Source organism: Megascapheus bottae, chromosome 10 (assembly GCF_031878675.1).
Source record: "Megascapheus bottae isolate mThoBot1 chromosome 10, mThoBot2.hap1, whole genome shotgun sequence".
Taxonomy (NCBI): domain Eukaryota; kingdom Metazoa; phylum Chordata; class Mammalia; order Rodentia; family Geomyidae; genus Megascapheus; species Megascapheus bottae.
The window spans coordinates 33,096,825-33,168,913 of NC_143518.1; the positions used below are offsets into that span (position 1 = coordinate 33,096,825).

Consider the following 72,089-nt stretch of genomic DNA (forward strand, 5'->3'; position numbering starts at 1 on the left):
TTTTTTAACTGGTGACTCTCTCTAGAGGGTTTTAAAACTCCTAGTGCCAGGTGCTGTATTCCTGCAAAGGCTCTGCTCAGCATTTCCAGGCAAGTTCAACCCTTCTCCAGGCTGAAGCCAGCAGTTCTGTCAGTCTTTCCCCAAGGAAGCTCAGAGTCCCACCAGAAAAGAAGAAAAGAGTCTTGCTTATTTAATTTTGATTTGCTTTAGAAAGCATACACACACAAATTTTGGTAAACACCTAAGAGAACTCATTAGTTAACCTAGTAACTATATCATGGTGCTAAAGATTTGCACATCATCCTTTCTGTTTCCAAGAAGATATAACTGTACCCGCAGACAAAAATTCATGTGGATGGGAAAAAATCTCCCTGGAATGAACTAAATTAGAATGTTTGCTTTTTTGTTCAAAGAGTTTAAGGAGCCGCACAGGAATAGATATAGTTTCACATTCAGAACCTATGTAATGCCCAAACTGGACCAAGTTAGTGTGGATTTGTTTATTTGTTGGTTCTCATTGTTGTAAAAGGAACTCTGTGCCTCCTTCACATTAGACAAGGGCTGTACCAGTGAGCTACATCCCAGCTCAGAGGGAAGTTAAACGCAGACAGTAATGAACCTTTTCACAGTTGGACTTTTAAAATGTATTACCAGAACAGCGTACCATTATGTTTACCTAATGTCCTTTTCTAGAGGGAAGGAGACAACTAGGACTGAACCCAAGGCCTCATACAAACTATGCAAGCTGTGCCTCTTGAACCTCATTCCCAGGTCACCAAAAATGTTCAGGGGAAGGAGGAAAGGGTGACCAATTATTGTTCAATGTAACTGGTAAATTCCACTCCCATGAAAGAGGATTGAAGTCTATTGTGGATACTGCATAACATCCAGCATCTTAATCTTTTCAGATACCATAGAACCCAATGAGAAGTAGTTTTGATCACAATTACTGACCATGGATCTGGCACCAGCTGCTACTTGATTGGAAAAAGTAAGTTGATGATGTAACCTGATTGAATGTTCTTAGACTGTATCTTTTATAATATCTAGATGGAATAATAAAATTCTATTATCTATAACATTCCATCAGACATACTTTGGTCAAATTGAGAGTCAAGAATTCAGATGAAAGGGTATAAAAACATGATTCTCAAAGAAGTTCACAGTCTAATGGGAAAGATATTGAACTTATAAAAGTTTAAAATAAAAACAAGGCCGGGCACTAGTAGTTTATACCTATAATCCTAGTACTCAGGAGGCTGACATCTGAGGATCACATTTCAAAGCAACTAGGCAGAAAAGTCCATAAGACTCTTATCACCAATTAACTACCAGAAAACAAGACGTGGTACTGTGGCTTAAAGTGGTAGAACACTAACTTTGAGTGAAAGAGCTCAGGAGCAGGGCCCAGACTCCAAGTTCAATCCCCATAATGGACCAGAAAAATAAAGACTAATAATAGGAGTGAAGTCATAGTATGCAAAGGTTAAGCACTGGATTCTATAACTGGGTCTCCTCTACATTGCCTCGAACAAGTCACTGAGCTTACCCAGGCCTGTTTTTCTATCTGGAAAAAAAGAAGAATATGTGTATGTACGTTTACTTATTTATTTGAAATAGGAAAGGGAAGGGGGAAAACAAGATGATTGGGAGGGGTAGATGGAGGGAAATGGGGACAAAATCATAAGAAGGGGTATCAATGCATGAGAAATAATGCACCTACTATCTGTCAAATGTCACTGTAACTCCTGTATACATTACCTCAATAATAAAAAAATAAAATGGGTCTGGGAGTTTGGCCTAGTGGTAGAGTGTTTGCCTAGCGTGCACGAAGATCCGGGTTCGATTCCTCTGTACCACATACACAGAAAAAAGCCAGAAGCGGTGCTGAGGCTCAAGTGGTAGAGCTCTAGCCTTGAGAAAGTCCAAGGACAGTGCTCAGGCCCTGAGCTCAAGCCCAGGACTGGAAAAAAAATTAAAAATAGAAAGCTTGCAAAGAAGGTGAGAAAGAAAAAGAATATGGAATTTACCTGGAAACTTCTGATGAAGATTTAGATGAGAGATAACTAATATGAAGTGATGGCTTTTTATTAGTCATTAAATAAACAGCTGCCTTGACATTGGGTGGTACTAATATATAGACCACATTAATGTACAGCTACTAGAAGAAAAGATAAAGAAAAATGCAGAGTATACATGGAGAGTGTAAGCAAACACAAATAGCATAAACAATTAGTCCAACTTTTCTAATAATAAATTAAAAGTAGAATAACTTCAACTAAGATCAAAACTGCCAGAAAATTGGAACACAACAGTAAAAGGATGGAGGTCTATTTTCTAAGTCACTCCAAGTGTCTCTAATAACTGGTGAAGTATAATCTGGGCTATGTCTTGCTATGACAGTTTCAGACCAGGCTTAATCCGTACCTGTTGATTAAATTTGGGGCTACAAAATTGCAATGCAGCTGTCACAGTTCTAGTGACGATAGTCTATGTTATGTGTTTTCCAATGTGATTACAATCAATGTATCCATTACAATCAATGTACAGATATTTACCTTCCTGAATGCACTCAATCAGCTGGTTGTTTATAACGTATCCAAGAGTCCCATTTCTCCTGGTGTGTTCTGATATATAATGGAGTTGGCAGCTCCCAAAGTGAGGGAAATTAACTTATCCTCCTGAGACATAAGTCCACCAGTCCATCATCTCAGATTTTATTAAAAGAGAGGAATGCAAAAACCAAAAAAAATTATTAACTCCCCAAAGAGATGAATGCAGCAGAACACATGCTATGCACTATGCTGAGGGGACATGAACAACTAAACACTCTGCTGGGGACCTGATCTCCAGTTTGGTGGAGGGAAAGTGGATGCTTCCTCTCTTAACGATCTTCCTTGAAAGGTCTCATAAACTTAGCCTATCATTGCAGCTACTCAAGAGGTGAAGGCAGAAGGATCTGGAACTGGAGAGCAGCCTTCACAAAATCAGTGAGACCCTGTCTCAAAAGTAAATGTAAATAAAAAGGCTAGGAGACCGTTTTAGAGGTGAAGCACTTTTCCTAGCCCTGAAGTCCACAAGTATAAGTAAGATAATGATTAAATCGCATAGAAAACCAACTGACACTTAGGAAGAACTTACTGAACATTTATTTACTTCATTTAATTTTTATGTCTTTATATGATTATAAGCTAAGACAGCAGAGAGTAATGGAGTTTTTCTTTTAATGTTGACTGAATTTTAATTAGGACTGCTAGATTTAGCAAATAAAAACTGGAGCATGCTCAGTTAAATCTGAATTTTAATGCCTATAACAAACATAAGCATGTAACATACTTATACTAAAAGATTAATCGCCATTTACCCAAAATCAAATTTAACTGAGTATCCTGTATATGACCTGCCAGCTTTAAGGCATTGTGGGAATTGTAAAGTCCTTCTTCAAAGATACTACAGGACTCTATTTGTGCCAGCACTGGGTCTTGAACTCAGGACCAGGGTTCTGTCCTCGAAGTTCTTCATGCAAGGCTTGAGCTTTATCATGTGAGTCACAGCTCCACTGCAAGATTTCTGGTGATTAATTGAAGATAAGAGTCTGACAGACTTTCTTACCTGGGCTGGCTTCAACCCACAGTCTTCAAATGTTAACCTCCTGGGTAACTTGGATTACAAATGTAAGTCACTAGTGCCTGGCCACAATAGGGCTATGCATACACATGGGAGAACACACAGGTAAAGTACAGTGCCTGTCACAAGGAGTAATTTCAGAGTAAAGAGGCGCCTTGCTCTCCCAGGGCTGGCTGCGTTCTTTTCCATCAGAACACTCTAGTATACCTTGGCGGGGAAAGTCATTTGATGAATTTCATTATCTTCCAAATGAATCCATGAAACTTTATGTAGCATACTAAGAGAGACAGAAGCTTGTTTAAGTAAAACTACAAAGTACTTAATTGCCTAATTGGAGAGCCAACATTTTGCCTATTTGGAACTACCCTATCCGAATGGTTTGGATGTTTATTTTTTTAATCTGAACTTAGGAAAGTATAAAAATATGACTCGCAAGAAAAATTATTTATTTTCTAAGGAATATTACTAACTTAATCATATTAGACACTTACTTTTGGCTTCTTTCTCATTAAGAAATCTGAAAAGAACCTTTACCTTGGTGACGCTAAGAGGAAAATATATCCTCCATAGTCAGCTTTTTCTTCTGCCTCATCATCACCTTAAAGATTTTGTTACATGTTACATATTAGGACTATTCTTTTCCACATTTTGTCTTCGTGGAATATTGATTCTGTGTATCGAGGTCTGTATTTCTATGTGCAGATTTCTTTTTCCTTAGTGCTGTCTGAACTCCTCAGCTTTTCACCCTGAATGTTTTCCAAGACCACCACTAAGGATGTTGTCTCCTTCCAGTACATTCTGCCAAATGTGTGCTAATTACTTCCCACCCCAGGAATAGCTCCTCTATCTGTTGCCTGGTGCCACAACCATGCTTCTCAGCCCAAGCTGCCTGTGCAGTGAGCATTGCACTCTGCTAGGAGAGCTTTACCTACTCTCTTGGGAGGAAGCACACACTGGAATCTCATCTGAAAATAAATTCCCCACAATACAGAAACCCTGCCCTCCTCCCTTCCTCTCTCCCTATCTCCCTTCTTCCCTTCCTTCTTTCCTTCCTTCCTTCCTTTTTTCTACCTTCCTTCTTCCTTACTCTCTTCCCCTTCCATTCATTTATTGTTCCACAAATTATTACTAGGTTTCCATTACATGTTAAACACAGGAACTATGAACAGAAGAAATTTGCCACCTGTAGTCTAGTGTGGAAGACAGTTACTCAATCATTCAAAAAAGAGCTGACTGTTTGATAGGAACTATGTGAAGATACCACAGAAAAACAATGAGTGCACGTGTGTGTGTGTGTGTGTGTGTGTGTGTGTGTGTGTGTGTGTGTGTATGAGAGAGAGCACATGTGCAAATGCCCTATAAAAGATAAAAAGAATATAAAAGTATAGAAAGGCACAGAATTGAAAGGATCTTTCGATAGACATACAACTACTTAGTGAGTACCTGTTATATACTGTATTAGCATATGGTAGTACAACTTTGAGTAAGACTGATATGAGGATATTAAATTCTCATGGAGGTTGATGAACAGGAAAACATTAATAATATAATTATGTGTACTGATAAGTTTACTGAAAAGATAAGGTGATAGGACAGAGATTGAGTGGTTTGGGGAATAGGCATACTTTAGCCAGTATTGGTTACTGTTGATAAAGGGCATTTTTTTTTTTGGTGGGTCATGGGGCTTGAACTCTGAGCGTGGGCACTGTCCCTCAGCAATTTAGCTCAAGGCTACCACCCTACCCTTGAGCCACAGTGCCCCTTTCCATTTTCTAGCCACTTTCCATTTTCTAGCGGTTAATTGGAGATAAGAGTCTTAGATCCTTTTGTGCCCAGGCAGCTTTGAACCTTGATCCTCAGATCTCAGCCTCTTGAGTAGCAATGATTACAGGCATGAGCCACCACACCCAGCTTGGGGGCATATTTTGAGGAGGTAATATGTGTAGTAAGATCTGACTGCTTAGAAGCAGCAGCCATGTGAAAGTCTGAGACGGCAAAAAAGCTTGAATGTATGGTTTCAAGTCCAGGCAGCATCCTAAGGGCTGTAGAGACTTTCAAGGATATGAGTAGTGTCTTTTAGGAAGTGATGGTTTTATCTCTGCTCTAAAATCTGGCTCTGAGAGAAGCAAGACAGAGTGTACTGGATTTGTCCAAGGAGATGGGAAAAGAGATTCTGTCCAGAAATAATGAGAAGAGTGTTGGTAGGCTTGCTGATTGAATCATGAGACAAAGAGGAGAGGAAGAGAGAGAGCAAGAGAGAGAGGGGTGGGGGAGAGAGGGAGAGGGAGAAGGAGAGAGAGGGGGAGAAAGAGAAACAGAGAGCAAGTTTTCTGTCTTGGTAGTGGGAGTGGCTGGTGGTACTTTCCATAGAGAGGAAATGGAAATGGTGGGTTCTGCCTCAGATGTGCCCGGTTTAAGATGTTCAGTGCACCCAAATATACTGCCCAGAAAGCAGGCACACACGTGTTCTTGGAGCTCAGAAGGAAGGGGTCTCAGTTGTACATACAAGTTTAGGAGCTATCAGAAAAAGAAAATAATCAAGCTTAAGGAAAGGTTAAACTATGCCAATAGGACCTTAGATACAGGTCTGAGAGTGCTATGTTTAAACCCATTATAAGAAAGCCAAGGAATAACATGAAGATAGACATAGGCACTTTCCTTCTAAACAGTACACTAATTCATGAAGATATTAAGTACACCAATTCATGAGGATATTGACAAATAAATTTTCAGCATATGAAAAAGCTTCTATACACCAAAGAAAACAGTTTTCAGAATCAAGAGATAGCCTACAAAATTGTAGAAAACCACCTTGGCAAGCTATTTATCAATAAAGGTTTAATATTCAGAATACATTAAGAACTCAAAAATTAACAAAAATAAACAATCCAATTAATAAGCAAATTAATTGAATGAATAGTTCTAAAAGAAGTAAAAATTGCTAATATATCATCAAGAAATGTTCAACATTCTTAGCCATAAAGGAAATATGAATCAAACTACACTAATATTCTATCTCATCTCAGTAACAACAGCTTTCATGAAAACAACAATTGATGGTGCAGATACAGGGAAAAATAAACCCTTATAGGTTGCTAGTGGGAATGTAAATTAGTCCAATTGTTATGGAAATCAGTATGTAGTTTCCTCAAAAGCTAATAATAGAACTACCATAGGATCCTGCTTACCATTCCTGGGCATATATCTGAAGGAATGTAAATTGACATACAATAGAGATACCTGCATATTCATGTATATTTCCAGTCAGTGAAATATTGGCCTCTAAATCGATGAATAGATAAAGAATTTGGCATGCATGTACAATAGAGTATTATTCAGCCATAAAGAATAATTTTTTTTCAGAAACATGGGTAGAAATGCAGATCATTCTATTACATGTGATAAATCAAGCTCAGAAACTCAAACATCACACATTTTCATTCATAGAATCTAGACCTAAAAAAAAAACAATAATTACAACATGGTTGTAAAAGGGGGCCAGTGAGTGATAAGAGGAGGAAGAAAGGAGAGGTTAATGAGGGAAGTAGATATTATTGAGGTAATATGAAAATAACACAATAGCTAAGGAAGGGTAGCATTAATGGACTTAATTTGATCGAAGTTCATTATATACAAGTTGTAATGATCACAAGTAAATCCTTTTGTACAATCAACTTATAATATGAATTTTTACAAAGAATTGTATGCTAGGAGGCAAGAGAGTAGCAGGAAAGGGCTAAAGACAAGGTATATCTTTGAGGTCATAGTCCCTGTTACTTCCTTTCTTTAATTAGGTCCCACTTTTACTTTCTGCTATCTCTGAATAAAGCAATCACATAAAGAATCCATTGAGTGATTAGGGTGGAGCCCTCCTGACCCAATTACCTCTCAGTGTCATCCCTAGCCCTTAACACACAAATCAAACCTTTTTATATGCTATCTTGAACTGGAACAAAGACTAACAGTGTGGAAAGGAGATGAAGATCCAGTTGTAAGCCAATTTCCAATGCTAGAACAGAGACAGGTTGCTTTAAGTAGTTGTATTAACCTCTATTAATCCTCAAGTGATAAAGCTTAAAAAAAAGACTAATGTTCATGAAATGTTGTGAGTTGCTGGTCTGTTTAAATTGTATTTTATTCTATTTTCATTACTTTGCCAAATCATGAGTTTCCTTTTGATGTTTTCTAACATGTATATTATTTTCTTTAATCCTATTTGGCTCCAACCCACTACCTGATGGGTAATTGAAGTCTATTTAAATTTCACCAGATCTGGCTCATGAATGAGAGCTGTGCCCTAAAGAGGAAAGCCAGACATTGTTGATAATTTGTTTTTTAGACTTGAACTCATACATGAGACATTAAACTTTTCTGGATCAAAGATTCCCTCTAATGTAGGTGTATGATGGATGAAATTATCCCAGTTGTGAGGAAACTATGAATAGCAAAGATATCCTAAATATACCAGATTTATTCTTCCAGATATGTTTCCCAGACAGGCAATCAACTTGCAATACATGGGACTGGGCATTGTGTCTTGGGGTTTCCCTTGACCTACTCAATTACTTAGTGACATTATTTGTACCCCCCAGGAACACAGTAAGTAGAAGGTATGAGAAAATGCATGTTATTGGTGGACCAAGTCACAATTCACCTCTGCTTGATGTGGTTTTTAAACACAAACACACAAGGAAAGTAATCTACGGAAGTAGAACCCACCTTGCTTAAGGTTGGGATTACTTAGCAGAGATTGCCCATAATCAAGTGAGAAAGTTGAAATTACTCTGAGTCAGGATAGTGGGTTTCCTGTAAAGCCAGGCCTTATGAAGGCTGGTAAGACTCCTTCTGCCACAGTACAAATCCTCCTTGCAAAGTAATGCCAATGCACTTCAAAAATCTGGAGCAAGTGAGTGTAGTTGAGTACATTTTTAAAAATTCAAGTTCATTACCATAAACATGAGCCTCTTCTCTGTTACAGCTTACAATTCTCTCTGACATGCAATTGACTGATCAGCAGACCTATGCATTATAGTAAGAGACTTTCTGCATTCCTCTTTGATCTGATTTTCCCCTATTTAATAGACTATTATAGGCTCTTTAAATCCCAAAGGTTCCAAGAGACAGCAAATAATTACCAGTAGCAATTTTAGAATAAAGCCAATCCAAATGAGTTCAGTTAAATTATGCAATACTAAGTGGTGGTGTTTTTTAAATTTTAAACGAGGACAGCCCAACCCAAACCCCAAACAATCAGACTGCTTCAAATTCCTCCTGACAGCTGCCTGTTAAACTTCCGACCTGTTTGTAAAACTCGGCACATCATCTACCAAAGGGATACACACATGATTGCAAACTTCTGTTCTAAGGACATTAAATAAATTATTTCTTTAAGATCATATGGCAGATCTATAATTAATTAAACTCACCATGATATTACGGCAAAATAATTTAGCTTTTCTAAAAAGGTAAATGTAATTTGCCGATCTGGTATTTGGAAGAATGCTTTGCCCAAAATCAATTCCTTTAGTTTCTAGAGAATAGAAACTAGAGGCAATCTCATTTTAATTATATCTCTTTATTGCTAACAAAGGAATGATTTATGCAATTAAATTAACTGGCTAGAAAATTATTCTCAGCTGGGCTGTCCTAATTCTTTGCTTTCTGAATTGCCGGCTCTTACACTTTCCTATGTAGATTAATTTTTCTGATATGCAAACAATGCCGCTTGTGTTCATCGTATCCATTTTTTAAAATTCAAAAGTCTCCTTTTCTTTTTTGCCAACGACATGAGTAATATTTGTTGAACTGCTGGGCTTTGACTGCTTTTTTTCTTCTTACTGTTAAAAAAGATGAAAAAGATCTTTTCTTTCCAATCTCATTATTTCATAAAAGAGCAAGATTTGAAGTTTTCTTATCTAGAGTAGTGGAAGAACAGGAGGAGCATGGAATATTGCAAAAATGTCAAAGGCTGCAAAACTTGCAAGTAGCTTCTGCAGCCCCAGAAGTTATAAATTAACAAACGCTTGTAGGGGCATCTTTCCTTATTGCTTCCCGTCTATTCCTTTTCCTCCTCCCAAACCCCTGCCTGCATTTTACTCCCTTTCTGTCTGCCCCAATTATTTCTTGCAAAATGCAACCAGGTAAACGATTCACTAAGTGGTAAGGCAACATGTATGGATGGCCTGATCTTAGTAACCAGGGCACTGAGAGAAGGAGGTGAGGGAGCAGGATGCGGGTATCAGAGACATCCTTCCTACCTTTAAGTAGTTGATTATCCAGGAGGCAATTTGTGGTAGAAAGACTTAGGAAATATCCTTCACTTTTCTTTTCTTTTTTTTCTGTCAGTGGTTGGGCTTGAATTCCGGGGCTGGGAGACACTGAGCCTCAGCTTTAGTGCTCAAGGTTTGTGCTTCACTTCTCCAATCTTGTATTTGTGGCTTAAAGACAGAATAGTGACAATATTTAGAGACTTTTATATGTGTTCTGGCTCTAAATTTACTCAATTTTATTTAAAAATATTTGATATGTGATTTGGGTGGTAGAGTACCAGGCTAGCAGGCAAGCTTAAAGAGTCCCTGGGTTCAAATGCCAGCCCCACAGTAAATGAGAGAAAGACAAGCAGACATACATGAGAGAGAAAGCATTCTATATGTTGATTATTCATTCTTTTCTTTTTTTTTATACCAGTACTGGGGCTTCAATTCAGGGCCTGGTCACTGTCCCTCAGCCTTTTCTCCCGAAGATGGTGCTCCACATCTAGAGCCACTTCTTGCTTTTGGGTGGTTACTTGGAGCAAAGTCTGAAGAACTTTCCTCCCTAGGTTGGCTTTGAACAGTGAGCCTCCTATCTCAGTCTCCTGAGTTAGCAATGTCTTATACTCACTGGAATGAGCTGACCCCATTCTCCATAACTGGCTAGTCGTTGCTTTTTAGATAAGATTAGAAGTTAAGATGCTAGTAAAAAATGACACACACACATATGTATATGTAGATAGAGTATTTGGTAGGACTATGCAATGAAACTCTGTACAAAATATAAGTATGGAAATAGCTCTGAAACATGACGTTGACCTGTTGAAGTGACAATTCAGTGTTTCCATGTGGCAGGCATGTTGTAGCTGCTAGAGATCACGGTGTTCCTAGAGGAAACAAGGTCCTTTCATGTGGCTCCCACTAAGTGAAAGCAGGAAGCTGCAGAACATACTTGTCAGCATTTCAGACATGTATACTATGCAGTTTGATAAGGGTTACTTCATATGGTCAGAAAAAGGATAAAGACATTCACAGAAACAATAAATTTCAATTCCAAGATAGCTACTGAAGCAGTAATCATGAAAGGTTATAGATAGGCCTTCGATTCTTTTTTTTTTTTTTTTTTTTTTTTGCCAGTCCTGGGCTTGAGCTCAGGGCCTGAGCACTGTCCTTGGACTTTCTCAAGGCTAGAGCTCTACCACTTGAGCCTCAGCACCACTTCCGGCTTTTTTCTATGTATGTGGTGCCGAGGAATTGAACCTGGGTCTTCATGCATGCTAGGCAAGCACTTTAACCACTAGGCCAAACTCCCGGCCCCAGGCCTTCGATTCTAACACTTATTTGTTAAATTTAGTAATGGTACATTATTATTCATGTTTCTCCATGAATATACATGAATAATGCTATTATTCACAAAGTACATTGAATATACACTGTACATTTCTGAAATACAAAGATACATCATGTCCAATCTTGTAGAGTTTGATTTCTAAAACTACTTCAGCGGAGTTTAGGGGGGGAAAAAAGGAGTCTACTTCATATTCTGAATATTTACTCTGAATCTGGAAAGATTTGATGAACTACTCACAAATTAAGCACATTATAGGGTTTTCATTAGGTTAGAAGAAGTCCTTGTGATTGTGGTTTGGTAGGGTATCAAGTCTAATCTTCATTTATGCTGTATCAAAATTTCTGAGCTGAGCTTCCTAAATTTCATGTTTATCATTGCTTACTTAACATTCACTTTGAATCTGAAAAGAAAGCGTGGGACAGGAAAAGAAAGAGAGAGGGAGGGAGGGAAGAGAGAGAGGCAACTCACGGACATAGTCTCAAGCTGTTCAATCATTGGAACTAATACAGGATACACTAGTCTGAAGTCCATAATGAAAAAAATTGCAATGAACCAATACACATATTGAGCAAAGAAGGACACTGGTAATAGCCACAGAATAGCACAATAGATGGGAGAGATTCACACCTGTTTTTATTATGTAGAAGCCAAGTTAAGCAGCCAAGCCAAGCTTCCCAAAGTTCTCAAATTTAAGTCTGGAACTGGACCTGATCTGTAAAATGCAGGCTCTTCACTACTATAGTCTGGAAACTGACTACTGACATCGGTTCCCTTGTATCGAAAGTGGGAAATAATTCTTAAGGTTGTTCTAAAGTATACAGGAATCAACAAGAAAAGAGATCCGATAGAAGATAACACAGGTCCAGTTTAAAGAAGGCTTGAAAGCCAACTCAGTAGTTCAGACTGGAACCAACAAGGACGTTGGCAGTTGTTTCAGAATTTGGGGCAAGTGAATCAACTGGTTGCCACTAAGAACCTGTCTGAGCCAGAGCTTCCCATCTGTTTCACAGGAGATAATGAGTCTTCTTCTACTCAGCCGTGCTGTGATCACATTAGACATGTATAAAGTTCCAATGAAGAAAAAAAAAAAAAAAAAGGAACATGGTGACAGGTACATTAGTGTCTCAAGGGGTTAATCAGCAGGAGAGACAGAGAAGTCCCAGGAATCACAGTCTAGCTTTGCCTAACACACCATCTCCATGCTGGTCATAAAACTGAAGTTAAGTGAATTTCTAATAAGGAGTGTCGCCAGTATAGCTCCCAAAGAGCCCTACTTCTCAATACTCACAGAATAGGAGTGGTTCACCAAGGAATCACCTGCTGGCAGCTTGGCTCCCAGCGTATGTGGAGAGATGGTGGAACCTGTCCATGGTGATGGTGGGAAAGAACTAGTGGCATTCTCATGGGACATCCGTTAGATCCAAACAAACAGTAAGCATGATCCCCAGTCACCCTCTAACTTTCAGTCCCACCACAGTGTGTGTCTCTGCTACGGACCCTCCAGTGAGTGACAGTGCCACCTGTCACTAAAAGCCAAGTAGATGCTTGGGCCCTGCTCTTAGAATCCCCAGAATGATGAGCCTCCTTTCTTTGTAACATTCCGGTCTCAATTATTATCGCAATGAAAAATGAATTAACTCAGTTTACATACCTTCATGTATTTCCCCTCCCATATTGTACCCATATTGGTCCATGACATCATTATAGAAGTGATATTTTATCTAGTATATAGCTCTGCTAAGATCAGATTGTATACATGTGCATTCATTTTCATTGGAAGAAGGCTGCTACTATGCCAACTAGCCCTAAAGAAGCCCACGTGGCAAGGAACTGAGGTTTCCTGATAAGTCAGCAGGAACGGAGACCTCTTGCCAAAAGTCATTTGATAGAGCCATCTTGGAAACAGACTTTGTAGTCCTAACCAGGCCTCTGGATACCCACAAGCCCTGGCAGACAGATTGGCTGCAGTTCCAAGGAAGGTCCTAAGCCAGGACCCCCTAGCTGAACTGCTTCTGGATTCCTCTGTCCTCACATATTGTGAGGTATTATTTTGGGTTACTGCTTCTGAGCTGATAAGAATTGGAACAATTTGTTACACAGCAATGAATAATACAGGGATTTGGGAAGCAAGGCATATAACAATGGAATAAAGAACAAGTCTTTTCAGAGTTGATACTATCTAGCCACAGAAACTTCTTGAGAACAATTACCTTTCTCATCTTGACATTTTCTAGTGTACTCAGACTGGAATTGTGCGGTGTGAACTCTTAGTAAAGAGTGAGTAGATATCAATCGAGTCACTGAATGCAGAAAAATTCTGTGAAGGTAAGGGAACCCAATGATGGATTGAGAAGAGGGAGCAACAAGGTGTGGCATACATCACGGGTGGTACGTGTCTTGTCACCCTCACAAATTAACCTGAATGGCATCATTTCCTGAAATATAGAATGTACAGATTAAGTTAGGACAGCAAGGACGGGGAAGGGATCCATCCAAAGAAAACAGCACGGATTAGTGGAAAAATCTGAGAAGGGACAGGGCATCACACCTTTGAATATAAACTGGGTTTCTTTCGTTTTGTCAAATCTCATTTTGTTTCTAGTGGGCACTGAGCTCTGTAGATTCAGAACGAAGGATGGGTTCTGGTTTGAACAGCACTAAATCAGTTTTTCTCATTATGTATGGACAAACTTGCCCTCCCCAACCAAGTGTAACTACTTTCAAAGCACTTTTAAAAGCTTGTGTAACTCCATCTCCTTACACACCTAGTCTTCAGAGATAGCATGGTGAATGCCCACGTGTCCTGAGTCTTTTCTCTTTTGCTTGATGATACCTGACAGACATGCATAAACATTAGTCATCATATGAGACTGGTATGATTCTTTTTCTGGTTAGATTCTACTTAAAATGTACTGTAGAACTGATGTAAACACTTGGTGCTAAAATCTTTTAATAAAACAATACTGTAGAAGTTCACATAACCCCTGTTGCAGCCATTTTGGTCACCTTTATTCCTTGGAGTTTCCTGGGAATGAGTCACTTCAAAGAGTGCTAGGTGGATTACATGACAATGTTGTGAAGTGAAGACTACCAAGCTCTACTTGTTGAAAATGGGGAACTAGGCTGAATGCTATTCTGTAACATTACCAGTTCACAGCATATGGCAACTTGGGACTTGTCTCTCCAAAAGTCATATTGTGAACTACTGGCATCAAATACCTAATTACATATTTGCTAACACATATAAAGAGCTTGACACAGGGTGCTGAGCCAAGCATTTTACATATATCCTCTCAGCCTTGGAGGCCGAGTAACTAGAGGAGAGTAAGAAGGCTGTCAAGACCCTTGCAGCCCTGTGTGGCCTCTGGTGGGTCAGCATGAGTATTTATTACCTGGGAGCTTTTCAGAAATGTAGCCTGGAGGGTTCCTCTTGGACATGCTGATTGGCATTCTTTTATTTTAGTAAGGTGACTCAAGGTGTATCAAATTTGAGAAGTGCTGGAAGGCTGGGCCAAAACCTAAAACCACCTCTCCCCTACCCAACACACACATTGGTGTTTCGGGGGTGTATTGGTTCTCTAAATGTGATTCCCCATCCAGTAGCACCAACTTTACCCAAGGATTTGATTGAAATGCAAATCCTACAGCCTGCTTTATACCTATTGAATCTGAGATGCTGGGGCAGTAATCTCTTTCAGTCTTCCACAAGATGCTGATGATGAACCCCAAGTTTTCAAAAGCACCTTCTAAGGCCAAGTAAGTCTCACACCTCTGCTCAACCAAGAAAGGCAGCAGCGACACCCTGTGGAGCCAGTGAACACTGCGCCACTTTTGTGAGCACACCTGCTTTCTCTCCACTGCAGGAGAGACAAGGTCCCTCACTTTGTTTGTTTGCATTACAAATACAAAGATTTCTTCTGAAAATTGTCTGCGGTAAGGTCCTGTGTCTATTTCTGTCATGCAGACCAGAACCTGGTTTATTCATCCCTTCCTATGTTCAAAAGCTTGTGTTAGAGCAAAGCAGAAATATCACGTTGGCTCTCAGCCATCAACAGTCATCTAAAACAGAACTGGCTCCCATTTGAGTATTCATAAACACTGTGCTAATTGTCTCTCAGATTCTCTTAATCCTGGTGTGCCTGAATCATTTCTTATCACATATGCTCGTAATCTCCCAGGAGTTCCTTCTTAAAATGATGCCCAAAGATAATTAGAATCACTTTGCTTGCCTCAAGTACAGAGCCACGAACTCCAGTGTGTGATGATGTGGCACATTTAACAAGCATCCTTAGGCGAATTTTGCCCACACTACAGTCTGAAGCCTACTGGACTACACTGTGCTGCCTCTGCCAAAATATTCTTCAGACTATCATAGAGGTTATCCTGAAACAAGTTGGCCTCAAGAAGTTATGAAGCAGAATATAGAGGTGCTCATGTATGTATTTTGGAGCTGACTAGGTGGCAGAGGAAAGAAGAGACTTGAAGAACGTATTTTTATAGTATATCTGTACAGAATATCTTACAGAGGTAGCAATGGCAAATGGAGCTCCAGATTTGTTTCCTAAGTCCCTTACTTGTGACATGGCACCTGGGATTCTTCTCTACGGGAAACGCAACATTTCAGAATTGCACAAAATCCAGCCGTAGGCTTTCTGAATACATTACTAAGAATAACTTAGATGACAGAACTTTTCAAAGGATAAACTTAGGGTCAGAACTGCACATTTAAGAATCATCCTTATTGCAAAATTTTCAAATTAAAAATTAATACACAGATTATCTCGAAGTCCTACTTGACATTTTATTTATATACTTTTTTGGTGCTGTTCTACCACTTTAAATTTTCAGCTTTTATATTTCCAGCTTTAAAAAATCCATAGCTATTTTAGCATTGGTTATGCAAGTTTTGTTATGCCCCCTGGTGGCAATTTGGATAGGAAGATGAGAGGCATATTTCAATCACAGACAGTGCCAGCTTAATTGAAATAGGTGGCAGAGCCTGAATTCAAAATGGAATTTCATATAAAACTTTCCTGGCCTTACTAAAAATAGGAAACATCCTGTTAAACTAAAATCAGATGTATTAACTCCAGCCTGCGAGGTGCATATTTCAATTTCCCTTGCTTTGTCATAAAATGGATTAGCTTCTTGAAATATGTCAGTCGAACTTGAAATTAAATATTTGCTCTACATATAGCTAAGTAGTTGAACTCATAAAAGTTAGCAAAAGTCTGTATCTGCACAGCATTTCCTTTGAGATCAGAGCCAGCACATACCATAAGCATGTGATAACGTTGATTTTGAATATTAATTTCCCTACATGGAAAAATGTTAAAGGGTTAGATAGTCAGAAAAGTCATTTTCAAGAAAAAAGTTTTCTGAAAGTTACAGTTCATTATTTAATCAAAAGAGGCAAAGACAAGCTTTGATGGTTACAATGAGGGCTTTTTGATGAATGCTCATCTGTCTGGGAGGCAAAAATAGGCAGGCAAAGGTGGCAAAACACCAGATGCATGACCACTGGATACATGGTAATATTTGGTATGAGGAAATTCAGGCAATTCTTTTTTCTTTCCTTCTATTTATTTATTTTGCCAGTCCTGGATCTTGAACTCAGGGCCTGAGCTCTGTCTTTGTGCTTTCTCAAGGCTAGATCTCTACCATTTGATCCACAGCACCATTTCCAGCTTTTTTCTATGTATGTATGATACCAAGGAATCAGACCTGGGTCTTAATGCATGCTAGGCACTTTAACACTAGGCCAAACTCCCAGCCCTTTTTCTTTCTGTTTTTCCTTCCTTCTCTTCCTTTGGCTACTATTGGAACTCAAGAGCCAGCATGCTCTCCCTTATCTTTATCTCTCAAGGCTGGGGCTTTACTGCTTGAACCACAATTCCACTTCCAGTTTTTTTGCTGAGTGACTGGAGATGAGTCACAGATTCCCGCCTAGGCTTGTTTCCAGCTGCAAAAACCAAAAAGTCTACCTTTACAACATGTGATTGAAAGAAATGTAGAGCAATCTACCATTGAAAGTCTGAGACTAACTTGAACTAGCAGTTTTGCAATGGTGCCTTAGTTAAGAAATGTCCTTTTCTTTTGGAAATTGAAAATGTTGAGTAGTTCTCTGCAGAATTAGTTATGGCATTATGACAGGGTAGTTTGAAAAGCCTAATACTTTGCACAGATCAGACTATGGCTAGCATTGCATCATTGTACCAAAATCCGAGAAAATCAACTTAAAAAGAAGAAACAAAGGTTTAGCTCAGATTGGGAGTTTTCAGTCTGGCCTGGGAGACAATAAAGGATAGCAGGTGATGCAGCAAACTACCCTCCTGGCTATAAGGAAAAGGGGGCTCTTACCACCCCCTTCAGGAACACACTCCTAGTAACAGGAAGACCTCCTCTCAGGTCTCCCCTCCAAAGTGTCTACCACTTTCCAATAGTGTCAAGCTTGTACAATGGACTTGGAACCAGGCCTTGAACAATGGCTCTTGGGAAACTTCCCTTATCACAACTACTGTAGCGACAATCTCATTTCTGTTAGACTATTATACTGCCATGTCTATGCAGGATTACAAGCATCAGATAAAAAATGAAAGGCAAAATGGGTCGAGATGGGAGTCAAATCTGGATACATTCGTCTGGGGTTCCTGCTAACTCAGTGGACACAGGAAGGTGTGCTGACATAGGAGGAAAAGTGAAATGTGTCCCTTCTTAACATGGGCGAAAGGGTACTATTTGCAATAAAGATGTGCTGAAGGATTTGATCACATATGGGAATTAATTTTTGTCATTCTATGTATTATTCCATACAGGAAGCAGGAATATTGTCCCTGAGACAAAAAGCTGTGGCCAGGAAGACTTTATCGAAGATAAAAGAACTACCCATGGATCTTTGGTAACTAGGAAACTTTTGTTGACCTGGATACTAAGATAGGAGAACAAGCGATAATGGACAGACTCAATATAGTTTTCAAACTCTAGTTGTAAAAAAACAAGCAGTGCAGAAAGGAGACAGGCCTCTCATATTTCTATCCAGGAGAGATACCCTCACATTTATAGCTACTACCCAGCCTCACAATCAAAACTGCTCTGTGGATTAAGAACCATGACTAGTCAAAGAGGAGCAAGGAAGAGGGCACAAGAAAAGCTCTGCTTGTACAATTTTCCTCTTGCACATTTACTTGCACATCTTTTCCTCTCTCATTCTGCTGCTCCTATTACTCTAGGGCTTTTCTCACCCCTGGAAGCCTGGTTCCCACCTCTGATAGTAGCTGATTAACTCTGAAAAAGAGGAGTACGCAGAACTCCCATGACACCGAATTCTCAAGGATAATGGGTACCAAGTATCGACCATGTGCCAGGCACTGTTCTAGTCAGGTGGCAAGCCTCAGCCACAGTAACAACAGGGGAAAAAATACATCTCTAAGGTAACTGTTCTGCTTTGCTCCCACCAGTGCATACATAAGTGACAAAGTAGAGACATGGAAAGCTATGCAAGGTGTTTTAATTATAAGTTAAAAACATGTCCACATCAAATTTAAGCCTTATAAAATGAGGGTATCTAAACACTGATTGGGCCAACATTATTGGTATGTCTGAATCTTCCATTAGCTTCCCTTCCCCAGTAGAAACAAAAAGTCAGCAGACTATCTGCAGAAGCCCTGGAGCCTGCACTGTCAGCTAGACATTCGAAACATCCTCCTCTTCAACTCAGTGGACTTCTTGTCTATCCGGGCAGCACACTCCTCCGAGGCCTTTTCGATGCCTTCGTGGTATTTCTCCAAAGCAGTTTTCAAGCTCACAAATATCTCCTACGTGGAAATGAGGTAGAGTATAAAAGCCTAGGTTAAAATAAGTAACAAAAATTGAAGCAGCTTCACTCCTATTTATTAATCCTATTTAGGGAGCCTAAACTTCTATGTACACAGACACACACGCATGTGCTTACATGGACTCAAACTTGTTCAGGAGTAGCACAGACCCATCAAAATGGTCCCACTACTTAGACACATCATAAAGGCCAAGACATCATAAAAGCCAGAACTCCAAGACATTAACAACAGTTAATCAAGGAAAATAATTTATCATGTGAACCTTGGAAAATACTTGGATTACCATAATTTGTGCGATGGACCCTTATGACTGTTTAATATCCCTAGAGTCATTTTAGTAGCCTTACAAGGGAGTTTTTCAATAAGCAATAGTGACTTTTCATATAAATCTATATGAATGGCCAAACAATAAAAAACAAAATCAGAAACAAAAATGAGCAGAGTTATTTCTATAGACTGAATAAAACTAGAAACAAATTAGCCGGTGTATATTCTCTTCTAACTCACACTTAAGTATTATTGATCTTATTTTATTACCTATTTTTCTTTAAAAAAGTTCTCAGATAATGATATAAAGAATGGGTGGCACACTACAAGTTCCCAAGATATGTTCACTACTGAAATAATACAGCAGCCCTTCCCCACAGGAGTGAGGAAAATGGGCAAATTTTATATCTTTCCTATTAAAGTTTTCCCAGACCGCTAATTCTAGCTGTTAGTTATTATTGTTTTAATTCTAGTGTAGATATTACCTGCTTTGAATAAATTCTCCAGATTACAATTCAATATAGTATTTACAGTGTTTAAAAAAAACCCCACTATGTCTACTGTTCAACACCTATGTAAATTTGAGAAATTATATATAATTTACATACATATATTTAAATATAATTTATATACATACACACAGACATGTGTGCATATGTATGTACACACATATGTTTTAGGCAAAATATGCTTCAGAAGTTCAAGCATGGTTATTAAACCCTAATACAAACTATAAATATGTTTAGATCCATTAAGATCTAAGCTGTTATCAAATTATTGTACCCATGATAGAACATGAACCATTAAGAAAATAAATCACAAATTTCTGAGATCTAAATTTCCTAAAACCTGTAGCAAAAATGAGTTCCATCCTAACTTGTGCAAAAGCCATTTAGAGACACAAAATCAGCACAGTCGGCAGCTAGAGATCCATTTAAGCTCCTACCTCTACCAGGGCATATGTTTATTCATACTCAAAGGAAAGCTGAATTGATTTGGTGGAAAGATATTTCCTGTGAGAAATTATCAAAGGGTAGTGTGGCTAAATAAAGACATACACTCTGGAATTATATCAGTCAACTATTTCCATACATCCAAAGGAACACTTTTCCCACGGAATATACATGTTTGAGAGAAGCTAGTCATATAGACAGAGCCACAATAAATAAAGACAATAGGAGAGGCCAATTCCAGATGTAGACACCAAGAGCAAACACACCTGGGGTCCTGAGCTCCCCTCACAAGATGGTTACTGATAGTAAATCATACCTCTGACCAAATTCTAACTATTTTAGAATTTCCAATTAAATTCTTTATGTAAGTAGAACTTCATAATACTAGTTCACAATAATTCAAACATAAGAGTTGTAATGCGACGGCCTCAGAGGAGCTCCATTCTTAATGGAGATGTGGCTCAAATGATACAGCCACTTGCTAACCAGGCACAAAGACTCTAGGATTAATCTCAGTGTGCACACATGTATGTATGTGTGTGTGTGTGTGTGTGTGTGTGTGCGCGCGTGTGCGTGCATGCACACACATCACAATGCATATATAAAATTAAAATTTATTTTGGTACTGTTTAATATGGAATCACTAGCTATATGCGATTATCTAAATTTAATGGATCAAATTAAATTTCAGATCCTCAGTCACACTGGACATGTGTCAAAGGCTCACTGTCCACATATGCCTACTAAGGCCAGCACTGTACAGTCTACAGTCTACAACACTCCCAGTGCTGAGGGAAGTTCCATTGGATATGATTGGTCAAATTGCCTCAATTTTCAAGTTAGAAAAGTTACAAATAGGCAAAATTTATGAAGTTCCTATTCTCAGTTTCATCATTTAACCCACAGGTTTGTATTTAAATGCATCCCAACACAAAGTACACAGTACACAATACAATAATAAAATGGAGGGATACTATATAACCAAACCAGACTAGAAACTAAGTGCTTGAAATGCAGCTAGTGTACTGAGAACTAAATTTTCATGTCATTTCAACATAATTAATTCCATTAGAAAAAGCCATATTTGCTAGCAGCTACCCAACTGGACAGCAAATATCAAGATTATTTGAAATCGACTAAAAATGCTACAGCATTTAAGAGAGGAAAGAAACTAAACATATCTGAAAGGACTCAGAGAAAGTAATAATCCAGACACAAAGCAGATGTACAGACTATTGAAATATTGACTGGAACTGTAGGAAAACAGGGAGGTATTATCTTGAACAAGAAAGTGCAGCATTAAGAGTGACATTTTAACTGAATAAATTTGTCAGTACTTAGCATTCAGGGAAGATTTGATGCAGGAGAATTGAAATCAAGGAAGATATGCAACAAGTTTTGCTGCAGTTTACAAGTCATAAAATTCTGTAATTAATGTATAAACACAAGGGTGATTTATGAATGAACAGAGCCACTGAGTAAAAAAAGAAAACATATTAACTTGGTGAATCTGAAAGTTAGGATTATTTACAGAGGATCCAAAATTTCAATTTTGTAATAGACAATGCTGATGTCATAGAGAAATAGGATGACAATGAATGACAGGGAAAAAAGTTAAGAAGAGGAAGAAGAAAATGAAGATGAGGACAGATGGCAGCAGATAATGAATATGATTTTGAAAATGTTATTTTTGAGGAACCAGAACAGGAAACAGGTTTTTAAAAACCATCCACAAACGGCAGTCACTATAACTAAAAGTAGGATGAACTGGTTCTGAAAAAAATAAAAAAGGATGATGAAAAAAGGAAAATCTTTTGACAAAAAATATTTTGATGTTGTGCTCACTTCAGCAGCACATAGACTAAAATTGGAACGATACAGAGAAGATTAGCATGGCCCCCACGCAAGGATGACACGTAAATTCGTGAAGCGTTCCATATTTTTTTGTTACAGTATCTCACTTTGTTATCTGATATATTGGATATATTTGCATTTGGTTATTTGAAATTGGATAAGGAAGGGAGGGGAAACAAGATGAGAGGTGGGAGTGTGGGGGGGAAATGGGGACCAAGACATGAAAAAGGGTATCAATGTATGTGAAGTAATGCACCCTCTATCTGGTGAATATAATGTAACCCTTCTATTAATTACAATAAAAAAATGTTAAAAAAAAAACTAGTATAAAAAATATTTTGATGTCACTAAAATACTTACCGTTGTTCCCTGCTACTGTATAAAAATGGCTAGCTAGGGTAAGGTTGAGGAGGTAGGTCTGAAAAACAGAGTGAGCTAAACTATTAAACTTAGGAGTTTGATCAATAAGTATATGATACTCTAAAGGGGGAAAAATACACTGCAGGAAAGAATCTAGATAAACTCAACATTTTTGTCTCAGAGGAAGAGGCACATTGCTCAGATCTGCAAACAGCTGACAAAAAGAAAAAATGTCGTGGTAAATTTAAACTGATGTAAGATTAAAAAAATCTGGTTTGATATTAAAGAATGTTGAAATCTTAACCTGACAGAACTCTGTATGTGTAAAAGACTGGGCCTTCCATTTGATCATAAGCTAGAAATAACTCACTAAAAGTCCAACCCAACATTAAACTTCATTTATAGATACACAGTGCTTTCAGACTGTAGTTAGCACTCAGCTCTACATTTTTAATTAAAAAAAAAAGCACTGTTCTTATTAAGTGTTTCACAGAGGAGAGAAGATAGTAGATAGGCTAGTAAAGAATCTGAAAATTAAGCTTGCATGAAGGTGGACAATTTGAGATAATTAAACCAAATAAGATTGAAAGGACCCATGGTCATTATGTTCACATGTCTGAGGGACTATTATGGAGAAGAAGGGGCAGATTTGTGTCAGAGAAAAGATCTGGGCTCACTAGTACAAAGCAATTGAGCATTTGAAATTCAAAGTGGGAAATGACGTTTTGCAAAGTGCAGATGCATCAGAACAGCTAGCTAGGGTGGTTCTGACCTCTGCTCATTAAAAACAATTAAGCAGCCAGAAGTGTGACTCAAGTGGTAGAACTTGCCTACTAAGCATAAGGCCTCAATTTCAAACTCCAAAAAATAACACAAAGCCAATCAACAATTAAGCAGAACCTATCAGCGGTTTTCAAAAGCCACCATATTCTGTGGATAATAAGAAGAAAAGTAGTTTTCAGAAGCTACAATGGTTCATGGCTCCACTGCTGGAGGTGTTCGGGTACTTGACTGGAGGTGGTGGTGTCCGTTTAAAAATCCCTCAATAAATTCCAATACCGCCAGCTTCCAGACATGCTGTGCCAGATGCCTTCTCAGTGAATTTATGGAAAGCACATGACATAAAAAGCATCATTCTAGGCATGGTTAGACATGGCACAATAAGGTTAACAACCCAACATGGCTGTAGTCCAGAATTTTAAAAAGCCACCCGTGACACACATGGAAAAATCCAGCTGAGTGTGGTGGCTCATGCCTATAATCCTACAGGAGGCTGAGATCTGAGGATCAAGGTTCAAAGCTAGCCCCTGCACAAAAGGACCTGAGACTCTTATCTCCAATTAACCTCTAGAAAACAGGAAATGGGGCTTGGCTCAAGCCCAGGCCAAATTCAAGCCCCATGACCCCTCCCCCCCACCCCAAAATCCAGGAGTCATAATAAAAGGTAGGCATCACTGATACATAGAGGTACCTGAAGTTTGAGTTGGTAATTATAACTGAGTTATTAACTGTGCCCACCCAGGCCATGTGATGTGATGCAATGATGTGATTTAGTTACAGAAGTCTCTCATTTTACAGAGTCAGAAAATTCAGTGAAAGGGCAAGAAAAAAAAAACAACAACATCAAAAAACAGGAGTTGGAATAAAGAACAGAACAGAAAAATTAGTCAGTGAACTGGACAGGCCATGGGAAATCACAACCAGTATTTTTTCCTTTTTCCCTTCCTCCATCCCTGTTTTCTTTCCTACCTCTTACAACAGTCCTGAGACAATTGTGCAGTATATATAGTAAATATATATTTACTATATATTACTTCTCCAGGAACAAATGTCTGAGACTGTCTAAAGTGGCCCTTCCAGCATTAGGTGGCAGAGCAGCTCAGTAATTGTGACTTAAAAAACAGCTATTATTAGTGACTTCCAGTAGAGGAGTTTGGACAATTATTCTGGTAGAACAATCTTAAAGATATAAATCAAATTTCAAAAGTTAAGGAGAAAATGGAGATGTATCATGAATAGACTACTTGTTTGAGAATTCGGCAGATAAAAAGATTTCTGTCCTTTTACTAAATGCACATTTTCTGTTCAGTGTTTGTAATGTGATTTTGAAAGACAAAAAATGCAAAAGATGCCTGTTCTTATTACTTAAGGTTATTTATGTAGCAATAAAATAGATATATTCTGAATAAGCCAAAAGTAATTTTAGGTAATTATGATAAAGACAGTAAGAGGCTTAGAACACAAAGGGACCAATTTAAGCTCTGTCTCCTTTAGTTAACAACTCAAAGAAATTTGACATTAATGCTGAGAAGTATTTGAGATCTTTTTATCAGGAGAAATCATGCAGAAAGTTTTTAGATATTACTTAAAATCATTTAGTCAATATAATTAATAAATTCAGAATCTTTACGATGCAACTACACTTACTGGGAAAAACGATCTTCGGCTTTGTGTTATTAGGGGAAAAGGCAAGCAAAAAAAAAAATGTTATGGAGATACAAACACAAAGCCATTCAGTCTAATAGAGCAGGATGGGACATGAGAACAAAAAAGCAAAAGACCCAGAGGGCCATTTTCTGTCCCTTAAAACTGACAATAATCTTCATCATGGAAGTGATACAATTTTTATTTTAAGCTGATGAGATTATATGAAAATTTCTTATGAGCGCATACTAACCTGGGACTTGAGTTTCTCTCTTTCAGTGGCATCTTTTAGTTGCTGAATTGCAGATTTAATTTTCTGGATTTCTTGATTAATTGTGGTTACTCGCTCACAGACAGCACCTCTTTTTTCTTGAACTTTATTGCAGTCCCTAAAAGGGAGAGAGAGGGAAATAGCTTTAACACCTCATAAGCATTTTAAAAAACCAAATATATAATTTTGTTCTGGAAGTATTTAACAATCCTAAAATTCTTCACAAGAGAGAAAAAAGATAGAAACCCCAAAATATACTGCCATATTCATGTCACAGTAATGAGATCTTTCCTTCAAATCCATCCTTCCATTCTCTCTTCCTCTTTTCCTCTCTTCCCTCTCTTTCCTTCACAGTGCTATGGATCCAACCTAGGGCCTTACATACATTATACAAGTGTTCTGCTGCTGAGCTATGCTCCTAGCCCTCAAAGACTATTTGATGGTTTGAAATTACATATATTTATACAGTATTAATGGGACTTGTGATTCAGTCAGTACAATTTTCTGCAAGGCAGTTGGGCAACAAATTAAAAACCTTTCCGTTTCCACTGTTTCTTTCATTTGCATGTTGCTCCTCGTGTTCCCTTAAGGACTGAAGGAATGATGTCTGAGCTATACCTATGACAGGCATTGCTAAAACACATAATTAGGACTAAAAAGACTACCAATGTACTGGCATAGCCGAAGAAGCTTAGCAAAGCATTCTGACCTGAAATAATGAAAACAAGACTTATTCTTAGAATAAATGCTATTAACCCAAGGGATCTGCTGTGCTCTAAGACAGACTAGTTGATTCAATTTAATATATCTCTAAACCACTGTCTCAAAGAGAAATGAAGTACCTCATAGCACCAGAGTGGTTTTGAAGAATAATACAAAAGGAGATGGAATTGTGGTCTTTAGAAAGTTTAATTAGCTCACACATTGGAAAATCTGGACACACGAAACACCTTTTTGCAATAGAGTAGATTTGACTTTTTAAAGAGGAAAACATGTATTAAGTTTTCCTAATTATTTTCTAATACTCTAAAAGATAAAAATAAGTTCATACTCGATTACTGTCCGTTTGTACTGTGTGATGTCCTGGTGTTTCTTGTTTATTTTGAATTGCGCTGTGGCCAGTTTTTCCTTCTTTACAATCATCAGTCTTTTAAGTGAATTTTCTTCAGTCTTTAATTTCTTTAGTTCTGACTGATCGTTTTCAATTTGGTCCTCCAAATTCAGGCTCTATATTTTATGAGAAATATATAAAGTCAATACCAACTAGTTAATATTTCTAAATGAAAGGAAAGGGTATTTCCTACGATAAGCTGTGGTAAGACCTGATTTTTGAAATGGGATACAGCTATTTGAGCCCTACAAGTCCAGCCAGAAATGCAGATTACACAGGGAGGGCACCAGGAAGGGGCTGGGGCTGCTGAGAAACAGTGTGAAAAAATGTAAGGTGTTTATCACGCTCCTTCATCAGGAGGACTTGAAGAGGTTACTGTACAAGATGCACCAGGAGCTTGCCCAGTATGCATGAAGACCGGGGTTCGATTCCTCGGGACCACATACAAAGCAAAAAGCCAGAAATGGTGCTGTGGCTCAAGTGGTAGAGCTGTAGCCTTGAGAAAATCCAAGGACAGTGCCTAGGCCCTGAGTTCAAGGCCCAGGACTGGCAAAAAAAAAAAAAAAAGTTAGATAAGCCTTAGAAACAATTAAAAGCATCAATCCTGATGACTCTTGATAGCAGATAAAAGTGGGCAGGAAGAGAGTACTAGGCAGCTCACCCTCGAACCCATATATGTTTCAAGAGGCAATTAATATCACATATAATGGAATCCCTTTGGGTACTTCTTAGATTAAGATGAAGTTAAAAGAAGTTTAAAAAGATTCGTAAAGTTCCAGACTCGGGGGGGGGGGGGGGGGGGGCAGGGGGGAGAGAGGTTGGCCTAGTGGTAGAGTGCTTGCCTGGCATGCACAAAGACCCAGGTTTGATTCCTCGGTACCACATACATAGGAAAAAGCCGGAAGTGGTGCTGAGGCTCAAGTGGTTGAGCTTTATCCTTGAGAAAGTCCAAGGACACTGCTCAAGCCCAGGACTGGCAAAAACAAAAACAAAAAAAACTTCCAAACTGGGGAGATTCAATGATAAAACTAGTTCTCATTATTTAGAGCAGAAACCATGTACTAAACTTTGAACCTCTAGGTACAATGCTAGGCACTAAATTGGGACTTAATGAATATTGATTATACAGGACCACCTGTAACTGTGAGAACAAGTTTAAATATCCATTACTATTTTTCAAACTAGATATGGCATTATACCATGTGAGTTAATTTCATGTTCATGTCATCTGAAGGTTAAAATAGGACTTGGTGATTACTGTGTTCAAAAAAGAAAAGTGTCTTATTCTCTGGCATACTGCCTCATGTATTATTCCATAGAATAGTCCTGTTTTTCTTTTAAGAAATGGAACTCAAACCCAAAGAACTATAGTAAGCCATTACAAAATAGAGACGTAAAAAGTTGCACATAATACAAACCTCTTTTAAGATACTGGTTAATTTTTCCCTATTATCTGCAAGGTCCTGTATTTTCTTTTGATACAGCTGTACCTCCAGCTGACATGAAGGCAGGCAGTCAACTGAGTCTCTATAGATTTCATACTTCTCCATCACTTCTTGCTTTGAAAGAAAAAAAAAAAAAGAAACACAAGACCACAGTTTGATATTCTCTTTTCTAAAACTGCAGTTTATTTGCTCTTGAGTGACTTCTACATTTAATACTGAAAGCTTAAGAGAAGGAAACAATTAAGTTTCTAGGTCAGTAACAAAGCACTGTTACTGACATGTGTCTCTGCACATATAATTACTCTATCCAGATATCCTCACACAAAAGAAGCCTGACACAAGTGTACTAAAGCATTTACTATCCTACCTTCCAAAGGTCACTTGTGCTATTAAAGAATTTATTCTGGCTGGGGAGATAACTTTGTGGTAAAGTGCTTGCCTAGCATGTACAGGGTTCTGGGTTCAATCCCCACAATTGGGGATGGGAGGAGGGAAATAGGGAAAAAACATGAGAAGGGGCATCTATGTGTGAGAAGTAATGCACCTTCTACCTGGCAAATGTAACTGTAATCCCTCTATATATTACCCCAACAATTAAAAAAAAACTCTGCTGATTCTCAAACAACTCTTCACTACAACCATATTGACTATTTATAGCCTTCCTATTCATTGTAATAGTTATTAGTACGGTAATTCTAACTGTATAATAGGAAGATTTTTTTCCCCTTCTCCTCATTCTTGTACTCCTTGCCTTGCCTTGTTAACCATTAGCTTTCTCTTCAGCCTAAGGTCTAATCACATTATTGCCTGTTTATCAGATGTCTTTTTCCTTTGTAACTGTCCAAATTGGTAGATACTCTTTGCACATGTGAATATACTCCCTTTAACTTGGCATTTACAATGAAAATGTGGTCTAAGAGGTCTAGTTTTTGGACTTGTATTCTTAATTTAGAAAGATCTAGCTGAGTGTGGTAGAAGAATACAAGCACCTGGGGTGCTAGAGAACTGCTAGCTCTAGGCTAACCTGAACTGTATAGTGAGACTTTATCTAATAACACAGCAAAAATAGTTTACAAATGTTCTGCGATGTCTCAAGTTGTTAAACATTTAAATCAAATACTTAATACTTAAATTTAAATAAGAATTTACAGGTAGTGCTAGGTATAAGTCCAATTCCCTTTTCTTCTAGATGATTATATAAAATTTTAAATGAACCATATATTCCCCACAATACTGAAGATTTTTGTTTATTCTTAAGTGTTTACTTATTTAATGATCAAATTACTTGGGTAACAAATTGGAAGATAAACTAGAATTTCATCTACTAACCAGTTTTAATACCTTGCCTCAAAAAGAGTACTTTCACAAACAGATTAACCTACATTCTTACAGCAATATTATAATGGCAGCAACACTTGACAAAAAGCATAGATTTCTCACACACTCCCTGCACACATGCATAAACAGCCATATTCTTTATATTACACATAACTGTAGCTTTATCATTGTTTGGAAGTCACTTAACCCCTTTCTTCCCTGTAATAAACTCATTCTGTCTTACATGAACAGAGCCATTTCTGGTTTCATCTCCTAAAGCAAAGCCTCAAACCTCTGCAGCACAAACAAATGCCTTTTGCCCCATAGTCACTTTACCAAAGAGTTACAAAGGTCCAAAATATTTAAGAGAATTATGTATTAACCAGAAAGCACAAAACTGACACAGGATCAAGCAAGAATTTGCAAAAGAAAGAGAAAAAAGGATTGAAATTAAAAAAAGAAACTCACCCTGGAATGTTTTAGCTTCTGGACTGTCTCTTTCATCTTTTCTCTGTAATTCTTTACCTTCTCTGGGGAATCCACAATCTTTGTTTTTAGATTGTCTTGTACTTCTTTCAAAGAAACTACTGACAATTTTAGCTCATTCTGTCAAGAAACATTTTCTTTAAGTATGATGACAAAACTGGCGACTTACCAATCCCACATTAGGAAACAACAAACTAGGGCTCTGTTTGGTGTAGTAAGCATTGAAAGAAATTCTACCCACATCACTAGCCTGATTATTGGTTCACATCTCTCTACAGTTAAAAGAGCAAACTTTTTAGCATGATATTCAAAGCCTTAAGCCATATTTTTGTGATCACTATGGACTTCCCATCTGCCATCCCAATTTCTATTAATCCTCAACAGCCCTGTTCCCATTTCCTCTACACTGATTCTATCGGCAGTACAATTATACATATAACAATATATATTTAAAACAAGTGTCTTGGAGTTATAAAGTTACCTCTGTTCTCCCAGTACCCAAACCAAGTAATTATACTCAAATGATGCTCGGTATAGACGTGTTTGCATCAAACCAAATGCTTTCTTCTCCTGAATTTCAATTGTGAATGAAATTACTACAAGAAAACATGAGGTAAACACTTCAAGACACTGGAACGGGAAAGGACTTTCACACAACCCCCAAAGCGCAGAACTCAACTACAAAAATAGATAAATGGGGTAATGTTGAACTGAAAAGTTCCTGTGCAACAAAGAAACAACTAACGTAGTGAGGAGCCAACCACAGAATGGAAAGCAGTATGTGCTTTTATGGTATGTATAAATTATAGTTTGCAATTGTACATGTGTCAAATCTATTTATTTACTATCTTCCTCTCTGAAATAAAACAATTCAGTCTCATGAGAGCAAGGTTGTATGGCTCTTTGTATATTTTTATTATCTCAGAGTTTTTAAGTAGAAAAGTGAGTTGATTTCATTTTAAGGGAAAGAGATCATAGAGAACCATCTGACCATCATAACTTGCACAGCTAAAATATGCCTTCCACAGTGTAATCAAACTTTTAGTGCTAATAATGGAAAAAATATTTACCAAGCGCTTGGTCTTCTCTGAGATATCTGATTTCTTTTGGGAATTTCCCTCTTGCAGCACCATCTAGAGGAAAAAGGAAAACAAATGTCTTCCAATGACTCAAAACTAATTTAAACATGGGGGGGAATGTTAGAACAGGTAGCCTGGGTCAAGAAGCATTGTATTCATAATCTGACTTGTTGAATTAAAACTTCCTTGGACAAATAATAATTTAAAAATAAAGATAGTGGGGTTGGAAGCGTGGCCTAGAGCAGAGTGCTTGCCTAGCATGCACGAAGCCCTGGGTTCAATTCCTCAGTACCCACATATACAGAAAAAACCAAAGTGCTGGGGCTCAAGTGGTAGAGCATTAGCCTTGAGAAAGCCCAAAGACAGTTCCCAGGCCCTGAGTTCAAGCCCCAGAACTGGGAAAAAAACAAACAAGTTTCTTAAAAGAGCAAAATGAAGTCAGATGCCTGTGGCTCCCACCTGTAATCTTAGCTACTCAGGAGACCGAGATCTAAAGATCGTGGTTCAAAGCCAGCTGAGGTAGGAAAGCCTGTGAGACTCTTACCTCCAATAAACCACTCAGAAAAGGCCTGCATTGGCAGTGTGGCTCAAGTGATAAGAATGTTAGCCTTGAGCAAAAGAAGCTTCAGGGCAGCATCCAGGCTGCATTGAAGCAAATGAAAAAAATAAAATAGCAAAACAATTTAACTTTAGCCATCTACTAATGTCTCCCAAATTCTTCATTAAGTATTTAACTCTAACTGCATAGATGAAACCTAACATTAAAACAAAACTAATGAAGTATGTGAGAAATGAGTACTAATGTTTCCCTAAATGTGCAAAATATCCCAAGATGCCTACAAGGTGCCGCAGGACACCGCAGAGGAACCTGAACAATTTTGATTCACCCAGACTGCATAGACTTTGGCAACACAAACTGGCATGGCTCTCTACATAGCTCGCAGAAGATAGTAAAAGGGCACATGGGCATAGCAATATGTTTGATTTCTCTGGTAAACGAAAGCAATGTGCCCTTACCCTCATTACATGTCTACATATCTGTGTTTTTCTTTAGGATACTTTATAACAGATACCGTTTTTTGACGGAACTCTTGGTTCAGTGATTGCTGCAGATCCTGAATATCATCTGTCAGTTGCTTGAACTCCTCCTGCTCTTCAACTGGAACAGAACTAAACACAATGAAACAGTTACCCCATTCAGGATATGGAGAGGACATAATACATTCCCGGCCCTCAAATAACTTAGATGAAACATGTGCTTTCTTGTTTCTGAATTACATACTTCCATATGACAGCTATTTAAAACAGATGACCTTCACTTCCTACTGAAAGAAAATAAAATGAGTTCCTTTAAGTTTCTACCATCAAATCCATGCATCTGTTCTTCATAAATTAAAATGGCATTCTTTCTTGGGCTGGATTCCTCCACATGGATGTCCTACTTTTATTTTTGCCCTGGAAAATTAGCTACCTGCTTTCATTCCACTCTACATTCCCTTTTTATTGCCTCTGGCCACATTTTCATTAAGTTCTTTTCCTCTCGTTTGTAACAATTCTCAGCATATTTGGAATACTATAGGTCTTTGGTTATTAATAACTCTTGGTACCAGAGGCTATAAGTATTCTGTCACCTCGTTTGCGGCATCTCTTACCAAGCCTGACTGCAGTACCTGCCTTTCATCTCTAATCTTTTCAGCTTACTGTTGCCTGAGAGGGCAGTGTTTATTTTTTCAAATAAGGAACAGGTCAGAAAAGACACCAGAAAAAGAAAATCTCAGACATTCACAAATTAGAAATAATTTAAAAATGAAAATCCTTCTCCTCAAAATCAATACAGATGCTCCTTATTTTATAAAGGAGTCACAGAACAAATTTTCAACTTTACAACATGCATTCTACTTCAGACTTCAAAATGTGATTATTTCCCCAGCTGGGAATAGATGGTGGTAGGCCTGGATCGCTCACTCCCACTCAGCCATCCAGATCTTGAGGGCAAACCCACACTCCAGTGTACTGTACTGCTATGCTAGGATGCCCAGCTGCTTAGATAAATGCCATACTTTCCAATTTACGATATTTTCAACTGAAGATCGTTTATCAGACAGAGCTGTACTATGAGTTCAGAAGCATCTGCATATACAAGAAAGAACAAGAAATTATAGCACTTAAATGGTTTTTCCCTATGTGTCCAAAACAAAGCACTCTGTCAGAGAAGGAAAAATTTAATCAGCATTAACTGATCTGAAGAAAGAGAGCAAACAGTAAATTCAAGTTTTAATTCAGAAAAACAAGTTAAAGAAACTTCAAACACGTCAGGCTGACACACCAACAACAAGAAAGCCTATGGTAACATAATTAAGAGTTGAGAGAACAAAAACTAGTTTTTCTCTTTAAAGGCAAACTTAAATATAGTCTGATTTTTATTAAGGGAGATACAAGGGACTTAAAGTAGATTGTAGGCTTGTAAATAGCATTCACAATTCAGTTTGCAGTTTGGAATAACATTCAAACTGCAAATAACATTGGCAGTCTCCCACTTACTCAAGTTTCTCCAGCTTCATCAGTGCCTCTTGGTGTGCAATGTTCAGTTGTTGCATTTTGTCCACAGAGGTTTTCTAGTAAGGTAATTTTCATAATCTCATATTAGCACTTTTCATCATTCTTATATTAAAATAAATGTCTATTGGCCCAGACCACAAAATATTTGCTTACCACCAAACATGGAAAATATAATTAGGCATTTGTGGAAAATGAAGTAAGGATTTACTTATTTGAAATACCTCCCCAACCCATGAACTTTTTGTGTATCACAAACATTGAGTTCTAACCATGATTGTTCACGTGTTAGGTGCTAGCAATTTTTAAGAAGAGCTCCTGAACCTAAACAGTAGTGTCTCTTCTTTGAACATCAAATATGAATTAAGAAAGTCACAAAACAACTTGATATAGTACTGAATATACTAGGATTAAAGAAGAATTAACCTCCTCGCCCCCAACTGGGGTAACAGGTTGAGTGAAAAAGTTACAGAGAGCTGTGTAGAGGTGACAGATGCTTCAAATGTCTTAACAAATGAGAAATCTTCAGCTAAACAAAAATTGTGTGTGTGTGTGTGTGCACGTGCACACACGGGTGCATCTGAGTATATATATATTTATTTATTTTAGTTTTTGCACACGGGTGCATGTGAGTATATATTTATTTATTTATTTTCTAATTTACTTTTTTTTGCCAGTCCTGGGCTTGAGCTCAGGGCATAAGCACTGTCCTTGGACTTTCTCAAGGCTAGAACTCTACCACTTGAGCCTCAGCACCACTTCTGGCTTTTTCTATATATGTGGTACCAAGGAATCGAACCCAGGTCTTCGTGCATGCTAGGCAAGCACTTTAACCACTAGGCCAAACTCCTGGCCCAAGTATATATATATCTTTATGTGGGGAAAAAGCTTTGCATGATTTGTGCAGTGTTTATGTAGCTCAGTGAAGGGCTAACTGATGTTACTCTTGTGCTTTCTGAGGGCAACCTACTTCAAAACTGGGAAGAGGTGGGATAAACCATGCAAATTTGAAGTCAAATAGATCAACTATTTAAAAAACACCACATTATGTATTAGTAGTCTCTTGCCTAACATTTCTTAATATAGAAAAATCCTCAGCTACCGAAACAAAAACAGCTTCTGCTCCTAAAGAAACACTGCTTTGAAATAAGCCTTCCAGAAACTAAAAGCTGCAACTTCACATAAAGATAGTAACAAATTCAATCCTAAGGGATGCTGGCTATCCGTTAAAAATAAAAATTCAAGGATTAATAATTTGTAAATGATGCTATCTGGTGAATGACCCACAAATACATTGAAATCTTACATATTGCTTGAGAAACTCCATGTATGTGCCACGGCATTCTTCTCTGAAGTGAATGAAGTTGATAATGCCACTTAAAAACCGACTTGTCCGTTTTGCTTCTGAAATAGACAGCAACACTTTTACTTACGTCTCTGAAACATTATTTGAAAATCAAAAAAAATCAATCTTTTCCCATCATTTACTTAGCTCACAGTATATTAAATAACACTGCATGCTATAGCAAAGTGTGGGGAAACTGTTTTAATTTAATGATCACAATTAAGCAAGCCAGTTTTGGCCACAAGCATGTAACAGACCAAAGTGACCATCTCATCTAAAATAGTAGAGCAGACAAAATGCATGAAGAAATGTATTTCATATACCAGAACCATAGGCCGTGAAGCAATTCTCCCAAACCAAACAAGGTAAATGGTACTGATGCACCTGTTCTCAGATTGAGAGGGGCTGCAGGATGCAGTTCAGATGGGGAGATTATAAACACAAGTGATGCTGAGTCAAGATGATAAGTATCTGGGAGTCTGGAAAGGCTGAAGCAACTGGAATGAAACCAAGTACTTTAGGGGAGAGTTACAAAGAGTTCTGGAGGTTTTGAAGTATGTCTCCAAGTTCTTGGTGAATACAGTCAGTACATCAAAATATTAAGGCTAAGGGAATAATCAGGAATATTTGAATGAATAAAAATAAATCCCCAGTACTCAACAGTACAAAATCCTTTTATGTTTAGCATCCAATAAAAATGAACAGGCATGCAAAGGAATAGGACAATATGATCCTTAATAAGAAAAAGGAAATCAACAGAAACACTCAGAACATTAAATTTCGTAGGATGGAAAAACAGTCTTTATGAATATACTACATTAACTGAAAAGCACAGAAGGTATTTTTGAAGACAAAAGGTCACTGTTTTTCTAGAAACCTAAATCAAACTTCCAGAATTGGAAAAAAAAACAAAACAAACAAAAAAACCCTGAAATTATGAGATTAACGGAAATGAAAAGATTAGGGAAGTGGAAGACAAACCAACACAAACCTCCGGATCATCTCATTACATGCAGAAAACTAAGCACTTTACACTACAATTTCTTGTGAATTCTCTCATCATTTTAATTCCACACTACACAAGAAATTCTAACCAGCATGGGATTCAAGAAGATATGAAAAGCATCCAGACTATAAAAGACAAAAACTGTCTCTCATCTTGTATAATGGAACTCTCAAATTGAAAATCCTAAGACATTCATTTAAAAATCACCTACTACAAATATGTGATTTCAGCATGGTTTCTGTATATAAATCAACTGAATTTCTCTAACAATAATTAATCAGAAAACTTAAACTTTAAAGTGACCAAAAAAAAAAATCACTAAAAATGTAATGTGGTAAATTTAACAAAATGTGTACAAGATCTGCACTCTGAAACGTACAAAAGCATTGTTGGGAAAATAAGAAAAGTTTCTCTTATTTGTAATAATTAGTATATTTCTAGGATATTCCTAGCAGAAGATCACAATACCTCAACAGCTATGTACATGTAACTATATAAGAAAAACAAGGCCTTTCTTGGTTGTTGCTGCTTTTAATACACCTTGTGAAGTTATTCCTTTTTCTTTCATTTTTCCCCCCTTTGGTTTATCCCCTGTTGTCACTGTATTTGATTTTGGTACCCAATGTCTTGTATATACATTTATCTGATTTGGGAAAGGAAAAGGGAACAACAAAATAGTGAGACAAAGGACAAAGGGTGAAATGCAATACTCACAAGACTATGTTGGAAATGAACTTTACAACTTGAAGAGGAGGGAGTTGGGAGGAGGGAGGGAGTTAGGGGGAGGGGAAGTGGGAGAAAAAGGAGGAAGAGTTTAACAATGAGAGATCTCAGAAACATTATGAGTATAGAAGTGGGCACTGGTGGTTCATGCTTGTAACCCTAGTTATTCAAGAGAAAGAGAGAGAGAGAGAGAAAGAGAGAGAGAGAGAGATTTTGTAATCCTACAAAATAAAACAAATATGAAAAAATTCATGAATGAGATTCACTTTGTAAAACCTATTTCCACTTAATTTTTTTTTCTTTTAGTTATTGGTGAAAAGTTATTTAAATTCTCACTTACTTGGATATAGAATATCAGCAATCTCAAAGTCATTTACCCTGCAGATGGGCAGAAATGAGTCCCTTAGAGATAAACAGAAAAAGAAATAAGTATATTAGAAATTATATTTAAGTCATGGCACACATGTTATTTTCCAAGAGATTTCTAATATATTTCTCAATAAAGTCAGAAGTCTACTGCAGTGCAGAATCCTATGGCACTAAAATCTACTTTCAGCATATTTCACTAGTATTCATGAAATACAAAGATAGTTATAGATTCAAATAAGCAAAACCCATTCTTGGAGACATTCAGACTCCTTAAGAATTCATAGGCCTTCATAACGTTGGCATACAATTTTAGATGTACACTTTCTTAGAATTTCAATGGAAAGCCTCCTGAGAAGTAAGTGTCAGAGACCGAGGCTGCTCTGCCTGATAGAAATCTACAATTTTGAATATCTATGGGCTAAAGTATACAGAAAGATATCAGAATTCCTTTTAAGAAAAATCATTCCAATAAAGAGCTTAATGTAATAAAATTTGAATATAGAATAAGATAAATCACTCTTCACTCACAGATGAATAAACAAGTTGCTGACTGGTAAAAAACCTTCCATTATATGTGGATACATGACTTCAGAGTTCACTGGCATCTAAATAAAATAAACCACAAAATGTAAGCAGCATATTGCTTAGACAAAATAAGACCTTCAAATACAAGAAACCATAATATAGGTTAAAATCCAACAATATTAATTTATTATCATTAACTTCAAAAAAACGCTTAATATAGATCCTAGTACAAAGTTAGAGTTGAAATGTATTAATAATGCTAGAATGACTATTTCTCAATTTTAAATAAATGAAAAATAAAACAGAAATTGTGAGCATATAAATGTCAAGATGGATGCTAGGCATTTTATTTTATTTATTTTTTTCGTATATTTTTTATTGTAATTAATAGAAGGGTTACATGATATTTGCCAGATAGATGGTGCATTAATTCCTATACACTGATACCCTTTCACATGTGCTAGGCATTTTATATATATTCCCTTTCAATTTTACCACAACGCTTGTATGAAGTGTTATTCCCATTTCATAGATGAAAAAACTAAAGGTAAGCAAAGTTTCATAAGTAGGTGGCAAAGATTTTGAATTTTTTAAAAAAATGTGCAATCACATACCACGTGTAGTGGCACATGCCTGCACACTCAACACTTGGAAAGCTAAAGCAGGAAGACTGAAGAGTTCAAGACCAGCTTGGGCCATACAGAAGAGATCTTGTCTCAAAACACAATATGAAACCATACCGAAAAGATACCAAAACATTACATCTTCAGACGATATGTAGATGACTTTACAACCAAAAAAGATTAAGAAAAATAATCTTTCCTACTAGAAATATTTAATCTACTAAAAGCCCAGTTGCCGTATTGCAGTTGTTTCAGTCTTGCTGCATATCTTCCAGTCTCATTTCAAAGTCTTCCCTGAGAAGGCAAGGACTTGACTGGTGTTTTTTTTTTATTCTTTTTATTATAGTCAGTGAAGACAAACCTATAAATCTGTGAACCACTATACAGAGCCCATAATTTTTAAGTGTCACTTGGGTCTTTTATGACAATGCTCATCTTACTAAATCTAGCCATAATAAGCTATTGTGATGCCTAAGATTTCTTTGTGAGTGACATTAATTTCATAGAAACCCCTGAATTTGTTAAAAGTGAAGTCAAGAAATCCCTGTCCTTTTAGAGGGTGTGCAGTTGTGACAAAACTGCCTCCATTTAAACTTACCATGTAAAAATGCTCCAATCGTATTCCATAAACAATTTGTAAAGCTCTCATGTAGATCATGTGCAAGACTTCAGGCTACAACAGAAACACAACTTTTAATAGTCTTGAGCATAGGGCAGCTTCCGAGGCTTCATTGCTGTCCCATACTATAGTCCATGACGCAGAAAAGGGCTACAAGACAACTCCACTTCGCTGGAGACATCTCCATATTTCTTTTTTCCAAATTAAAAACAAAAAACTAAGGATACTTGCCAGTTTGTTTTAATGTTAACTTTAGTCAAGAAAGCTGGTACCTGGGCTCAATCCTGCAATCCTGTCTACTCAGGAGGTAGAGATCTGAGGAGTTTGGTTGGAAGCCCACTGATGCTAGAAAGCCTGTATGACTTTTTATCTCCAATTAATCCAGCAAGAGCGGGAAGCGGAGCTGTGGCTCATGTGGTAGAGCACCAGTCTTGAACAACAACAACAACAACAAAGAAAAACAGCAAAGAATAGGGGCCAATCTCTGAGTTTCAACTCTCAGCACCATTTCATTAAAAATGAAACGATGTGGCACACAGCTGTTAGTTGTCTAAGGGCTAAGTACATCCAAATCTAGGCAGGCAAGAAGTGGGCTAAATCTTTCAACTGTCAGGTATGTGACACAAATATTGGTATAATGAGGATTTTTTTTTTTAAAGAAAATCCAGCTAACCCTGTCTGCTACCTATGTATTACAGTTTTCCTAGATTTAATGTTTAAAGACTATTTGAGGCAAACAGTATAAATTTAAAGCCTTCTAACTTCATTGCCTGTGAACTGGTTCTAAATCCATATACAAGTGCACTGGGTGCACAGTGGAGTGAGAAATACAGTAAAAATCTGCTAACATTTTCATAAAGTGGAATTTATTCAGTGTATAGGCCTATCATTCAGTCTGAGATTATTCCTTCCATTTCAAAGAATTAAAGACATCAAGACAAAAGAGGTTTATGCTCTGCATCATAAAACCAGGGTTACTGCATTATCACCTCAAGATCTATGCAAGAAACTGGAAGGAGACTCTGGGATTTCCTGTGACATATAAATAACTTCTTTTTTTATATTTAATAACTAAACATAAAAGAATAATGCCTGTCAAAACAAGTCAATTCCCTCCTGGGGCATAATGCAAGAAAATTAATCTGTAAGCTTCCAAAGAGGATTGTTTCTAAGCATTTTTTTTTTAATAGTTGGGAACCACTTGGAATAACTTCCATGAAGCCTTACCAATAAATGATACTCTCACACCAACACGCCAATAATAATAAAAAAAACTTTAATATACTTTAATATAGCTATGGTTTAAGGCTATTTTTTTTTAAACCCACTGTATAAAAGAATTGAATTCCTAATGGGAATGTAAACACTGCCCCACATATAAACTTAATGTTATTTTTAAATTACCCTCGGTGAGAGATTATTCTGTAAATTAAACATGACTGGCCTCTTTCAAATAGGAGGACATGCATATATCCTTCTTGTCACTCTCTAAACCTTGTAGTTTACTTTGTTTTCAAATACCAAGATATACACTCAGACACAACCACACCTTACCTTTGGATTTGGATAAAGGTCATTCTTAGAGAGGTTTTTCCCATCAGCTCCGGTTAACAATTTACTGCGAATATGTATCACAAGCTCAGCTGCATTATATCTGGGGAAAGACAAAGTTTCCATCTTGGGAATCCTCTGCTTAGGAAAGAAGAAAAGAAAACACAGATCAGAATAACAGACAATGAGGACGTAGAAACAAAATGAACAAGATAGGATAATTCACAGAACTGCTATCTTAGAATGATAAAGATAAATTTTACATATGTATATCCACACAAAGATATCTACTATAAAGTCATTTTTATCTCAAAGTACACAGTCATTTTCTGCTACTTTTCCTAAACTTCTTTTTTTTTTTCGATATGGGAAGGAAGATTTTTGTTGATATTTTTGCATTTGGGAGCCAAGGGTTTAACAAGGTCAATCCTGAAAATTAATCCTCAAAGCAATGAAGAAAGCAATACCGCAAACAAGAGCTATATACAAACAATACTCACACAAGACAGATAATACTGTATTCTGATTTGACATCCTACTTGATATATACTTGGTAAAATGGCTAATAAGGTTAAGAGCCAACCAAGCTAGAAGAAGGAGAAAAAATAATGTAATTGGCAAAAATACTCATCACTGAAATAACAATTTTAAATAAAATGAAAGCAGAAGGAATCCACTAGCCCTAGTAGGTTCGGAAAGTTATTCTTTCTTCCGTTCCCCTAAAGCAAGAGTTCTCAAAAGTCTCTAACCTCAACTCTGCTAAGAGCACATCTGTCCATGTTTAGTTGTCAGTTCAAGCCTAAGGCTGCTGCTGGAAGCAAGTAGATAGAGACCTGATATGCCACGAACTAGCCTACAATGTAGAGTGAGGTTTCTCACTACCAATAATTATCCATTCCAAAACATCAATAAGGCTCAGTGTAGAAAACCCTGTCCTAGAGCTTGCATTTACATTTTAATATTTTTACAAGGTATTGGGATTACACTTATAGAATGAGAACATAACATTTTGGGAGTCCAGTAAGACCCTTTCACTCTCTTTTCATCTCTACATATGCCAAGTAGCAATATTGGCATTAAGAGGAACAGCAGATAGTGCTTCAGCCACTCACTGACCCATACTGTTAATTTCTTAATGACATTCCTCCCAACTTCCCAGTGAAGCAGTATGACCCAAAGTGAGTGTTCAATTCTTCAAAGCAAACGGCTCACAGTTTTGGAAATCTATTTCACTAGGTTTCTAATAGTTCTTAAACTATTAAAGTTAAAAAGCTTTGGCAACTTATCTAGCCCCTCCTACATAAAGGGTACCATTGTGAATAAATGGTGTCCAATAAGTTTCTGGTTCTGTTTGAAGCTTTGAAAACAGGACAGATTCACAAACTTTCAAGCCAACATTTTATTTTAGTGTGGCTCAAATAATTACATAACTCTTTCTTGGTACATAGAAATATTTATGTTTTAACTTTCACCTACTTGTTCCAATTCTTACTACATAGAATATGCTCATCTCTTTGTGTGACAACAGTTTCAAAAATCTGACATTAGTTTTGCTGAGCCCTCTTTCTCAAGATCAGTTTCTTTTCATATGGTTATTATGTCTTAGATGACATGAATTACCATTTGTAAAAGTTAAGAAGCAAAAACAACAAACCCTTTCCTACTCTACACCAGTAATATCCAACACTGAAGATTTGTGACTAAATGGAATAATTGCCCCATACACTAAGCTAGTAATACACTGACCCAGTGGATGCCAGTCAGGTTTCCTGATACTGTAACTACCTAGAGATAGTGTCAAATACCATAGATTGAAGGTTCAGTTGTCATGACTGTTCAGTCTTTGACCGGCCAAGTGTAAGCCCTGGATAATTTTACCTATGCTTCTGACCAACTTACTAAATATAAAAGTCTTTACTATTCCATCCTGGATTTAATGTGCTGCAGCTCACATCACTAAGGGAAATATGTCACACTGATGTTACATTGACCTTTTCCCCCCTTGTTTTATATAAAAAAAATTACAACAAATGGACAGCAGATGAAGCAAGTACGGTATGAAAGAGGAAGAGATATGTTACTGCCAGGAACCTCCTTCAAAACAATTTTCTGAGGCTTTTATGGATGTTTCATTAAATAGACACAATTGCATTAGCCATTAATAACTAGCTTAACATTCAATCTCTACTCTCCCCAAAAGTGGGGGACAGGACTCAATGTTCTAAGCTCCCTAGTCATTCAGATGAGAATTCCACATCCCTAAAGCTATCAAGAGGCTGCCAGTATCAGTCAACTATTAACATATAAAAAGATACTGATAGGGCCAAAAGTTTGGCCTAGTGGTAGAGTGTTTGCCTAGCATGCACGAAGACCTAGGTTCGATTGCTCGGTACCACATACATAGAAAAAAGCTGGAAGTGGTACTGAGGCTCAAGTGGTAGAGCTCTAACCTTGAGAAAGTCCAAGGACAGTGCTCAGGCCCTGAGCTCAAGTCCAGGATTGGCAAAAAAAAAAAAAAAAAAAAAAAAAAAAAAGGATACTGATAGTAAGAGTTCAAGGATTTTAAGAGCTCTACACCAGGAGCCCCAAAGACTAAACGCATATTTCACAGTATTACAGCTTCCTACTTGCTATTCACTAAACATTTATCTTTAGGCCTTTGAAATACCCAAATTGAATTAAATATTCCTGGTACAGTAGGTGTAGGGCAGAATATTAATCCAGTAAAGCATGGACTCTGCTGCTGTAGGCTACACAGCTGCCTAGGCTACAACTAGCCCAAGAATTGTTTCTTTCTAAGTCCTCTTGAAAAGTTACTTATACCGTTGTATGTATATGATGTCTATATTTAGGTGCATTTTTTTTTCCTTTTTAATCTTTAGTGGCCAGGTTACTTCATAAACTACCATAAGTGGCTCATGCCAGGTGGCAGTAGCTACTGAGGAGGCTGAGATTTGAGGATCACAGCTCAAAGCTAACCAGGGCTGGAAAATCTGTGAGCCTCTTCATTCCAATTAAACACTCAAAAAGATGGAAAAGGAGCTGTGGCTCAAGTGGTAGAGACTTTTACAAGTCTTCACGTGAAAAGGGAGAAGGGAAGGAGACACTCACAGTAAAACAAAGGAAAGTTATGGAGTACCTACACGGGTTAATTTCTCCCTTTAACTTTTGGACGCTGTCACCTTTTGACTGGTGGTTCTGAGTTTGGTTATGAGATTTCTGGGCGATGAAGATTTACAAAAAGATCTGCAGCTTATGCAGGCGCCACTGTCACCACCTTTTCAAATACATGGGTTCAGTTCTGAGAAAGACAAAGTCTCACAAAATATGTAGCACGAAATGAGTACTGGCAGGGGTGCGGGGGAGGGCGAGGAAAGGCAAGAGGAGAGCGGGAGAGGAATGAAGGGGAGTAAGGGGGAGAATGCAGTCAAGAACTCATGCTGTAGCCTACAAAAATTAAGAAAAGTAAGGGAAGGGGTGGGTTGCAGGGCCGTGACCATAGTGAAGAGGATGACACGGATCAAGATGCATTGGATTCATAAGCTACTGTATTAAACGGCATCTCCTCTGTATAACTACTTCACGATAATTCTTTAAAAAAATTAAAAATACAAGTACGAAAATGGTACGAGCTTAAACCGGCTTGCCGGTTGAGGTTCCCTTCCCAGGGTTTACAAAACACTAGACGCCACCAATCAGCTTTTTCGAAGGCGGGCAAAGGTCTGTGCAGGAGCTAAACAGCAACTCCCACCTCGCAGGCCTTGGTTGTCCCAGCCTCCCTCCCAGCCGTGCAACTCAGGAAAACACTCAGGCCAACGTGTCTCTTCAGTCTCCCTCCCGACCTTCCCGTGCCGGCTAGCGCTCACCTACAGTCCCAGCCGCCCAGAGAGGCAGGCGAGTCCCAGACGCGACGGCTACAGACCAGCTCCACGTCTGCCCACAGCCACGGACCGTTTCCCTTTTCAAATTTGCCGCTTCTTACTGGAGGTCCCGCCCCTTTTCCGCCGCACCCACTTCCGGGCGCGCCGGGTACCGGCCGGGCTCAAAATACTGCAGGAATTGAGAACGGGAACGCGGGCTCCAGACCGAGCGGAACCATTGGTTGACGGGCTTGGCATCCGGTCGGAACTTTGCTTCCACCGGAAGCCGGCGCTCCGCTGCCTCAGGGGGGTGGAGCTCAAGGCGGGTGCCAGTGACTTTCCCACCACGTCTTCCCCTGGAAGAGCCCACGGCAGTTCCCAGTCCAGGCCAGTCTCCACGTCGTCAGGGGAAAGGGCGGAGGGGAATGAGTGAAACCAAGGTAAGTCACAGAGTCCCAGTGTGATTACAGGGTCGACATTAGCCTCGATGGGGAGACCCGCTGGTTACTGAGAGGCCTCAGCTCGTCCAGGGTTCTGGACACTTGGCACCGGGACCCACACACACTAGACCCTGGACCCGACCCTCAAAAGGCGGCTCTCCAGAGAGGGCGCCCAGTCAGGGAGGTGATGGCCCTGGGAGTGTAGCCCGGGTACAGATACCGGCCCTGGGAGTACATGAACTGTTAGGTACTGTGGGGCGGGGGCAGAGGAGCGAGGGGAGCGGCACCCGACCGACTAGTCATCTGTCAGTTCCTCACTTTTGCATTCAGGGAAGGCTCGGGGATAAGCGACTCGCTCCAAGTTACACACTAGGTGGAATTATCCGGAATGAACCCAAGTCCCGGATCGTAGCTTCCCTCTTTCCTCTGGATGAATGGAGTACCAGGCAATCCGGTACTTTACCCCTAATGAACTGGTGATCCTCAGACATGCACATCTCCAGAGTGGGTTGGATTGTTTTATGTGTTTGCTTTTGTGTTTTGATTTTTTTTAGAGGGGCCCAGATATATAGATATATAGAGAGATGTATATATATCCATCTATAGATAGATAGATAGATAGATAGATAGATAGATAGATCGATCGATCTCCAGTCTTTAGGCAAGTGTGGAAACACTAGAGACTTCAGAGCCTTCCCGGGGAAAACATGATGTCCCTCGTTTTATTAAGATCTGGAGGGTCAGGAGTTTGACCTAGTGGTAAAGTGTTTGCCTAGCATGCACAAAGACACAGGTTCTTTTCCTCAGTACCACATACATAGAAAAAGGCAGAAGTGATGCTATGGTGGCTGTAGCCTTTAGAAAGCCCAAGGACAGTGCTCAGACCCTGAGTTCAAGCCTCAGGACTGGGGAAAAAAAAAAAAGATTTGGACCACCAGAGAAGACAACAGGACTTGGATCAGGCCACAAAGCATAAAGCGTTATCTCAGAAGTATTGTATGTCACATGAGGGTCTAGACTGAAGAAGTTGCAGTGTGGCTGGAAAGCTTATGTTGAAAATAGATGCAGATTCTGTGCTTAGTTGTGTGGATTGAAGGAATATACTTATGGATACAGATGACTGTTCAAGATGTACATAAAATTACTTGCCAACCAGGTGCTGGTAGCTCACACATTTGTAATCCTAGCTCCTCAGAATGCTGAGATCTGATGTTCAAGGTTTGAACCTAGACCAAACAGAAAAGTCTGTGAGATAATCTCCAATTAATTAGCAAAAAAAAAAAAAAAAAAAAAAAAGCTGGATGGCAGGAATGGATTGAATGACAGAGTGCCATTCATAAGGGAAAAAGCCAAGAGTGTGAGACACACCCAAACAAACATTTCATGTTTAGTAGTTTAGGGGTTTACCCTTTCTGTGTCCATTTACAGTAAAGCTTTGGTATCTGTGGAAATAGGGTTACAAGGAAACCCCCACCAAGGAAAAACTATAAATTCTTATAATGCATAGAGTTCAACACTCTTAAGATTATTCAAATTCACTTATATCATCATTCACTAGATGAGTATCCATAACTTGGCACACATAAGAGTTCATAATATCCCAGTCATTTTGGGAGGACCTGAACACCCCAGTAGTAGAGTCAACAGCTCTTAGTGAACCAAGCTAGGCGTCGGTTTAATAGCAGCCTTCGGGCTGATAGAGAGCAGCCCTCCCCTTCAGTGGGGGCTGAGCTTTTAAAGGTAAACACCACACACAGGTGGTAGTCACTTCATGTTGTCACCTTACCATGCCCATAGTCAATAACCACAAGAATGAAACCACATGCAGACGATCCTAACCACTCACAGGTGGTCAAGCAAGTTAAGCATTTCTGCAAAAACAAAAACAGTTTGGCAGCTAAGCCTGCCAGGTTAAGCTGTGTTACTGTCACAAAATTACTATTATATACATGAAAACTACTCAGAGTACTAGATTTTCATTTTATGCTCTTTATCTCAGAGACTGAGGATGATTTGATTAAAATTGAAACTGTGGTTTCAGCTTCATGTTTATCCTTCGTAGTCTAGACTTTATCATGTGTTAGGATCCAAACTCTCTTGTTTCTAAGGTACCTGTGAAGCCTTGACCTTAATCTATCCTATCAGTCGCTAACTTGGTGCTCTGAAGAAAATAACAAAGTGACACACAGCATATTCTTACTTCCCAGCTTCAACTCTCTTTCTGATTCTTAATAATCATTAGTTGATTTCCCTGCACTACTTTTAGTACCTTCTCACAAACTAGCACCTTCCCCAATCCCCTTTCATCTTCGACTCTTCTCTATATTAGAAGATAATCAGAGTATCTAAAAGGTATTTTTCAAGTACTTAATAGATGTTCCTATATATCTGCAATTTGCCATGCTTGTTTCCTTTCTAATTGTCATTTATGTTCCCTTTGTAGATTTCTCCTTAAAGGATGATGACAGACTTGTAATGGATGAACTATTGAGTGACGAGACAGAGCTATGCAGTGAGATCATGACAGGCTACAGCTGGGACATTATCTTTCTATACAGGTGGTATTCCTGTGGTAGCTAGTAAACAAGTTTCTTTTAAGTAACAGAGGATCTAAATAGTTATTTCCAATTTGTTTGTTGATCAATAAGGGTCAAAAGTTGATACTCTATCAAATGCGATATGACTAGATTAAGTCATTATAAAAACCAGGCTGTATTCAATGCTTACTATCAATCATCCACGTATTTGGCTAGAGAATTTTTAGGAGCCACAGACACTCCCGTATCTTATACCTGCTTAGATGAGAAAATTAAAGCCATGATGTAGCACAAACTTCCTGTACTCCCTTCACTGACGTTTATTTTCTGTCTTTTGTAATAACCTGGCAGGCTTAGCTGCCAAATTGGTTTTGTTTTTGTAAAAAGTGCTTAACTTGCTTGACCACCTGGGAGTGGTTAAGACCACCTGCCTGTGGCTTCATCCTTGTGGTTATTGACTATGGGCATGGTAAGGTGACATCATATGGTGACAACCACCTGCGTGCGGTGTTTACCTATAAAAGCTCAGCCCCACTGAAGGGTAGGGCTGCTCTCTATCAACCCGAGGTGGAGCGTGGCCTCTATACTGCTATTAAACCGACTCCTAGCTTGGTTCACTGGGTGCTGGTGGCTCGATTGCTGGGGGCTCGCCCCCCCCCCAAATGGGGGCTATTACACTTTTATATGTCTGTCTCAGATGATAAATGTTAGTTTTCCACCAGGTCTATTAATGTTTCTCATTCTGGATTTGCCTTATAACTCAGTATCCACTCATTAATTTAACCTGCTTAACAGTGAATATGAAGCTACTGCCACTCTTGGTTTCTCTCAAGGTTTATTTTGTTTCTGAATAGAAGGAAGAACCTATAAGCCCTCATATTCTAATTCATCCTTTGCTCTCATTTCTACTACTAATTTTATCTTCTTGTCTCCAATATTACCACTTCCAAGTCTACTGCCAAATCCCTCTTACATGTCACAGCTAGTATGTTCAGTATCACATGAAAATCAGACCACCTCACTTCCCTGCCTAAATTTCCCTGGGCACACACGCAAACATCCTGAACTTATTATCTCCAAATTAAAGTGCAACTTGCACAGCCTGATACTGTAGGGATTCCTGGATCTTGTTTGTGTTGGTTGTTTCCAATCTTGTCCCCATCATTCATTTATTCAAAAAATATTTACTGAGTCCTGTTTTTTTTTTTTTTCTTGGCCAGATAATGAGCTAACTTGTAGAAATCTGATAGGAATCAAGCAAATGTAGGGCTCACCAACCTAGTAACTCCCTTATGGAATTTACATTCCCATAGGAAAGAAAAAGTAGTTTGAAAAGTAGAAGCATCTGGGTGCCTGTGTCTGATGTCTGTAATTCTAGATTCTCAGGAGGCTGAGATCTGAGGATCCCAATATGAAGTCCGTGAGATTCTTATCTCCAGTCAACCACTCAAAAAGTGGAAGTGGCTGTGGCCCAAGTGGTAGAGCGCAAGCCTTGAGCACAAATAGGCTCAGGGAGAGTGCCCACGCCAAATTCAAGTCTCACAAACAACAAATGAATAAAAAGTAGAAACAGCAGCAGTTCAGTCCAATTGGCTCTGTGTTTGAGAATATCTAGGGACTGGCAGGTCTAAAGAGTGAAGAGCCATGGCCTAGGTATTGGTGAAACCTAAACTGAATACCAAATTTCACACAGAACTTGAGTAAACAGCCAAGTCATGGAGAGCATTTCTAGACATGTTAAGGACTTTGGGCTGCTGCTTAAGAATAACAACACTGGGAGAGAGTGAGGCAAGGGGTAACATTGTCCAAAAAGAAATATACACTTTACCTAACTTATATAACTGTAACCCCTCTGTGCATCACCTTTATAATGAAATCTTTATAATAAATTTTGTATAATAAAATTGCTAAAAAAATTTTAAAATCTGAGAACTTCCTAAGATTTCCATTTTAGAGATGAATCGGGGTGCTCTAAGAAAAAGGAATTGAAGTGTGGCAAGACAAGAAGGAGGAAAGTCAATTATAGAGTCATTATAGGAATGGAACATTGACTAGTGTGGTCTGAAATAAATCTCAGAATTTAGAAAATGGGCAAAACTTACAACTGGGAGAAATCAAGGGTGGCGTTTTATAAACAAGTTTTAGTAAAAAAACAGGACTAACCTGTTATGTGTCCACAGCTTACCCCAAGTCCTGAGTGAAACTAGTAACCTCAGACATATTTCCTTGTTACTGTATTTACTTTGCTTTTTTATTCCTTCTCATTATGGTTATATTTCCTATTATAAATAATATAGACGGAAAAGTGTTTCATTTGATTTGTACAAACTTAAAACTACAACAGTATTTCAACTTAATATAGAACAGGATGTTATAATGAGTCTGCAGTCATACTAGCTTTTTACCATAGCCTTACATGTTGAATTATAAATTATGTGGTGGCATCCTCGAGGCTGTCTCTCAGCTCACTCGTGTCCATCATAGGTAATATTCACTGCTTCTTGAAAATCATGAAGCTATGAAAACTCATAGGTGGCAGACAGAAGATCTTTGCTGTATTATGAAGAATAAATAGAATCTTATGAAAGCTGGCTCATGCCAGTGGCTCCTGTGTGTAACTGCAGCTATTTAGGAGGTTGAGATATGAAGATCACAGTTTGAAGCCAGCCTAGTCAGAAAAGTTTGTGAGACTATTATCTCCAGTTTGCCACCAAAAAGCTGTAAGTAGAACTGTGTGTAGCTCAAGTGGTTTGTACATCTAACTGGATAATTAAATATGTTTGATATATACAATTATAGTTTATATATTTTGAACTTGTATATAGTTTTTTGTAAATATTTGGATATAGTTTAATATATTTACATATAGCTTCATGTAAATATATAGCTATCTTGAAAACACCAAAATTTAAAGAACATGGAAAATTCTAGTACCATTTTTGTCATGTTCAGCATCCTCACTGGGTGGCGCTGTTGTATTAATTTTACCCTTTACATGCTGAAGTGCTTTCCTTTTTTTACAGAATCACAAACATTGTACACAATGTTCTGGATGAAAAAAATATTAGAATCTAAATTCATTGGCTTTGAAGTACATGTTTATAGAAGAGTTCAGACTTGAGAAAATAGCATTGAATTCAAGGTAGCTGCTTTATTACCTTTAATCGTTGCACAACTGCTAACTGATGCACGTCTCAGCTGTGCGCACAGCTTTACTAGTGGGTTGAGAATTGAGAATTTACATTTGTAATACCTGAAGCAGTATCTTTCATCAGGCCTCTTTAGCTTGAAACTGAAATACCTATCATTTGGTAAATTGTTATTTCCTCTAAAACAAATCCAGAGAAGCAAAAGTATTGGCATGTAGTCCTCTCTGGCACCCTTTCCTCAGCTTCCAAACGTATATGGTTAGTGTAGGTCCCCTGAGAATCATCAGCCAACCCAGTTGGAAACTGTTAAAAAAAATCTGCTCAGTATGACATTTTTATTAAAAAATTCACATTTCAAGTTTAGATATGAAATATTGTCAGAAATTCTGGTAGTATTTCCAGTTATTTTAAAGACATCAATGAGGCATTCAGATGAAAACATTAACTGTTTGATAATGTGATTTTTACAGAGGGTGGCCTGTCTGGGCTGTTTTATTGAAGTAAAAGTTTCGTAGCTTTAAAACAATAAGATTTGTTGGATACAGTGTCAGAGACTGGGGCAGCCAAGACCAAACTTCAGGGAGATTCTGTGCCTACTTCAGGACACTCTCTGGGTATAGCTGTGTTCTCACATGCAAAAGGGGTGAATACATTCCCATTGATCCTATTCAGGAAGACCTCACCCTCACCACTCTTGTCATCTTCCAGTTGTCATCTTCCATGACTCTCACGTGAATTTCAGGGAAAGACATTCACACTATAGCAGAAGGGGAAGTTATGAGACCAGTAATAACAACACACATCAAACAGTTTAGAGATAAGCTGTATAGTCATAGTTCTGGTGTCATCACATGATTCTTTAAAACTTTTCTTAATTTAACATTTGTATTGTTATAAAGGTGATGTACAATTTGAAATAGGATAGGGAAGCGGGGGGAAACAAGATGAGGGGTGGGATTGAGGGGAGGGAAATGGGGACCAAAACATGAGAAAAGGTATCAATGTTTGTGAGGTAACATACCTTCTATCTGGTGAATATAATGTAACCCTTCTATTAATTATAGTAAAAGTTATATGAAAAAGAAATAAAGGTGTTGTACGAAGGGACCTACAGTTACATAAGTCAGATGAGGAGTACGTTTCTTTTTAAACAGTTACTCCTTTCCTTTGCTATCTCCAACCATCCTCACCCGCAGTCGTAGAGTTCATTTTCAGCAAGTGTCTAGTGAGTACCACTGCTGCATTAGTGACTTGGTCTCTCCATTTCTGTGACATGACTCTTTTATTGTAAAAAAATTAACGTTATCTTTAAGTAGTTATACAAAGGAGTTAGTGTTCCACACAGTAGTTTATGATCTTGATCAGTGTCACCCTTTCAACAAAGCCAACCCACCCCTTCTTAAACCCACCTGACTTTTCTTAAATTCTGGAGGATATATATTGGATTTTTTACTGCATTCTCTCCCATTTCTTTATTCATCTCTCCCTGTCCGCTTGACTTCACCCCACCCTTTTCAAGTAGCCATTACTTTATGTTTATTTTGTCAAAGTATGATTTTTGCCTAAGGAATTACATATTACATGACTCTTCAGTGATAATACTTTATCTAGACTGAAACTATGGATTTTATTTAATATAACCTTAGAAGAAAACTACTTCTGAGTTTTCAGCATCTCATAGTACATAATCCTCTTTTCTTTCAAGTAGATTACATGTAAGTTTGTACATTCCTGTATGCATACCAAGTAATATATAATTTTATCCTTAAAGTCTTGGAAAACAAAATCACATGTCAGTTTTTCATTGTTGTTGATTAGGTTCAACTTGATAAATTATATGAATGGTATTTATAATAATAATAAAGACCTACAAATATAAGATTAATGTAAGAATATTGTTCTAAGCTAATCCATTAAGACAGTTTGAATTTGAATCACTTTTGCATATTGTTCTTGAATAATAGCAATGTTAGCTCAATATATATATGCTTGCATACCAGGTAGATAACTGTCTGGCTCTCTCCTTGTGTGACTTCATCTAGTTCTCACAACTGCATGAAGTATTTCTGTTGCCATTATTTTATGAGGATGAAAATAGGCAAGTTGGGGCCCGGAGTTTAGCCTAATGGTAGAGTATTTGCCTAGCATGCATGAAGACCCAGGTTCAATTCCTTGGTACCACATACATAGAAAAAACAAGCTGGAAATGGTGCTGTGGCACAAGTGGTAGAGCTCTAGCCTTGAGAAAACCCAAGGACAGTGCCCAGGCCTTAAGTTCAAGCCCCAGGACTGGCAAAGAAGAAAAAAAAAATAGGCAGCGGATGTAGCCTACGGCTGAGTGCTTACCTAGCATGAGGCCTTGAGTTTGTTCTTAGCACTGGGAAAAAGAAAAAATTAAGAGAGCCAAAAAACACTTTTAAAAAACTTAGATTTTGTCCTTAGCTTCTCAAATGCAATGCCTCATCTTGAACTTCTATATCATACTGATGAGATCCAGAGTGCAACTGACCTATCAGTCTAAAATAAAGCCTAACAGAGAGACTCTCCAAAGCATACTGAATATTTATTTAGAAATAGCAGATCAGAGTAGGGGGAAAGAAATGGGGACCAAAACACGAGAAGGGGTACCAATGTGTGCAAAGTAATGCACCTTCTATCTGATGAATATAACTAACCTCTCTATTAATTACAATAAAATATATGTAAAAGAAATAGCAGATCATTGCAATATGAGTATATGCATGCAGTAGTAAACCATGGACATTTTCAAAGAGGCTGAAGTAAGGGGAATCCTTTCAAGACAAAAATTTAAAGGATTGCATCAGATATTTGAAACTCCTCATTGGCCATAATGATAAGAAGAGGCGGCAATCCAAGGTCAAACATGGTGTTGCTGGGCAGGGCTCCTTGCAGTACTTTTATTTCAGACAGTCTTGACCTCTACTAGTTAAGATAATCCAGGAGTTAAGAGTATCACTGGCCTGCTGATGCCAGTTAGTACCAGTTAGTACTAGTACTTGTCAGTTATTAGTTATGCTTTCCTAGTCATAAATCTGTGCTATATGATCAGTGAGGCTATATAACATAATGGAATAATAGTAGTACAAGATCACTGCACTAGAAAACATGTAGGTATTGGTTTATTAAGTCAAGCAAGTCCTTTCGGTGTCAAGGGGAAACAAAGAAATAGAGTTGGCATTCTGCTTTTTTTTTTAAACAAATGAAGGCAAAAGATGATATTAAGTTCTCCAGCAGTTTGTCTCTTTACCAATATAGACTCCTAGGTTTTATTTAGGAGAAAGCTACTTCATTTCAGAGAAGAGAAAAAAATATTTGCTAAAATTCATCTTCACTGGACAATGCCACCTCTTTGGCTCAGCAAAGGGAAGAGAGAATGAAATAAAGAGAAATCACAGGAAATAGAGGGGAAAAAAAACACATTCCCAAGGAAAGGATGACTCATTCTGGGCAGAATTGAGATCCCAACAAAGATTTTAATAGCCTGCTAGAATAGCTGTGGGTCTCCATGGACCATCTATATCTGGGTCATCTAGAGAGCTGCCTTAAAGTCCTGGTTTAAACTTCCTAATTTTAATGAGATCCTAATTCACTTATGCTAGCGATGGAGCTCAAGAATTTGAGCTTGGTTCTCATCACACAGTTTGACACAGGTCAGCAGGAGAAATAAAGGAATGGAATGGGATAGGGGGCGCGGTGGAGGAGACACAGTAGAGAACTGATCATGAGAGAACTATATCATTCCTGGAGTTGCTCAAAAGTGTGATGTGAGTTCTCTCTATAGGTGAATTTGGAGATAGGATGTGACTTTAGATTATTAGGAATGCTACAGCAAGTACTACATGCCAGACCACTTAATAGAAATTCATGGTCTCAAGTTAAAGATGAGGTTATCAGTAGGGTTGAGTTCTGAGGACTGTGAGGTCAGTCTGTTCCCTGCCTCTCCCTGAGCTTCCTTCTGGTAGGTTGCTGGCAATCTTTGATGTCCTTGATTTGTAGCTATATCACTCCAGTCACTGTCTTCGTCTTTCATGCCGCATTTTTCCTTTGTGGCAAATTTTCTCTCTTTACAAGGACATCAATCATACAGGATTAAGGCCCAGCCTGATAACCTCATTTTAACTTGATTACCTTTATAAAGACCCCATTTTCAGGTATTAATACCTTTCGAAGTTTGGAGAGTTAAGATGTCAATATATATCTTTAGAGGTCACAGTTCAATACATAAAACATTGTTCAAAACATGAGATAAGCCACAAGCTATCGCAGGAAAAATGTTTATAAAAAGCCAAGAGTTGAAGCCAGACCAAGTGTGCCAGCACCTTCAGAACAAATATGGGTAGAGGTACTGTATCTTCCCTTTTAATTGAGTATGAATTACTTAATAACATGTTGAAATATTGATTAACTTTATTTTTCTTGGAAATAAGCTCTTTTAAAACACTGCCTGGATAGTTTCAGAAAGAACAAACAAAGTTAATTGAATTGGTGACACTTTGGGTCTCTCATAGAAAACTAAGATTTAATTCAACAGACACTAAGAATTATCCTAACGCACTTACTTACATGGCAGTCTGAGTCATAAGGCAATGCACAAAGACAAAATTCAAACCACAGTCATAGTTTTCACCACAATTCAAAGAAGTGTTCCAACCCCTATTAATTCCTATCACATCCTTCGCTAACAGTCATGTTAGTTAAAATGTATAGCCAGCATTTAGTGCCTTGGGTTGTAAGTCCATACTGCACTGAAGATGGTCACGTACCAGCACTAGGACATCCTCTTCCACCCAATCACACCCCGTTCCCCCCCCCCACACACACACACAGGCAGTGCCACAGTTTTATAGCATGGCTTCCTTGACTACTGGAGGAATTTAAGGAACAAAAGTAAAAGATACTTGGACATCTTGGTATATACCTTAAATATATGTAGTAAAACCTGAGCAAAACAACAAAATGCATATAACAGAATGAATCATCTTCAAGGCTCCATGTTCACCATGAAGTGCAGGATCTCTAGAACATTCTGCAGAACCATGGGGCTATAAGAAAGAGCTTTACTAGAAAAAAAAAATACTGCAACAGGACTGGTGGGAGACAAATTATAGAACAATTGAACCCCTCTCCAAGAAGCATAGAGATCACTACATCTCCAAGGATGTTCTTTCCATCAGGAAAGAACAGAGCCATTCCAAACCAGGAAGAGTTCAGAAATGACATGTACCTCGGTCTAGTATGCAGATGGCTTCTTAAGTCACTCTGATCTCCCTGCCTTTTCTCTCTGTTCTTCTTGCCCCTTCTTTTCTGCTCCAAACTTTTCAGAAAATAGGCCTAAGAAGGAGGGGAGGAGTGGAAGAGGGTGTCAGGTTGTACTTTTCACCCTCTGTAAGTAAAAGAATCTTAAGATATCACTGAAGGAATGGAATGGGATATTTATGATGGCATTGTTTAGTCACTATTATTTGAAGAAATAAGTTGATAATACTCTTTACTGTAAACACTTCTTAGAAAAGATGGTTAGAGTAGAATAGTAGTAGAATACTAATCTAAAAATTTTTTAAATGGATCATTCTTAGTGTTTACTCTTCTATTTATAGTCATCAAACTAGCTGTTAAAGATGTAGGAATTCCCTATTTAAAATTAAAGCACTGTTTGTGAAGTAATGCACCTTCTATCTGGTGAATATAATGTAACCCTTCTATTAAAAAAGATATGAAAAAAGTAAAAAAAATAACATACTGTGTGTTTCCTTTTTAGCAAAAATGCATTAACTTCCTCTTAGTAGGCAGACATTACTTGTTGGCCATATGAACATGTAAAATTACTCAGTATTATGTCTTTTTCATCTTCCAGGGTTGATGGAAGAGTGATGGCCCCCACAAGAGGCAACCAAACTGAGGAACTCATTAGAAACTTTGCACAAAGTATGACTTTTAAGAGTCTTGATAGAGGATCATAGTAAAACTATAAAAAAAAATGTAAGGCTATAATAATTTTGCTCAATAAGTTTGTAAGGTTGTTTTTGTACCTTGTAGGTAGGTAAGAGCAGGGCAGGAGATTCCTGAGGAAAGGAAGAAGTGCGGAGAGGTGACTGGCAGGCAGGAAAGACTCGCTGGGCATCCTTTGGAAGTCTCAGGGAGATGAGGGAGAGAAGCCCTGCCAGAAGTGAGGAAAATCAAAATGTGACCATGGCTGTTTTGCCTGGTTCTTCCCTGTTTGTGTTAATATATACTGTCCTGGGGCTTATACTCAGGGTCTGGGCACTGCCCTTGGACACCTTTTGCTCAAGGCTAGAGCTCTGCCACTTGAGACACAGTGCCACTTCAGGCTTTTTCTGAGTATGTGGTGCCAAGGAATTGAAGCCAGGGCTTCATGCATGTTAGGCGACCACTCTACCACTAGGCCACGCTACTGGCTCCTCTCCAATGTGTTTTTTATGATCTCTATAAAGAATTGCTCCTCCCATTTCTTCAGCCTCCCTCTTCCCCACACCTCTTCCTACCCTGTCATGGCTTCTCCTCCAACCGGCCTATTTCAAGGCTCATCTGCTCCAATGAGCCTTTTGAACTGTGCTCACTGCTGTGAAAAATGGCTCTCCATCTCTCTCCTCCCTTTCAAGTCAGAGAGTTGAGAAGTTGTTATTGCCTCCTGTTGTGTCCTTCTCCTCCTCCTCCTCCTCTTCTTCTTTTTCTTCTTCTTTTTCTCCTTCTCCTCCTTCGCTACTCTTGAGGCTTAAACTTAGAGCCTGAGCACTGTTCCTGGGTTTTCTCAAGGCTAGAGCTCTACCACTTGAGCCACAGCATCACTTCTGGCTTTTTGTATGTATGTGGTACTAAAGAATTGAACCCGGGTCTTTGTGCATGCTAGGCAAGCACTCTACCAACTAGGCCAAACTTCTGGCCCTGTGTTAATATATTTTAAGGGTTTCTTTTAAAAAAACAATTTTATTGTGATTAATAGAAGGGTTACATTATATTCACCAAATAAAAGGTGCATTACTTAACAACCATTGCTACCCCTTCTCATGTTTTTGTCCTCATTTCTCTCTCTCACCCTCTCCCCTCATCTTGTTTTCCCCCTTCCCAATTCTATTTCAAATAAACATATATACAGTATATCAGATAACAAGGTAAGATGAGAAATAACATAGTACATCAAGAACAACAGTCATACCTTATATGGCTCTTGTTTCTATATCTTGGAAACAAGGGTTTCTTATAATTCACATTGTAGCCAGGCTCTATTGCCTCACGCCTGTAATCTTAGCTATTCTGGAGACTAAGTTCTGAGGATCTCAGTTTGAGCCCAGCCTGAGCAGGAAAGTCTGTGAGATTTATTGCCATAATCTACCAAAAAAAAAAAAAAGAAAGGAAAAAAAAAAAAGACTGGAAGTAGAGCACTGGCTTTGAGCAAAAGAAGATCAAGGCCCAGGCCCTGAGTTGAAGCCCTAAGACTGGCACATACACACATGCACATACACATATCACTTTATATTTTAAAAACAAGATTTATCAGTGACCAAACAGGAAGACCTGTCACTGACTCTTAGGAACTTACAATTTGAAACAGTGTGTACAAAAGTATAGAGAGACATACAAATTAAGGTAAGGACTCATAGAGCTACCAACAGTAGTCTCAAAATAAGTGATACATATACAAGGGAAAATATATCGAAATTTTCTTTATCCCCATAGCTTCTAAAGTTTTGATAGATCTATCTACTTCATGCCCTTAGCACTTTTCATTTTCATCAGCATAGTAAATCAGTTAATTGGGTATTTTGAAGAATGTCTCCATGGTTTTTATTTTTTAATCTTAAAACTAACAGATTGGACCTAACTACTTATGATTCTTTCCAAAGTCATCTAAAAATTGTACTCTTCCCTTTGGTTAATCTCATATTGTTACTGTATCTGACTTTGTTACCTGGTATATGTATGTTCATTTGTTTATTTGAAATAGGAAAGGGAAGGGGGGAAACAATATGATTGGGAGGGGTAGGGGGAAGAAAATGGGGACAAAAACATGAGAAGGGTTGTCAGTGTGTGAGAAATAATGTACCTACTACCTGGCAAATGTAACTGTAACCCCTCTATGTGTTACCCCAACAATAAAAAAAGTTGTGACTAGTTGAGGTTACTTTAATCAGAGCTAGTGATGCCATAGTCAGAGTTTAAGTACAATATGATTAAATTTATTTTTAACTACTCAGTATATGTCTATTAGGAGGGTTGCTAAAATAAACTATAGACTCCTAGTTAATTTTAGAAAAATAATGAAGTTTTGGTTTGAATTTTGTTTGGTCTATTTTCTTTATTTTCCAAGACAAGTTCTCATTGTGTAGCACAGTTAGCCTCGAGTTCAAGAGCCCCCTGTTCTAAGATTATAGATAAATATCACCATACCTAGCAGGAATGAAGTATATTCCATATAATATTTGAATTTGCAAAATATCTAAGTAGAATGCATAAAATTGTTCCTTCTTAAATTGAAATTCAAGGTAAACTACATTTCCCAGACTTTCATTTTCTAAGTCTAGCATTCTTACTTTGATGTCAGCTTTTAATTCTAGAAGGCAAAGTCTATGCAACATTAAACGCTAACATGAGTCATAGATCCTGCCCTCAGATCTTGAGTCAAGTAGACCCAAATATAGATAATTACGTTACAAGATGAAAGTAATAAATTCATGTTACATACACTAGGAACATTCTAGAGTTCCAGAGGAGGGAGAACTGCTTCCGGCAAGGAAAGCCTTGCAGCGTGAAGATCAAGACACTGCAGGAAAGGGACTGTCAGCACTCTGTATGGCTTGAGGAAGGCATGAAAAACTCAGATGCATTATGTGTGTGGGGGTGGGGGAATGAATGTGTTGAGATGACTATAATCCTGAGTTAGGAAAATAAGTACAAAAAGGCAAGGTGGGGTCTCCTAAGGGATCCAGGCCAGAGCAAGAAGTTCACATAGGCTAAGGAGATGGACTTGATGCTTTTTCTGATTTGTGGTCTTGCCGAACACCAATCGCAACATAGGAAGCATCAGCCCAAGGCCAATCACTTTCAAGAAAAATTGGGGACATTCATGTTGTCCTGAATGCATTCCTCAAGGAAATGATGCTAAAGTAGGAAACACACCTATAGATTCAAATCCACACCCCCTCCATGAGGTCATTTCCTATTTCTGAAACTTAGTTTTCTTCTTTATCAAACAAACTGACTAAATTTTTTGTTCTGTTGTTCCAATTCTCAGGCTTGAATTCAGGGTCACATGCTCTTGCTTAGCTTTTTCACTAAGGACTAGGGCTCTATCACTTGAGTCACAGCTACACTTGTGGCTTTTTACTGGTTTATTAGAAATAAGAGTCTCACAGACTTATCTTTCTGGCTGGCTTGGATGCATGAACATCAGACCTCAGCCTCTGGAGTAGCAAGGATTATAGGTATGAGCCACCAAACCTGGCCCAATTTATTTATTTGCTTTTTGTTTATTTATTAATTGTTTCATCATTTTTATTTTATAAGCACCTAAGAGTTGGTGCTAAATGTCATAATTTCTATTATTTTGCTGGGGAAAAATTATAGAATGAAATGAAACATGTTATGCTTTTATAAATTTTAACACATTTTCCTCCAAGGAATCTGAATAAATTTGTGGCTGAGGGTTTTTGGTAAAGGAGATTTCTTTCATATTTTTTAGCTTTTCAAATTAATGGTTGTGCTAATGCAATCTTTTATGATTATCCAGTGAATCTACTATTTAATTCCTATTTGTCACTTACAATTCTTCATTTATAAGACCTATTATTGTCCATATTGCAATTTAAAGAAATGTTTGATTTGAGTAATTCATCCTTTACTCACACAGAAATTTTGATACTGTATGTTGAAGTAAAAAATATTTTAATTTATATGTGGGAATTTTAAACAGGAAAATGTTCACATCGATTTGTCCAATTATTTCTCTTCATTATTTTATTTCATTAGTAAGTTTTTAGAAGGAACTCAGTAAATACTAATTACTACGTAAGTTATTTACTAACCTCCAGATAGAAGTAATCTCAGTAGATTGAAAACTTTCAGAATAATTCACCTTTTCCCTTGTAAAGACATTTTTTAAAATACAGAACAGCATACTAAACTGAAATCAGAAAACAAAACAAAAAGAAAATATTCATAATATCTAGTCCAAATACTTGACGTAAGTTGACTTTCCCACTATCAATGAAAACTACATCTTCCTATCTGTGAAATCATACGGTTAAACTAGTTTTCCTGGGAAGAGGTCGGGTGTCCACTTAATTATGAAGGGAATGTAGGAGTTCTAACTTAATTGTCCATGACTTGTCTACATAGTGTGAATGTTGTAGCGTAGCAGGTGAACGCAGAAGTCTTTCCTAGAGGCTGGGTACCTGACGAACTTAACAGAATACTTAGGGTCTATATCTGTGAAAACTAGAGTGAAAGGGGAGAGTTGAGTGGCTATAATCTTTGATGAGTTTCTTGGAAAGACTCAATCTGTTAACTTGTTATTTCTGATTTCCCCACTCTAATTCTGCCTCAGTTGCCTTATTGTTTATATCAAATAGTTCATAACGGTTGATGAAAAATTCATTCTGAGAACATCACCCAAAGGAACACTTCTTCAAATTGTTCTAAGCCATGCCAAAGTCTGAAATAACTACCATGGCCAAATGTATGTGTTTACAGGTACTCCTTCCCAATTTGGACTTTTTTTTTCTTTTCAAAAGTAAATTATTGTCCATACCCACCTTTATTCAGCCTCATTCCTTGTCCTTTGTACTGAGAATCTAAACCAGATTTTTCCTTTTTTTATTTTTGCCAGCTTTGGGACTTGAGCTTTGGGTGCTATTGCTGAATTTCTTTTGCTCAAGATAAGAACTCTCCCATTTGAGCCACAATGCCCCTTTCAGGTTTGGGATACTTTATTGGAGATAAGAGTCTCACAGACTTTCCTACCTGACCTGCCTTTGAACAGTGATCTTCAGATCTCAGATTCCTGAGTGGCTAGGATTACAGGTGTAAGCCACCGGCTCCTGGCTTAAACTGAAATTTTGGCTGAAGGTAAAGTACCTGTTTCCCCTTTCTCTTCCTACTAGACCTGCATTTAGGCTTATTCCTATACACAACACAATATGAGCTGAGTTTTAGGTTGATTCTCAAACTTTGCATCTGGGATCAGTAAACTTGGTGCATGCACAGCTGTAACAGGATTCCTGAAGACTTCAAATATATGTCATTTTATCCATCCCAGAAGATCAGTGGTTTGCATTGGTAACATTTTGGCAATTTTGTTTTTATTAATGTTTTGATTAGTGTCAGTGAGACTCTCAGATTTATTTCCAATTAGATAAAGGTGACCTTCCCCTTCACCAAGCTAAATCTTTTAGACATGAATTTAGTTGAGGCTAATCTCAGCTTGTCACTCAACTATTAGAGCAACTTCAGTCTTAAAAATACCAACTGGATTAATGGACCTCCAGGACATGGAAACAAGAGCTTAATTATGAGTGATTGTTGTTCTTAATGTACTATGCCTTTTCTCTTCTCCTTTGTTGCCTTTGGTTAATCTCATATTCTTACAGTATCTGACTTTGTTACCTGGTATATTATACATATGTTTATTTGTTTATTTGAAATAAGAAAAGGAAAGGGAAGAAAAGGATGAGGGGAAGGGGGTAGGGAGACAAAAACATGAGAAGGGGTATCAATGTGTGAGCAGTAATGCACCTTCTATCTGGTGACTATAACTGTAATCCCTCTATACATTAAAATTAAAAAAAATAGTGACTGGAAAAAATTCTGCTAGAAAATTAAGAGTGCCACATGAAAGAATAGAATGGGTAAACCCTTCACACAATTACTTTTATCAAAGAATTTGACTTAAAGCTTAAAAGCATGACTGAACCCAAGTCCAGTGGCTCATGCCTATAAGTAATCCTAGCTACCCAGGAGGCTGGAATCTGAGGATTTGTGAAGATAGCTCAAGCTTCTGTTTTTAAGCTCGTATAATTTATTTTTTCATCCAGAATCACTAAATAGAATTGCTTATTTTTCTACTTTTAGTTTTAAGTCTAACCTCCTTTTTTTTTTAGTCCAAGTCCCCGAAGCAAAGGCTCCTATTAAACTACATTCTCTGTTAAAAAAAAAAAGTTGAAAAGGCAGAATAAAACATTTTCTATGCAATACATGATAATCAAAATTGTTTCATGCCATTTCCTCCTGAGATAAGATCACGTGCAAGTTTGGGGTGCATTTTGTAGGCTTGTATATTTTAACATTTCCTTTTTTTTTGCTTAGATTTCTTTTACAAACAATTGAACCTTTGTTGAAAATATGTTTCATTCAAGTGCTATTTGAAATGAAGAAAAATTATCCACATTAATAAATGGAGAAGCCAAACTAAAAAGAGGGGTTCTGTTTTCCCTTGCAACATATTTTGCAGATTACTAATGTCAGTTACTTACTGCCAGCCTACAAGTCAATGGTAAAAGTAGATGATACCAATATTATCTGAATAGCATGGCTAATGGAACCTGAATACATGGTATTTTTCTCCTCTAAATAAATTTAGTCTACTTCACACACAATCTGTGTATCCATCCCACAAATGAGATTGCTATTTTGCATTGGACCTCCTGATACTAAGGACTACACAGTTATTTTATTTTATTTTATTTTGCCAGTCCTGGGCTTAAGCTCACGGCCTGAGCACTGTCCTTGGATTTTTCTCAAGGCTAGAGCTCTACCACTTGAGCCTTAGCACCATTTCTGGCTTTTTCTAAGTATGTGGTACCAAGGAATCGAACCTGGGTCTTCGTGCATGCTAGGCAAGCACTCTACCACTAGGCCAAACGCCCGGCCCTACACAGTTATTTTTTTAGAAGAATTATGAATGGATCCAGAAATAAGTCCAACCCTAAACACTTCCAAATTATTTCTATTTGATTTGCAAAGTAACTACATTGGTACAGCTTTATCCTTGGGAATTCACATTGCATTAAAATAATAAAGCTATGCTAGAGATTTTTAAATAATCCCACAGAAGAATGTGTGTGTGAGGTGTGTGTGTGTGTATGTGTGTGTGAGAGAGAGAGAGAGAGAGAGAGAGAGAGAGAGAGAGAGAGAGAGAGAGAGAGACTTTTTTCTTGCTTGTTTTCAACATTTTTTCCTTTCATTTTTTTAGTGGCTTGGCTTCTCCTTTTCAGACTGAGTGCTATGAAACTTAGCTGTAGCACTGGGAGATCTCTCCATGGAAGAATTGTTTTAACTCTGTTGGTTAAACCAATAAAAAGTATAAGGAATGAGAAAACAACACTCAAACTACTGTTGTTTTAAATTATTAAATGCTAATGGTTGCAATTTTTTAGCAGAATTTTGACTTTTTCTTCCTAATCTTAAACCCAAAGAATTCTATTAAAATGATATTTCTTATTATTATAATAGCCATTTTGGCACTATATTAACTATAAGTTAAATGTTTTTGATTAATATCAGTTATGCAGATTACTTAGTGGAACTATGTAAGAGAATTGGGCAAAGCAACTTTTTATTTGAACTCATATTATTCCAACTATGAAAGCCTTAAATGTAACATTGTTGAAAAGTTTATTTTTCTGTGTATAACCTGCAGATATTTCTGGAAAACATATTTCAGTAGGGCTGATTGCCAAGAGAGGGAAAATATATTAATGTAGGATTTATTATATGGGAATAAATAAACCTCTGCTGGAAACAAATAAGGGCATAATTTGATTATTCTAAAGAGACATCTTTATAAATACATTGAGCTAACTGGCTTATTAAGCCATAAAGAAATTTGTGCAGTAGTTCTGGCAAGAGCTGTATAGAAGGAGATAATGGTCAGATGTTGTTTGTGAGAGTAAATATGAAATGGTTTCTAGCTAAACTGAGCCAAAAAAATAATGGAATTGCATAATCAGAATTTCAGATCACAAGGGGACCTAAATGTCAGCTAACAGTCAGCTGAACCATAGCATCTTAAGATGTGAAAGGGAAAGTTTAGAAAAATTGACTTTCTCAAGGTTGGATTAATGTGAGTCAGAGTTTCCAATGAAAAATAAGTGTTCCAGGGTATTTTTTGAAGAAGAGTTTATTCAGACCATCCAAATAAATAGAAGGACCACTGCAATGAGGTCTTGAAGTGGGGGAAATAGATCGGTGCCCTCTCCAAATATGGCATATGTTATATAAGGGGGGTAATTTATAGGAAGTAGAGCCAGGAGTTCACCGGATGTTAAACTTCACAGGCAAATGGTCCTCCTCCTCCTCCTCCTCCTCCTCCTCCTCCTCTTCCTCCTCCTCCTCCTCCTCTTCCTGTTCCTCCTCCTCCTCCTCCTCCATTTCTTCCTCTTCCTCTTCTTCCTCCTGCTTCTCCTTCTCTTCCTCCTCTTCCTCTTTCTTCTTTTTTTCTTTTCTTTTTCCTCCTTCCTATTCTTTTTTTATCCTATTCCCTCTCTCCCACTTTCTCTTCCTCATTTGTGCCTGCCCTGGGAACTTTTTTTTTCTTTTCCTTGTGGCTAGTCCTCTACTACTTGAATCAAAGTTCCATGTCCTGCTTTTTGGTGGTTAATTAAAGATAAGTCTGATGGACTTTTTTTTTCTCTTGCTGGCTGCAAATTATGTTCCTCACATCTCCACCTTCTGAGTAGCTAGGATTATGGGCCTGTATCTTTGTATTTTCTTTTCAACTAGAGAAATTGCCTGGAATTGACACAGAGTAAAGATGATAAAGCAAGCAATCTTGGAGCTGTTGACCCAAATCAGTAAATTTCTTCCTTAGACATCCTGTGACAAACACAGGTTCAGTATGATCTGTATTAATTTCTTATTTATAACAGGAAAGAATGGAAACCTGTAATGATCTGGAAACAGAAGTAAGGAATATTGGGGAGAAAAATATTCTGAGATAGTAGTTAAATTTAAACTGTAATCTACTTTAAATTGACCCTATTTTCACACTTGTACAAGTGACAGATTTTCTGATTGAAGATGACTATAAACAGCACAAAGAATATATATATATATTACTATAAAAAATGAAAGTCAAAGGTGGAATATGTATGCCTCCCTCATGAAAAAGAACCCTAAAAATAATAATTTGCACATGGTACCACAAACACAAGGCTAAAAATATAAAGAACTTAAAGACAATGAAAATTTAGTTGGTAGAGAGTAGAGGAGGGAAAAACGATGGAAGGCAAAATGAGACATTACCAAAAGAAAAAGTCAAATTAAGATCGAATCAGAGTCATTTTTGTAAATGACTGCTGGTTAAGTGGAATGCTTGATAAATATAACAAAACATGCAAGAATAAAACAGTGTGATTCAAGAGAATTTTTGGAAAACATTGAATTTTTATTGAATTGGAATAATTATAGAAAAACAGATACATGGCATCCAGTGTGAATAATTATTAGGAATAAAACAGAAAAATGGGTAAAACTTTTATGTGTGTATAAATTAATTTACATTGCAATTAATTACCATGTATGGATCTGTGTGTACATATATGTATATTATATAAATACTTTATTACCTTTGAGTAGCCATACAAAGAACTGGCCACTGCACAAAGCACAATGCATTTTGATCATTGTCGCCCCTTTCAACATTCTCACTCATCCTTCCCAACTGTCGCCTTCTTTTGCTTCCTTCAATTGGTAGGATGTACATTAAATTGTTCACTGAATGCTCCCCTATTTCTCCTCTTCCCTGCCTCTCTCCGTATGATCCACCCTACCCCTTTCAAATACTAGCTTCCTGGTGTTTATTTTGTTGAACTTAGACTTTGCCTTTCTAAAGAATTACACACTTGAGTTCCCTTAAATCTATCATATTTCACTTAATAGATTTATATACACACACATACCACCCAATGTATTTATTCATAAGTTTATAACTTAACTCTAGCTTCCACATTGCAACCTGTATCTTTCTGGGCCTCACTTTCTTCATTTAATTTTTTCTGGGTCTTTCTAGGGGATAAGTACAATACCACTGTGTATATATACCCTATTTCCTTGGAGGATAGAGTTTTGAAACCTGGTGAAAGAAAAGACTACACAGAGATTTAACAGTGAAATCTAGAGCTAGGCATTGCTAAAATCATTCCTATCCTAACCTGATTGGAGGAGGCCTTGAGTAACAGACTAGAATGGGTTCAAGCCAACTGTATATCACTAGCTGATGGAGCTTGAATGCACAGAGAGGATGTGGGAAGGTCTAATGGTTTGTAAAATATAGGGAAAAACATTTAAAAGTTGAAGCTTGAATATATTTTAAAGCTGTGAAGTGTTTTCTGACAATAACCAATGTTCTGACATCTGGATATGTAACTCTATCCTGACCCTACCTAGCAACACTAGCTCGAATCAGCTCCTCCATGTAAAAGTCTTGGGTCCTTACTCCCATTCCACATGCAGATTTCAAGCTTCAGACTGCCTGTCCTTTGGACCAAGAGCTAAATTTAGGAGTCCTCATGCATCCCCCCTTCATATTCATAATTTGTTAGAATGGCAAGAGAACTAGATTCCCCTACATGTGTTTTTATCAAGGGTATAAGTCAACAATAAGATGAAAAGTAGACAGGAAAAGTCTGGAATGAAATCTGAGAATAACAGCTTCTGTCCCCATGGAGTTAGGGCGTGTCACCCTCCTGACATGTGGATGCAAACCTCATCCTAGAAATCAAGATTTCTTTACATACAGTCTCCAGCTTACACCTTGTCTCTGAATTTAGATGAATGTTCCAACACTTAACATTTGAGTCTAACTCTGTCTTGAGACTATCTGGCAAATAACTGGATACTTCATTAGCAGAATATCAGATGTGATCACAATAATGGTTTCATATATTCCCATTATTCAGGAAATTCCCAACATTTCAGGAACTTTGTGCCAGGAACCAGACAAAAAGATCATTATATATCAACTCACACATAAATCCATCATCAGAGGCTGAAAACTTTGTTGGCTTAAGATAGTTAAGTACAATTTCTGGCACATTTTTAGCTCAGTCTTAAGCTATGAAGACTCAGGGATAAATACAAAGAAGATGAGCTTAAATATAATAAGAAAAAAACCAATGACAACATAAACTATACATTCCAGAAAACCAGACTCCAAATTTAGTTCAAGGCAAGATATTGAACAAGCAAAGTAATAAGCATCACCCTCAAAGAGAAAAATCTACAGCCAGAACTCCTAGTTAATGTCCAACATTGAACAAATATTGAGAGTAATACAAAGAAAAATGTATGGCTCATCTTCAGGGGCAGATAGTGGTGAATCTGACTGTTCTCAGATTTTAGATATAACTACTCTTCAAGATACCTTTTATATCTAAAATGTAAATCAAATCACACAAATACAAGGGGAAAGGGAGAGAAAGCAGTCAAGAATTCCTTGTACATACCACAAAATTAAAAAAAAATAATAGAAGGTGAACATGTTGAACCGATGACAGATCAAGATACATTTTTTTCACAAATTCTTTGTGTTAAATAGCAAAAAAATATCAGTAACTACCCTACAAGATTAAGAAGAGTGAGAGAAGGGCTGGGTCGGTTGGGTTGAGTGAGAATGTTGGAAGGGGTGACACTGATCAAGACACACTGTACTCAAACTGCTTTATTGAACAGCAACTCCTTTGTACAATTAAAGTCAATAAAAAATATTTTTCAATATTTTCTAGTAAATGGAAATTTTTTCTGAAAGACAAATATCGCATACAAAATAGGTGGACAACCCTGGAGTTGAAGCATTCCCAGGACATTTCATAAGGGTCCACAAATCAAATACATAACAAGTTAAAACATAGTCATACCTAAATAGGTTTCTGAAAACATGACTGAAACGAATTAACAGAAGAGAAAGGTGAGTTATGTGGCTTAATAGCTTTATATTTCAATAATGGATAGAGCAACTAAATAGTCACATCTAGTAAAGAAACTGCTAATAACCTATCAACCAAATCAAAGCAAAAGCACCTACAGAACAATCACCAAAATACTATAATACACATGGTTTTCAAGTCTTTTTGGAACAGTCTCCAATAGATGACGTGCAGGGCTTCAGAAAAAGTATCATACATCAAAATTGTTTTGAATTTCACATATGTTCTTTAGCCATAAAAATTAAATTAAAATCTATAAATAGAAATCTGGAAAATTTCCAAATATCTAAAAATTATATAACATGCTTGTATATATATATATATATATATATGGATCAAAGAAGGAATTACAAGGGAAATCATTATTTTAAGTGAAAAAAATAAGAAAAACATAATGATTTACTAGATATAGCTCAAGCCATTATTAAGGAAGAAATGAATATGTTTTAAAAATTATTATAGAAAGGTGGTGAGGCATCATATCCAAAGCCTAAGCTAAAATGAGAAAAGCAGAATCAAACCCAATGAAAAAAATATCCAAATGAAAACTTAGTGAGGAGGAGGAGAAAGAGGAGGCTGAGGAGGATGGAAGAAGAGGAGGAGCAGAAGGAGAAGCAGAAGGAGGAGCAGCAGATGAACAACAAGAAGAAGAAAAACAACACCAAGAATAAGAACAAAAGGAAGAGTAAGAACAAGAAGGAAAGCAAGGACAACAACAGAACAAGAAGGAGAAGGAGAAGAAGAAGATCATCAAAAAGAACAAGAAGAAAAGGGAGAAAAAGAGGAGAGAGAGGCAAAAAAAGGAAGAAAGGAAGAGAGAAAAGGAGGAAGGAAGGAAAGGAGAAGATGGGTAGGAGGGAAGAGGGAAGGAAAGAAGGTAAAGAGTGGAGAGAGAAAGAGAGGAAAAGAAAGAAGGTAAAGAGTGGATAGAGCTCCCCTATGACCCAGCAATTCCACTACTTGGCATTTACTCAAATGTCCAGCAACACAGACATACTAAATCCACTAGCACAATGATGTTCATTGTAGCACTAGTCACCATAGCAAAGATATGGAACCAACCCAGGTGTCCCTCAGTTGATGAGTGGATCAACAAGATGTGGTATTTGTACACAATGGAATTCTATGCTGCTGTTGGAAAGAATGACGTTGCCCCATTTATAAGGAAATGGAAAGAATTAGAAAAATCGTATTAAATGAAGTAAGCCAGACTCAAAGGAACATAGGCTCCATGGTTTCCCTCATTTGTCATAATCAGTAGAAACTTTGGGCTCTCCTAGCAGAGATTTACAATAGAACAAAACGTAGATAAATAAGTCCATATAGTATGAGGCTACATGAAACGACCTCTAGGATATAGAAACAAAAGCCATATAATGAGTGATGGTTGTCCTTAATGTACTATGTTATCTCTCATCTCTTTTGCTGTTCCTTGGTTATCTCATATTGTTATAGTGTTTTACCTTGTTATCTGATATATTGTCTATATGCTTATTTGGTTATTTGAAATAGGATAGGGAAGGGGGGAAAACAAGATGAAGGATGGGGTTTGGGGGAGGGAAATGGGGACCAAGACATGAGAAAAGGTATCTATGTTTGTAAAGTAATGCACCTTCTATCTGGTGAATATAATGTAACCCTTCTATTAATTCCAATTAAAAATATATGGAAAAAAAGAAAAAAAGAGTGGAGAGAGAAAGAGAGAGGGCCTATGAACTGAGACTGAAGAAATGAATAGTTCAGGTTGTGGAATGATTACCTAATAAACACAATCTTTAGTACTGCACCCAAAAAAGATAAAACTAAACTTTGTTCTTTGAAAGGCTCAACGATATCCACAATTCTATTGTAAACTGAATGAGAAAATACAAAGAGACACAATTTACTAATTAGGATGGATGAAATTTAATAAAGCTTATTTTTACTTTAATAAAGCTATATTATAACTTAAGAATGAATAAACTTGAAGAAAACAAGAACTATGACCTAGACTGCTTTTACACATTTAGATGAATGTTTTCTTTTTCTCATCATCTGATTTGATAAAATCTTTTCTCAGAAGGAGACGTTTATGGGAAATTTAAATGTGCAATTCCCTGGAGAATTTGTGATTTTTTTTTTGCTATACTTGGAAGATAAACATCCAAATAACAGATGCAAGCATTTCATTAATGATGAAAACTTCAGTTTTTAAAAAAATGTTTTGGCAGGATAGCTTTCTTAGTTCTTTTCATTTTCTCAGTAATCTCTCTTTCCCTCTTCCTCTACTCCTAGTTTCCTTTCTCCCCCCTCCTTTCCCTCTTATCTCTCCCTTGTCTCTTTCTGTCTTTCCCTTTTTTGGTACTGAGGTTTGAACTCTGAATCTCAGGATTGCTTGTTTGACTGAAATTCTACTACTTCAGATTGGGATGTGCCTTCAGCAAGGCCTTTTGTTGGTTACTTTGGAGATGAAATAGCACAGACTTTTCTCCCCAGGTTGGCTTGAAACTGTGTTCCTCTGGACCTCAGTCTCATAAGTGGCTAGGATTACACGTGTGAACGCTAATCTCAATTCTTAACAGATAATTCACTTTCCAAAGTTTCTGCAGACTAGTTAGAGGGTGATTGGGTCTTTGTAATACTCTAGGCAAAGCCAAGGAGCTCTGTTAAGAATGTATGCACACGTGGGATTAGACTACTTACTTAAACTCATAAGATGCTGGGTTTGACCTCCAGATCTAACCAACAACAACAAAAACAAATAGCTCAAAGAGATTATGAAGAGTAACTGAAAAAATATATATGTCTCTCTCTATATATATTTATTCACAACATTCTAAATGATTATATGCTGGTAAACAATAACTATAGAATTTGATACTAGATGACCTAGCTAACTGCTATTGCTTAAGATCAGGACCCTTTCTCCAGTTGATTTGACAGACTTTATATAGTATTAAATGTTTCATCCATTCAATTCATTCTAGAAAAGCAAGAAAGTCAAGTCAGGACTTTATATATGCAGATAAATGATCACATGGTGTTTTTATCTTCTCGACACCATTTCAAAAACAAAGCACACAGAAGCCAGTGGTGTAGGCCAGAAGTTAGAAGACCAAGAGAAAATTTGCTGTTCCATTACTATCTGTTATACTAGCTATTTCAAGGCTCCAGCATCTTTTTCTTTCCATATATTGAATGAAATTTAAAACACACTAGTTCTGTGATGGTGTTTGATGACAAAGCAAGAAAATTAATATGCAGTCGAATCTCTCCCTAAGACATCTCCAGGTCCTGTAACCTTAAGGTGCATAGAGATGAAATGACATTAATAATAAACCCAATGTTTTTGTGTTAAAAATCCCAAGCTGATTCAAATCTTTAAGCCTTCAGCTTTAGTCAAAGAATCTTGATCTTACCAACATCCAGGAATAAATATATCTACTTCTATTTTTGCTTCATTTTTGTTGTTTGCCCCTTGACAGTGACTTTTTATAATTGTTTTGATCTCCTGTACTTTCATCATGACAAATCCTTCAAGAACAATGTAGAGTTCATTTTCATTGCTGTAACTCATTACATGGGTCCCAGGCTTCATAGTGTCCCTCAGGAAGATAATTTTTAGAGATTTTCCTAATCCTCTGCTACTGAAGAACCTTTCAGGACCCAGTTAGGAAATAGATAACTTTTGTTAATATTCTAAGGCATGGGAGCACAAAAACTTCAAGATTCTTTTACCCTATACATACATATCAATGTGTGTGCCACTCTAAGGTATACAGACACATACTTTGATATTTTCATTTACACTTGGACAAAAATATCAAATTGGTTTCCAATGTATTTATACAAAACATGTGAGTACATTGTTGCATCAAACTGTCCCCAGTAGAATGGACTTTTCTGGCCTATACAATCCTGTAGTGACTTCTCCTCTAGTCTTAATATGTTGAAGAGAACCAAATGTATTATTCAGTCTGAAAACCTCTATATATTTTCTTGTACTTAGCACAATGTCTCTCATAGATACCCATTAGTCAAGAAGAAACAGCAAATGAGCAGATACCTATCTGTAGCACCAGACTAATTTGATATTAACCTTTTCCCAAGAATGCACACTCATAAACATTGTCAGGATGTTTATGGATATACCCCATAGTACCTTAAAAATACTGTTTTACATATATATATTTAATACCATTAAGTAGTTGTACAAAGG

The 72,089-nt window shown here is 37.5% G+C and overlaps 1 protein-coding gene, 1 long non-coding RNA gene and 1 other non-coding gene across 3 annotated transcripts; 2 read left to right on the plus strand and 1 right to left on the minus strand.

The window, feature by feature from the left end:
* Positions 1-18,731: 18,731 nt before the first annotated feature.
* Nuf2 (NUF2 component of NDC80 kinetochore complex) lies at positions 18,732-43,929 on the minus strand. Its single transcript, XM_090339795.1, has 14 exons — positions 43,815-43,929; positions 39,952-40,086; positions 38,377-38,451; positions 37,159-37,235; positions 36,602-36,663; positions 34,494-34,591; positions 33,173-33,246; positions 31,705-31,801; positions 30,623-30,685; positions 29,535-29,672; positions 27,723-27,863; positions 26,245-26,420; positions 25,176-25,311; positions 18,732-19,043 (listed from the first exon to the last, which is right to left on the minus strand). The coding sequence occupies exons 2-14, from the start codon at positions 40,072-40,074 to the stop codon at positions 18,909-18,911; spliced, it is 1,395 nt and encodes a 464-aa protein (XP_090195921.1). The 5' UTR covers positions 40,075-40,086; positions 43,815-43,929; the 3' UTR covers positions 18,732-18,908.
* LOC150057870 (U6 spliceosomal RNA) lies at positions 22,122-22,228 on the plus strand. Its single transcript, XR_016536931.1, has one exon. It is a non-coding gene; the product is annotated as a U6 spliceosomal RNA (small nuclear RNA).
* Positions 43,930-44,101: 172 nt separating the features above from the next.
* Positions 44,102-59,609, plus strand: LOC150057871 (uncharacterized). The gene is made up of 3 exons (XR_016536850.1): positions 44,102-44,248; positions 46,692-46,806; positions 55,810-59,609. It is a non-coding gene; the product is annotated as an uncharacterized LOC150057871 (long non-coding RNA).
* Positions 59,610-72,089: the final 12,480 nt, after the last annotated feature.

Excerpts from the sequence above, each read along its gene's own strand:
- Nuf2 (XM_090339795.1), bottom strand. The coding sequence starts at position 40,074 with ATGGAAACTTTGTCTTTCCCCAGATATAATGCAGCTGAGCTTGTGATA. Across the intron at positions 37,236-38,376 it reads GATTGGAGCATTTTTACATG|ATGCCAGTGAACTCTGAAGT; the intron begins GTAAGTTTAAAT and ends TATTTTATTTAG. Across the intron at positions 33,247-34,493 it reads TGGAGTTTCTCAAGCAATAT|AAAACCTCTGTGGACAAAAT; the intron begins GTAAGATTTCAA and ends TTACCTTACTAG.